At 41.2% G+C, this 72,089-nt stretch overlaps 1 protein-coding gene across 3 annotated transcripts; it reads right to left on the bottom strand.

Annotated features, from left to right (window-relative positions):
* Positions 1-1,196: 1,196 nt before the first annotated feature.
* LOC134349261 (core histone macro-H2A.1) lies at positions 1,197-45,785 on the bottom strand. 3 transcript variants are annotated; one of them, XM_063053310.1, is made up of 10 exons: positions 45,702-45,785; positions 35,111-35,151; positions 31,820-32,012; positions 28,663-28,769; positions 27,346-27,543; positions 25,630-25,740; positions 15,462-15,552; positions 5,958-6,047; positions 2,605-2,779; positions 1,198-1,877 (listed from the first exon to the last, which is right to left on the bottom strand). In XM_063053310.1, the coding sequence occupies exons 3-10, from the start codon at positions 31,989-31,991 to the stop codon at positions 1,712-1,714; spliced, it is 1,110 nt and encodes a 369-aa protein (XP_062909380.1). In that variant the 5' UTR covers positions 31,992-32,012; positions 35,111-35,151; positions 45,702-45,785; the 3' UTR covers positions 1,198-1,711. The 3 variants fall into 3 exon arrangements, with proteins under 3 accessions (XP_062909379.1, XP_062909380.1, XP_062909378.1); XM_063053308.1 differs by lacking the exon at positions 15,462-15,552 and adding an exon at positions 16,490-16,589; XM_063053309.1 differs by lacking the exons at positions 15,462-15,552; positions 35,111-35,151 and adding an exon at positions 16,490-16,589 and having other exon boundaries at positions 1,197-1,877; positions 45,702-45,771.
* Positions 45,786-72,089: the final 26,304 nt, after the last annotated feature.

Below are 72,089 nucleotides of genomic sequence, written 5' to 3' on the forward strand. Positions count from 1 at the left end.
ATCAGAGTCAAGAAAGAGCTTGTGTATTAACACCTTATTGGGAGATCAGACCACAAAAGGATCAGTCCTAATGGCTGTGGCAGTCGGTGTGGGGAAGTCACGGGCAGTCATGTTGGAAACTGAAGGAAAGCATGAAGGGCTGAGGATGTGGGAGGGTTCATTTAGTGACAGCCTCAGAGTTTTTGCATTCAGGATAAAAGCTAACTCAGGAAACTAACCAACTCAGTTGGTTAGTGTATAGCTTATCTTTCCACCAAAATGTTGACTCACTCACAATGAATTCCCTGCTAATAAGTGGTTCTATCATTCCCTACTCCCAGTGGGGCAAGATAGTATGAGTGATTCACTGGCAGTGCTGGGTTTGAGCGAGTTACTGGCAATGTCTGGTCTGCCCTGTAAAGTCAGTAGTAGGTATGAGCTAATCACTGATAGTGCCAGTACTGCTCTGTAAGGTCAGCACTGGATCTGAGCGAGTTACTGGCAGTGTCAGGTCTGCTCTGTAAGGTCAGTGCTGGGTTTGAGCAAGTCACTACTCCTTGGTAAAGTCAGTGGTGGGTTTGAATAAGTCACTGGTAGTACCATTGTCTGCTCTCAGTGGGCAGGATAACTTGCAAGGATTCCTTGCTTGGTGAAAACTCACACAGGGATTTGATATTTATGCCTCAAGCCTGCATAACAGGATACAGTCCTTTTTTAAAATATATATCAGAGATGTTCACCTTGCTTTTTTTTTGTTTTTATTGTTTTTGTGTGACGATCAATGAAAACTGCTGATATCTACAAGTGCTTGATAGAGCCCAAATGGGCTGATGATGTGGAGCGATTACTTGGAATTTGTCATAGGTTGGAGATAATTTGGTGAAGAAAAGAAGGTGGGAGTTCACTGAATGTCAGTTAACTGACATACATACTATTGAAAAGGAAAAACTTATCCCTGGAAATTGCACATACATTCTTCTGTTGGTGACTAGTGTAAGTATCTGTCACAGGTATCAATTAACTGTTAACCACTATGTAATTGGCATCAAGAATTTTGTGCCCCCAATAGTTCCTAGTTAACAAGTCAAGAGGGAATACTTTCTAATAACATTTATAAAAGGTGTGTACATGGCTATTGACTGCTCCTGTTCCAAACCACAGTATTTCTTGTTTGCATAGTAACCCAAACTGATTTGAAACAGAATGAAAGAACACAACATTTATATAAAAGAAGGATGTGCCACCACAGTCCAACCATTTAATAAACAAATGACAAACTCCATTTTATCATAACTCTTGACAACCGTTTGTGGTGATTAGATGTAATGTAAACAAAATACAGTTTTATAGCACCATTATGATTTCAAAGAGTTATCTTGGTGCTCATCAATGTACCACAACAGAGTTACAAAATGTATCTCCCATCTCTCCCAGTAAAGAATTAAAAATATTCAGACTGGCAACATCAGACTACAAGCAATCCTTTCTTTTCCTTTTTTCTGATGCAAATTAAAAACTACAAAATATATACTAAATTACAATGAATTCTAGTGACTTTCTGACAGCAGTGCATATCCATTTTCAAGCCAAATGTCAGTGCCATTGTAAAATTAAGAACCAGATGCTAATTAAAGATTCCTTTGAATTGCCTGCCCTGTGTTGCTTTAGTAACTTACAAAAAAAAGTGTTCTGCGTCACAATGTTGACGGACCCTTTCGGTGAGTTTACATCTTTAATTAGCATCCAGTTTAGCCATTTCCTGGACGTATATCCCTATACTTTCACTATCAAAAAGAACGAAGTAGACCGTTTTGATTGAGGATGACATTGTAGATACGAAGTAGCTGGAAATGGCTTTCAGGATCAGCTGGGCAGCACTCTGCTTGGGAAACCCATTTCTGTTGAGGAATGAACAAGTAGTTAGCACTGCACAACTATGAACTGGTACGCAAGGAAACAGAAATAATGCTTTGTCGTTCAAACCACTGATAATTTGTCTGCTGATGGTCTCCACATAGGCTACAGGAGCAACCAGCATTCTGCTATCACGTTCATTCATTTGCTGGTAGTAGATATCATCAGCAAATCAGCCATTTGTCATTAACCTTACAGATGAATGATCCATAGGCTCAGCCACGTAAAAATGACTGACTCCCTTGTAGGACCTTAATGAACCAGATGGATTTTTATTTGTATTTTTTGGCAATTTGTACTTGTATTTTTTGAGAATTTTATGGCCACTACTATTCAATTTTTTTTTTACAAATTCCAGATTTATTGGTTGCTTAGTCCAGTAACTTAACCACACACTACCATACTCTTCTGAACAACATGCTGAAATTCAGTATATTAACTCAAGCTCCTGATTCAAAGCATCGAACTAACAAAATGTGTGTCCAGAAACACATGCATCTCTATATTTTGCACTGCTAGAATCAAATTTTCAAATCTGTCTCCCTGAATATTTACGACCTGGGCCTGTAACAATAATCATTATATTAAATGTACAGAAGTGGAGGATGCACAAATTGCAAGGATGAATAGAGATGCAGGAGGTCAAGGGAAGGTTAGTTTGTTTTAAAAGCAAGAAAATTTTGCATTCCATAGGATAAAGAATGTCCATACCTGCCACTGCCAATTGAAGGGAAGGCAATAGACTTCAGCTTCTTTTCATCTGCTAAAGCCAGACAGTTCTTCACTGTTTTCTCCAGGAGCTCCTCACATTTGTCTGATCCCCAGCCAGGACTATTGCAATGGATAACAAATTTGGCTGGCAGACCATGGCCTGAACTGAGCACAGCTAGCAAAAAGAAACACAATGCAGTTTTAATTCAGATCTTAATATTCTTTTTACTAGTCAGTAGAAATAAGATCAAGGTAACTTTCCCAGACCTAGCAAAATAAAATTTGCAGAGACCAACCGTGGCGATACAGGTGGCCGTCAAACAGTAGTAGGTCCTGACTTAACACTTAGTTTTTGAATTAACTATTTCTAGAAGGCAGCAGTGAAAGTGGTGCAAATGATGTTGTATTACAGAGGCAAGAGCAAAATATTACCAAGTTTAAAACTCCTGACTATGTGAGAAAGTATGGAGGATGAAAATAAAGGGGGAATTGAGACACTGAGTGATTTGTTATTTTGACCTGATGCCCATTTGTCAATTTTGCATTCTCAGAACTCAATAGGCAACAAAGCTCAAAGTGAAAATAATTACATAACATCAGTCCATTGACATGGATTTTCTGGTCGGGGCAAAGGGAATGATAGCCCTGAAATAATCTATCTACAAAGCACCACTGAGTTAGATTTCAACTTTTGCAAAGACAATTTCTTAGAAGCATTTTCTGCAGGTGATCCATGGTGTCTGAAAGTGACACTACCAAGAAGCCCAATTATCAAGTATTCTGAAAGACAGCAAACTAGGAAATAAACTCTTCTGGCTTTTATGCTATTTTAAGCATTTCAAAAAGAGCAAAATGAGAATTGGAACAAAAATGTGAGTTAATGATGAGCTTTTCACAGAAGCTGATGACTTTGTATACTGTTCCCGTCTCACATATACCTTTTTAAGCAAAGCATTGCATTTCCAATGGTTTTCTCAGTAAGAGTAATGCATAAAAATTTAAGTTTATCCTGATTCAACATAAAATGCTGGAGGAACTCAGCATGTTAGGGACTATGGAAATGAATAAAAAGTCGACGTTTTGGACCAAGACGCATCATCAGGACCTAGAAACTTGCATTTTAATCATCTGATATTGTAACATTTTGTTCAGTATTTTAACTCAGAAACCTGTTACAGATGAAAAGATTTACGTCTTAATCATACCAGATCGCAATGATGCAGCCTTTATATACAGTGTGTTACTACACAATATACATTTTACCTTTAATATATAAAATATTCTATTTCTTTGTGTCATTTGTACAGTTAGCATTATACAATCTGATGGACAATGACTCTTACTGGGGTCCTCTACACAGTTCTACAGACAGTGATTCACAGTGGTGAGTGGGTTCACAGGCACCAACTGTCACTCTCACTGAGGTCCATTTCCAAAGATGCAGGCTTCCACTTGGGTAAGAGACCTACATAATGTCACCACGAGGAAATGTCGTGAGGGTGCTGAGGGGTTCCAGCTAGAAGTAAACCAAATTATGAGGGGCAAAGAAAGCGGCAAAGGTTTATGTAAGGGGTTTAGAGGATATACGTACAGTACGTGGAAGAATCTATTCAGACACAGCAACAACGGAACCTGGGATGCATTTTAAGGAGCATCTACAATGTATTTGACAGCCTCAATTATTTTCACATTTTACTGTCTCATTTTCTAAATTTAAGATATATTGAAGTAGGATTTTTTGAGCTAATCTACAAAACATTGTGGATCATGTCATATTAAAAGAAGAGTTTACTAAAATTAGAAACCAAGACTGTGAGGCTGAATAAGTATTCACCCCCTTTGTAATTGCTATGCTAACTTTTCTCAGGCGTAATTACCTTACAAACTCACCCAATTTGTTGATGTAGTAAATTGGAGGATCACTTATTTTCTATGAATTCAAAGAATAAATACCCCCTCTCTCTGTAAGGTCCAACAGTATGGTAGAGTTTCCACAGACCAAACCAAAATGAAGACAAAAGAGCATTCAAGACAAGTCAGGGGAATGATAACACAGAAGCACAAATCTAGGTAAGGATACAATTCTCAAAGGCATTGGACATACCTAGGAGCTCAGTGCAGTCCATTGTGAAAAAGATATGAACCCACAGACATACTGCCTAGGTCATGCAACCCCACTAAGCTTAGTCACCAGAGTACAATGGCACTTGTAGCAGAGTCTACTGTGACGCCAACAGTCACTCTGAGTGAGCTGCAGAAGTCAGTGGTTGCAACTGGAGATGAAGTTCACGGCTCCACAATCTCTAAGGCCTTGTACAAAAAGGGTATTAATGGTAGAGTAGAAAGGAAGAAGCCCTGGCTAAATAAAAAGTATATTGTTGCCCATAAAGACTTTGCAAAGCATCTCTTACAAGATATGGAAGAAGGTCTTATGGTCGGATGAGACTAAAATGGAACTTCTTAGCCTTACACCAATAGGTACGTGTGGTGTAAATCTAATACTGTGAATCAGCCAAGTAACACCATCTCTACTGTAAAGTATGGAGGTAACCTCATGTTATGATGATTTTTTTTAGCAGCAGGGATAGGAAATATATCCAGGATTGATGGGAAGAGGAATGCTGCTAAATATAGAGAGATCCTGGATAAAAACCTGCTAGCCTCTGCCAGAAAGCTTAAACCAGGAAAAAGTTTGATGTTCAGCAGGACAACAACCCAAAACACACTGCCAGAGCAACCATGGAGTGGTTTCAAATGAAGAAAATTGATTACCCTTAGTGGCCCAGTCAGATTCCTGACCTTAACCTGATTGAACATCTCTGGCAAGACCGCAAGATTGCTGTCCACTGCTGCTCTCCAACTAACCTGGCACAGCTTAAGCAATTTTGCAAGGAAGAATGGGCAAATCTTGCTCCATCACATTGTGATCCACAAAGAATACTGGTTGTAATAGCCACGAGACATGATTCAACTAAGTCCTGATCAAAGGAGCATGGATACTTTTGAACTGTTGACATTGCAGTTTATGAACTTTTAGTTTTTCATGCTTTACAATTTTCCCTGCTTTTTGGGCTCTGAAAAAGGGAGCATGTGATTCACAAATGAAAGTTCTCATTTAAATTGATCAAAATCCCTGGTTGTTATACTCATTTTTGTGAACAAAAGGTTGGGGGCTGAATACTTTTACAAGGCCCTGTAGATCAGCACTTGAAAAATTGTGCAAGCCAATTATTACCAAAAGGGATTAGTATAGAAAGATGCTTCTTAGTCTAACATTTATAGGGTAAATCAAAGACCTTGTTTCTATTCTGCATGTCTTAGTGATTCTATAAAATGAAACAAGTGAAATGTACCTCCTGCTGTATCCAAGGGACCATTCTTCTTGCGCACCTCGTTAACAGCTTCTATAAATTCCTTGCCACCTTTCTTCTCCAAAGCGTTTCCTAAATATTGAAGTTAAAATTCAAAACAGTGGTAGTGGAGCAAAAAACAGCAGGTGATATATCATATTGCCTTACACTGTGAAGGTTATAATAATTTGAAAAGAAAAGCACTAAAATTTGTAAGTTTGTAAGACCCTTTGAGAAATCTGATGTGAATTTATCTGGCAGGGGGAGGAGATATTTTGTACAAATTAAACAGACACGAATATACTCTACCAGATGTCATGGTATTAAACACCATACACTGAAGAACTTGTGCAACATGTATAAAAAATTTTAGTATGTATTAGCATATTTTCTAAAGAGCTGTTTTCAGGTCAATTGAGATCCTTTAACTGCTCATCTGTAATTAAATGACAGCTCTGTATATCCTTTAAAAATATCAAACAAAAATTTGTTCTGAGTGACTGACTATTTCTTACAGTTGACATTCAATATTTAAGTAAAAATTGTACACAATAAAGTTCCTCAAGATCTATATTTTACAGATTAATATAATATAGATTTACTTTTCATATGAACTGATAGAATTGTATCCCTTTAATATTAATTCTAATTCCTATCAATTTATAATTCATAAGTCACCAAATTTATTTCTAGCCATTTCACCTTAGCTGAATTTGAATTGTTCTGAAAATAAGAACCTCTATAAAATAATCTATCATCCTCAAGGAAATATAGCAAAAGATAGATTTATTGCAAGCTGAAAATTCTGATCAAAGTTGTATGAGATGCCACTTCATACGGAAGACTGTTTCCATCAACATAATCTGCTGAAATTCTCATTTCGGGTGTTACTGATGTGTTGCACCTGCATAGGATCAACCTACAAAAATGCACAGTGGATTACAGTTAACGTAGCAGGCATTCAGGGCCTGCTATCCATTATAAGTGGATGATTTTCCTCTCCACTGAAAGGATAATCAGATGACTGGATGCTAGAAAAGGCATCCAATCAGCAGAGCCAGTTGTATGCTCTAATGAAAACTGAAATTTATCTAATATTCTTTCTTTTTTAAAAAAAGAATCACAAATCAACCTGACAGTTACTCACAAATAAGAAACAGCAATGAGGTACATCTATTCATTACATTTGTAATGCTGGTACCAAGTATTGCCAAACTGAGTACAGCATGGATTAGATATAAAGCTTCCTTTATGGTACCACAGTAATGTACCAGAATTTCAAATTCTGAAGGGCTGATTAGATGGATCATTCAGCACAAACTCAATTTATTTTAAGCAACTGCATGTCAATCAACTGCGCGATCCACAAGGACTGCAGGATAGATGCACTTAGTTAGCTTTATCTTTTTTTTTTAAAACCGTGTGCAACAACGTTAAATTCTTTGGAGATATCATTTCAGAGGACCTGTCCTGGGTCCAGCACGTAAGTGCCATTACAAAGGAAGCACGGCAGCACCTGCTTCCTTAGAAGGTTGCAAAGATTCGGCATGATGTCCAAAGCTCTGACAAACTTCTAAAGATTAGATTAGATTCAACTTTATTGTCATTGCGCCGAGTACAGATACAAAGCCAATGAAATGCAGTTAGCATCTAACCAGAAATGCAAAGAATAGTGTTATTTACAAAATAACCGCGAATAAAAAGTAAGTGCTACAGCACACAAATATAAAAGTACTGAGACAGTACAATATGGGTGCAATACTGCTTAGCGCTGTGATGTGAGGTTCAGCAGGGTCACAGCCTCAGGGAAGAAGCTCTTCCTGTGCCTGCTGGTGCGGGACTGGAGGCTCCTACAGCGCCAACCGGATGCGAGGAGAGTAAAAAGTCCATGGTTAGGGTGAGGTGCATCCTTGATAATGCTTTTCGCCCTGCCCAGGTAGCGTTTATGGTAGATGTTCTCAATGGTGGGCAATTGGGTGCCGATAATCCGCTGGGCAGTTTTCATCACACGCTGGAGTGCTTTGCAGTCCGATACGGGACAATTGCCATACCACACTGAGATGCAGTTGGTGAGTATGCTCTCAATGGTACAGCGGTAAAAGTCCGTCAGTATCCTGGGATAGAGGTGAGCTTTCTTGATGCTCTGCAGGAAATAAAGGCACTATTGCGCCTTTTTGATCAGGATGGGGGAGTTCAGGGACCAGGTGAGATCCTCGGAAATGTAGACACCAAGGAATTTGAAGCTCGATACACACGCCACTCCAGCTCCGTTGACGTAGATGAGGACGTGAGTGTGGCTCCTAGCATGCCTGAAGTCCAGAGTGTGGTGCAGAGCATACTGACCAGCTGCATCACAAACTGGTACGGAAACACCAATACACTTCAATGGGAACTCCTGCAAAAAGTAGTGGAAACACCTCAGACCATCACAGGAAAGCAACATCCATCATCAGGGACCCCCACCACCCAGATCACACTCTTTTCTAACTGCTGCCATCAAGAAGGTGGTACAGGAGCCTCAGGACTCACACCACCAGGGTCAGCAAGAGTCGTTACCCCTCAGCCATCAGGGTCTTGACCCAGAGCCTGATAACCAAATGGGATAATCACTCAGCTTCACTTGCCCCATCACTAAACTGTTCTCAGAACCAATGGACTCACTTTCAGCCCAGTTTCCAGACCTATTCACTTTCTTCATCTCATGCTCTTGGTATTTATTGTTTATTTGTTTATTATTATTAATTTTTGTTTATGTATTAGCACAATTTGTTGTCCTTTACACACTGGCTGTCCAGTCTTTCACTGATTCTAGGATGGTTATTGGATTTATTGAGAATGCCTGCAAGAAAATGAGTCTCAGGGTTATATATAGTGGCATATATGTGCTTTGATAATAAATTTACTTTGAAATTTGATAATCTACATTTAAATAGCGAATCTAGTAAACAAAAACTCTGTACTAATTCATGACTATTCTACACTTCCAATGAAAAGGCAGACGTGGCTGGGGCCCATGGACACCCTTGAGCTTGGAGGAAGTGGGAAGAGCTGAAGAAGAAACTGTTGAGAATAAGATCCAGTTCTACCAGATGGAGAAGTGTGATGGTGGAGCGTGGGAACAGCTTTGGACATCTGCCATAAGGGGAATTGGCCAGTGGCCAACCATTTTAATTCCTGTCCCCATTCCCATTCTAACATGTTGGTCCATGGCCTCCTCCTTTGCCATGATCAGACCACTCTCACAGTGGAGGAGCAACACCCCATATTCCATCTAGGTAGCCTCCAACCTGATGGCATGAACATTGATTTCTCCTTTGGGTAAATTTTTTCCTTTCCCTTTTCCCTCTTTTACCCTTCCCCATTCTGGCCTCTTACCACTTCTCCTCGCCTGACTACCACTTCTCCCTGGTTCCCCTCCTCCTTCCCTTTCACCCATTGTCCATTCTCCTCTCCACTCCTATCAGGTTCCTTCTTCTCCAGCCCTTGGCTTCACTCATCACCTTCTAGCTAGTCCTCCTTCTTCTCTCCCCACCTTTTTATTCTAACGTCTTCCTCCTTCCTTTCCAGTCCCGAAGAAGGGCCTCGACCATTTATTCATTTCAATAGATGCTGCCTGACCTGCTGAGTTCCTCCAGTATTTTGTGTCTGTTGCTCTGGACTTACTGCATCTGCAGAATCTCTTGTGTTTAAAAATAAGATGCATGCTATCCAACTACAACAATGGCCTGAAAATTGTTTGAACTACCCCAGTGAACAAGACCTTTATTGGTAGATGATTACCAATCAGAATGTCATGTAGCTACAAAGTGTCAACCTTGCACGTTAGTTATTTCTTTAAACTAGTGCTATTGTGGAAACAAGGGGGGAAAATCATGTTTTTTTCTAGATATGCAGCAGCTCATAGACAAACTATATGTTGAATGGTGATTCAAATACTGAGTGGAATAGTCAGATAAATTCAATATCCCAGAGCCAGGATACAAAAGAAATTGTGTAAATTTTCCTTACTGGAAGACAACTTAACAAAATATACAAGTACAAAAATAAAACATTATGAATAAGGAACCTAAGAACAGGTCAAAGCTCATCAAAACCCAGCATGACAACTCAGTTGTTCATAATATTTGGGGTAGCACAATAGCGTAGAGGTTAGCATAACACTTTACAGTACCAGCCACCCGGGGACAATTCCTGCCTACAACCTATACGGCGTTTGCATGTTCTCCCCGTGACCACATGGGTTTCCTCCAGATGCTCCAGTTTCTTCCCATAGTCCAAAGACGTACCAGTAGATTAGTTAGTCATTGTAAATTGTCCCGTGATTAGGCTAGGATTAAACTGGGGATTGCTGGGTGGTGTGGCTTGAAGGGCCGGAGGGCATATTCTGTGCTGTATCTCAATAAAATAAATATATTTGCCAACTTTTAAGTTCCATACTCTTTCATCATGATACTTCTCTCTCCAAATTCAAAGAGGTGCCTCTCAAATTTAGACTCAAGAGATGGCAGATGCTGGAACCTGGAGCCAAAATACAAACTGCTGATGGAACTCAGCGTGTCAGGCAGATGTGTAGAGGGAAAGGACTGGGTCCAACATATCGATGCAGTTATGAAGAGGACATGTCAGCGGCTATAATTCATTAAGAGTCTGAGATTTGGTTTGTAACCAAGGACTCTAGCAAATTTCTACATTAGTACTGTGGAAAGCTTTCCGACTGGCTTTATCACCATCTGGTATGGGGACACCAATGCTCATGATGGTTAAAAGATGATGACGGTTGTCAACACGAGGAATTCTGCAGATGCTGGAAATTCAAGCAACACACATCAAAGTTGCTGGTGAATGCAACAGGCCAGGCAGCATCTCTAGGAAGAGGTACAGTTGATGTTTCGGGCCGAGACCCTTCCCCTGCTGCGTTCACCAGCAACTTTGATGACAGTTGTCAACTCAGCCAGTTCCATCAATGGCACAATCCTCCGCAGCATCGAGGACATCTTCAGAAGGCAATGCCTCAAAAGGGCGTCATTCACCAGGACATGCCCATTTCTTACTGCAATCATCAGGAAGGAGATACAGGAGTTAGAAGACACACTCTCAACTCTTTAGGAACAGCTTCTTCCCCTCCACCATCAGATTTCTAAATGGACAATGAACAAACCCACGAATGCTACCACACTTTTTTTTTGCTCACTTTTTATGTACAATATATATGTATATATATTTCTTATTGTAATTTACAGTTTTTTTAATATATTGCGCTGTACTGCTGTTGTAAAACAATAAATTCCAGGACATATGTCAGTGATATTAAACCTGGTTCTGATTCTGAAAGTGAACAATCATATGGATAACCCAATAGTTAAATATATTCTTCGAAAGTGGTTTCAATTTTGAAAATTTTTTGGATTGAATCAATTTATTTTAGCAAGCCCTATTCTACTTACTTTTCTTTTTCAACCCTCTTTTTTGGATCAAGCCTAACTAGTCTGGAAAACTAAAGGTATAATATGTTTTTCTGATTTATTATTGGATAATTGTTTCATGTCTTTTGAACAATTATCTAATAAATATAATTTACCTAGATCCCATTTCTTTAGATACTTGCAGATTAGAAACTTTTAAAATACTGCTCTACTACCTTTCCGATTTCATACTCATTGGATATAATGGAAAGAATTTTAGATTTAAATCCTTTTCAGAAAGGTTCAATAGCAATTATTTATACTATGATTATGAAAATAAATCCAGATGTATCGAATTCAATCAAGAACGACTGGGAAAGGGAAATTAAGCTTATTTTACCTATAGAGAAAAGGCAAAAAATTCTTCAATTAGTTAATTCTTCTTCTATATGTGCTAAACATGTGTTGATACAGTTTAAAGTAGTACACAGAGCTCATATGTCCAAGGATAAATTAGCTCGCTATTACTCTCACATAAATCCTGTATGTGACAGATGTCATTCTGAGACAGCTTTGTTAACTCATATGTTTTGTTCATGCCCTTTGCTGAAGAAATACTGGGACAATATCTTTGATATTATTTCAACTGTTTTGAATATTGACTTACAACCCCATCCAATTACTGCTATCTTTGGTTTACCAATGATAGAACAACATCATCTGACTCCCTCAGCTTGTCGGATAATTGCTTTTGTTACACTAATGGCTAGAAGATCCAAACTGGAAAGAGATTAATCTTCCTACTACATTTCAATGGTTTTCACAAACTATGTCTTGTTTAAATTTAGAAAATATTAATAGCGTCATTTACGATCCTTCTATTAAATTTGAAGAGATTTGGAGACCATTTATTCAATACTTTCATATGATGTAATTTGACCCTTTCCAATTCTACTTCGTTATTCTATATACGGAGAGAGGAGTGGAGTTAACGACACTACTGGTCTTATCTGAGATATCATACTAGCCCATTCTTTTCCTTTTTGTTAGTTCAGTTTTCTTTTAGTTGGTTTAGATTTTTTTTTCTTTTTTGGGGGATTTTTTTTTCACTTTTTTCTCTTTTTTTATGATATTTTTTCTATTTTTACCTTATATTTTCCTATATTAGAGTTGTACTTTTTGAGATTTTGGGAGGCTCATGAAGTATGTGTCATCTGAGGTTGTATTTGTATAAACTATTTTTTCAATAATGTAATCCCAATTTCTCTGTATCTATTTTTCTGTAATGTATATGATGCTGAAACTAATAAAAAGATCGAAAAAGATTAAAGATGATTCTGAAATGTTGACTGCCCATTTCCCACTAGAGAGGTCTTGACTGCTGAGTTTTTGCAGCGGTTTGTTTTTTGGCTCTCTTCAATTGACTTGTCAAAATCCTCAAAATTTTAGATTAGTATAAAATATCTCAATAAATTTGAAAATATAGAATACATTTTTAAAATTTAAAATCTTTAGCTGCAAGATTAGGCTCAGCTTTTGAACTGCACTTCAATTTTGGTTTTTCAGCTTGCAACATGATCCAATGAGATTGCTGAGGTGAAGGTGACAAACCATCAGTAAGTGATCCTTTATTGATGGTACATTATCTTCATCTCAGCAAGTTTTAATACAGAATACATTTGCTACTGTAATTCAAACTTTTTCCATTCAATGCAATGTTCATTGTCTATAGAGTCATCACAAGTAACAAAGCACAGCTACACACCCATTTTCACCAGATGCAACCCTCTGAGCACCCGATATTATACAGTCCAGAAGCAAAAAGGCAAGCCTGCTATCTGAATTTTTTAAAAATTATTCAGAATAACTGCATTTTTAAGATTAATAAAGCCAAATACTGAAAAACCAGGAAATTTAATTTTTAAATTAAGTGTTTGTTTGGGGCTCATTATATTTAGGAGTACGTCAGGGGTGCTCAGAAGTTGGATGTTAATTGCTTGTCTGCAAGAAATTGCAAAAGCAAAATTATAAACAGAGTTTTGCAATATGATTACATTTATTGAGCATATTTGTCAAATGGATCAGGAATTTCATTTCTGCTTTATGTACCACAAATTATATAAGCATCTGTGATTCTGCCATATCAACTGTGGGGTTTTGGAAGCCAGGCTCATTATCCACTTGCTTCTATTGAACTCTCTGGAGGTTGACTGACTGCTGACCAAACAGTTCCCTCTCTTTGTAATTGTGGATTTAGAAATTACGACATTGTGATCTACCACCGAGTGCAAACTTTATATTCCAAGTACTTAAAAATGATGGATACTGAAGTTCCAAGCATTTCAAGATCATGCCTATAAATGTCTTACATGTTAACTTTCTGTGATTTTCTTTGGAACTGTGAGGAGAATGCCAAATAGACATTGATCACGGAGGAGAGCAGACAATATATCTGAGAGAAAGAAGTGATCTGAAGTTATTCTTATGAATCTCCTATCACCTATACCTGAACAGGACTAGAAATGGGTTCAAACATCTTTATCTGCTACATCATTGACTTTCCATGTATCATATGGTCAGGAGAAGAACTACTTATGATGATATCAGTATTCTGTTACCCCAATAATTCTTTCATTTAGAAGGAACTCAACCTAATCCACAGCTGGCAGGGAATCAGTTACTTGGGAAGCAAAAGTCATCCTCAATACAAAAATCATTGACCATCTTCATTATCAACATTTTAGATGTCATCACTAGTTATCCTCACACATCAGCAGCTACAACACAGTATAGCACAGTATAGGATGAATCAACCACAACATAAAGACTCATCGTGTGAATTCTGCTCTGTTATCTACAAATTAGGTCATGAGCATTACTGAATATTTACCACTTACTGCAGCAAATGCAGTCACAAGGAATTTCCAAAGTTCAACTCCATCCAATAAATAACAGTATTTATTGTATTCAGTTTCTACCTCCCTCAGTACTAATGCAATGTAGTTGAAGTACATCACACCTTTATTTTGATCAATCCTACACCTCTGCTCCCTGTACGACTGTGAAGGGCAAAAAAAAAGGTACTCTGATGGTTATACCGGGACTTCCAAGCCTTAACTTTTCAGGTACATTGCTGAGTATCATTTGTTCTGGCTCAATGTCCTGTAAAATCCCTACCAAGATTTTTATGGGAATACCACAATCACAAGGTCAGCCACAGTTCTGATAATACTCAATGTAAGCAGTTCCAAGGAATGCACACAACATAAAACTGTCATTATACAAGTTGGCAGCAAACCAGCAAACTCAGAATAAAAATCAACTGACTTGGAAAGTACAATTGTCAAACTGACTTAAAAAGGATTCCCTTCTAAAGTGGGGGTGGAAATACTTTGTCATGGTTTGTATTTGATCCATTATAAATATGAACAGAAATGAAGAGGTTCAAGTAGTTTTATTTTCCAATTTGAATATTTAATTTTAATGAACAAAAATTGATCCGCTGCAGCAGTAAATTTTGAACCTAATTTACACTTTGTCTTGGCACGGTTGCTGTGCATCATCACTATTAGCTATTATGCCTGCTACAAATCACACTGGCTGTGTGTTTGGAGTAAAGATGTTATCTGGGCTTCTTCTGGGGGCCTGGAATCTCAGTGGAAATAATAATAATTAGTCTTTTTATGGTGCATGAATTGAAAATTAATATGTACATCAGTTTTTAAAATTCAATCTGTGGGTCTATTCATCCTTCCAGCGATACAATCATGGAAAAAGAAATGTAGCTACAATGATCAACAAGGTTAATTTAATTGAGGCATTTCAAATTTGACACAATGGCTAACAACCATTAGGTTAACGTTGCCCCAAATCACTTCTTGTTGATCTTTTAATATGCCAACTTTCACTGAAATCTAGGCTCCCTGCAGATAGAGATTTATTTCCGTTCACTGACAACTTTGATGCACACAAAAGGAGAAAGGAAATTCATTTTGACAGATTCTCCAAATTTGTTATTGCTGGAAGCGGCAAGTGTCAATCTGGAGAGCCAAGCAGAACAGCATTTGCCACTGGCATGCACTCACTGCACAGAAGTTTTCATTACCTACATCCCCACCAGTGTAGAAGTCAGAGTTCGTAGGGTGAACGATAACATCACTGTCAATTGTTGCAATGTCAGCCTGCACAACTTGTAACTACAACAGGCAAATAAACATACAGAACATCAACCATTCTGGAAAGAGAACTGACAGACTGGATTACTAGCAGTCTTTCAGAGACGACTCCTGCAAACAGCAACACCTGTTTGAATTTGCATAGAGTAAGCAAATCAGACATTTCAGATTGAAAACTTAGCGTTTCTGAGTTTAAAAAGAGTAAAGTCTTCAAACTGTTTCAGCCCCAACACTGGTCCCTAGGTCTGAATCTGCTTCCTCTGCTCCAATTAACCATCAACACATTACACAAAGTTTCATTTTTGAAATCTTATAAACCATCCTTCAAAAATCCTAGTTCCCATGATAAGCAAAGTCTCTTTTTTAACCAATTCTTATTCTAGTCAAAGAAGAGGCAAGCAGAGCTCTGGATACATAGGGCAGTAACCAAAACTAGTTTGTTTGGAATTATTGTATTTTTGTTTGTTACTTTGTCATTATGCCTAATATATTTAGAAAAAAAAATTTTTAGTATTGGATTTGCCCATTTAAAAGTGGTTTGCACAACATTTTACTCACTTCTTTTTTCCAAAACATAAATAAATTGTTAACAAAATTTATATTTGAGCTCTTTCTTAGATTATCAGTACATAAAAGCCATTACCCCATGGGGGAGCCAAGGCCTTCAGGATTCATAATAGCACTTTCTATTAAATGTGCACTTTGAAACTACGCATGTAAATGTTTTGAGGTACTTTGCTTTGGACAATGGGAAGGATTTTTCAAAGCATGGTGTGCCCCACCCATTAGAATAGGTAACGGTGAACTGGAGTGAATTATGGAAATGTCACTGTCAACACTGAAAAAATATTAGTGAAAGTGAATAAAATCATCATAATTAATTCCCAGAATCTGATACACAATTTAAATTCCATAATACCTTCAGCCATCGTTACCTGCAAAATCACATTTTATTTACCTAGGTCATCTTTTAGCTCAATGTCAGCACTGGTAGGATTGATAATGGCCTCCACCTCGAAGCTCGCTATGTTACTGAGTTCACTGTGAATAAGGTGTAACTGCAAGGAAAAGCATTGATACAAAAGTAACAGGGCAGAAGGAAAACAAGGGGTGGGGACGGTTGGGGTGAAACAAAATAGAACACTGAAGCAGAGGATAAAGGACAGCAAACACATCACGTGTTATGAAACAAAATCAGCACTTTTATTTGAATCTCTATTTTTCTCCCCCATCCACCATTCCTGTAGGTAATGCCATCAGCAATGTTGAGTAGTTCCTTAAAGTAGGGCTGCCTTCCCAGCCTTATTTTTTTAACTTGCATCTTCTGTTTCATACAAAACATAATTTCTCATATGTTCGGTGTCATATGATGTGTTGTATGTATATTAATATGCAGGAGGCTGCTACAGAAGGTTAAGTAAAATTCAAGAAAGCATTTAAATAAAAATGGATTAAAACATAAGAGGTGGAGTATATAGAGATTAGGAGTTAAGCATGCATCTTCAATGTGGCTGGTAACCATCTTGCCCACGTGCTATTCTATGATAATTTCTATTTTGTTATATCAGGGACTTAAATATAATCTTAAGGGTTTGATGTTGATCTCTGCAGGCAGCAACAAATGTCAGAGATATTAAATAATGTTAAGCAGTACATAAATTTGCAAAGGGAACATTAACAAAATAGTGAAATTTTCAAAAAGTAGTAGGTGGAAAAATATGTCAGATTGAGAACATGTATGGGAATAAAGGGGCTGTGTGATGTTGGTAAGCCATAAAATGTGGTGCATCAGCTACTCCAGACTTTTAAAGTAACAAAAACACCAAAAACTATCAAACAAAAGGTTTGTGGAAAGAAGTATCATTTATGAAAACCAAGGTTATGACTGTGAATCTATATTAAACCCTTGGTAAAATCACATAGGTAATATTGAGCTGTGTTAATAGGGATGGCGTAAAGTACACTAATTCATTAAAATGTTGCTTCATAGAGCTAGAAATACAAAAAAAGATGTGACATAGTTTGGTTTTATCTTTTACAATAGAGGAGAGTATGAGAGAATGGGAGAATGGGAATGTATAAAATTATAAAAGCTATAGGAAAGTAGATGACTCTCTACAACAATAGAAATTTTAATCTGAGGCATGTTGAAGGAAGTAAAAGATGTTAAAAAGTTCTGTGGATATATATGTACACCCCCTAGTTAGTGATAGAAACAGAGATCATGCCAACATTTAAGAACAGTGATAGAAAAGTGATAGAAGGAGATTTTGTGGACGTGAGAAGGACACCCGCATGGTTTGTTGCCTCCCGGGTGCCAGGGTCTGGGATGTCTCTGACCGGGTGCACGACATCCTGGTACGAGAGGGAAAGCAACCAGAAGTCGTGATACATGTTGGGACCAACGACATAGGCAGGAAGAGGGATGAGGTCCTGAAGTGTGAGTTTCAGGAATTAGGCAGAAGGCTGAAGAACAGGACCTCAAGGGTGACGTTCTCAGGATTGCTGCCAGTGCTACGTGACAGTGATGGTAAGAATTGGAGGAGATGGCAGTTGAATGCGTGGCTGAGGAGTTGGTGCAGGGAGCAGGGTTTTAGATTTTTAGATCATTGGGATCTCTTCTGGGGAAGGTGGGACCTGTACAGATTGGATGGGTTGCACCTGAACTCAAGGGGGAGCAATATCCTTGCAGGTAGGTTTGCTAGCATGGTTCGGGAGGGTTTAAACTAATTTGCGAGGGGGATGGGACCCAGAGCGATAGAGCAGTGAAAGAAGTGCACGGAGTAAAGCCAGATCTAACATATAGAGAGGCTTTGAGGAAAGAGAAGCAGAATAAAGGGTATAAAGACAGTAAGGCAGAAGGGCTGAAATGTGTGTACCTCAATGCAAGAAGCATCAGGAACAAAGGTGACGAACTGAGAGCTTGGATACATACATGGAATTATGATGTAGTGGCCATTACAGAGACTTGGCTGGCACCAGGGCAGGAATGGATTCTCAATATTCCTGGATTTCAGTGCTTTAAAAGGGATAGAGAGGGCGGAAAAAGGGGAGGAGGGGTGGCATTACTGGTCAGGGATACTATTACAGCTACAGAAAGGGTGGGTAATGTAGCAGGATCCTCTTTTGAGTCAATATGGGTGAAAGTCAGGAACAGGAAGGGAGCAGTTACTCTACTGGGGGTATTCTATAGGCCCCCTGGTAGCAGCAGAGATACAGAGGAGCAGATTGGGAGGCAGATTTTGGAAAGGTGCAAAAATAGCAGGGTTGTTATCATGGGTGACTTTAACTTCCCTAATATTGATTGGCACCTGATTAGTTCCAAGGGTTTAGATGGGGCAGAGTTTGTTAAGTGTGTCCAGGATGGATTCCTGTCACAGTATGTGGACAGGCCGACCAGGGGGAATGCCATACTAGATCTAGTACTAGGTAATGAACCGGGTCAGGTCACAGATCTCTCAGTGGGTGAGCATCTGGGGGACAGTGACCACCGCTCCCTGGCCTTTATAATTATCATGGAAAAGGATAGAATCAAAGAGGACAGGAAAATTTTTAATTGGGGAAAGGCAAATTATGAGGCTATAAGGCTAGAACTTACGGGTGTGAGTTGGGATGATGTTTTTGCAGGGAAATGTACTATGGACATGTGGTCGATGTTTAGAGATCTCTTGCGGGATTTAAGGGATAAATTTGTCTCGGTGAGGAAGATAAAGAACGGTAGGGTGAAGGAACCATGGGTGACAAGTGAGGTGGAAAATCTAGTCAGGAGGAAGAAGGCAGCATACATGAGGTTTAGGAAGCAAGGATCAGATGGGTCTATTGAGGAATATAGGGAAGCAAGAAAGGAGCTTAAAAAGGGGCTGAGAAGAGCAAGAAGGGGGCATGAGAAGGCCTTGGCGAGTAGGGTAAAGGAAAACCCCAAGGCATTCTTCAAATATGTGAAGAAAAAAAGGATGACAGGAGTGAAGGTAGGACCGATTAGAGATAAAGGTGGGAATTTGTGCCTGTAGGCTGTGGAAGTGAGCTAGGTCCTCAATGAATACTTCTCTTCGATGTACACCAATGACAGGGAACTTGATGATGGTGAGGACAATATGAGTGAGGTTGATGTTCTGGAGCATGCTGATATTAAGGGAGAGGAGGTGTGTTGGAGTTGTTAAAATACATTAGGATAGATAAATCCCCGGGGCCTGACGGAATATTCCCCAGGCTGCTCCACGAGGCGAGAGAAGAGATTGCTGAGCCTCTGGCTAGGATCTTTATGTCCTTGTTGTCCACAGGAATGGTACCGGAGGATTGGAGGGAGGCGAATGTTGTTCCCTTGTTCAAAAAAGGTAGTAGGGATAGTCTGGGTAATTATAGACCAGTGAGCCTTACGTCTGTGGTGGGAAAGCTGTTGGAAAAGATTCTTAGAGATAGGATCTATAGGCATTTAGAGAATCATGGTCTGATCAGGGACAGTCAGCATGGCTTTGTGAAGGGCAGATCGTGTCTAACAAGCCTGATAGAGTTCTTTGAGGAGGTGACCAGGCATGTAGATGAGGGTAGTGTAGTGGATGTGATCTATATGGATTTTAGTAAGGCATTTGACAAGGTTCCACATGGTAGGCTTATTCAGAAAGTTAGAAGGCATGGGATCCAGGGAAGTTTGGCCAGGTGGATTCAGAATTGGCTTGCCTGCAGAAGGCAGAGGGTGGTGGTGGAGGGAGTACATTCAGATTGGAGGATTGTGACTAGTGGTGTCCCACAAGGATCTGTTCTGGGACCTTTACCTTTCGTGATTTTTATTAACGACCTGGATGTGGGGGTAGAAGGGTGGGTTGGCAAGTTTGCAGACGACACAAAGGTTAGTGGTGTTGTAGATAGTGTAGAGGATTGTCAAAGATTGCAGAGAGACATTGATAGGATGCAGAAGTGGGCTGAGAAGTGGCAGATGGAGTTCAACCCGGAGAAGTGTGAGGTGGTACACTTTGGAAGGACAAACTCCAAGGCAGAGTACAAAGTAAATGGCAGGATACTTGGTAGTGTGGAGGAGCAGAGGGATCTCGGGGTACATGTCCACAGATCCCTGAAAGTTGCCTCACAGGTGGATAGGGTAGTTAAGAAAGCTTATGGGGTGTTAGCTTTCATGAGTCGAGGGATAGAGTTTAAGAGTCGCGATGTAATGATGCAGCTCTATAAAACTCTGGTTAGGCCACACTTGGAGTATTGTATCCGGTTCTGGTCACCTCACTATAGGAAGGATGTGGAAGCATTGGAAAGGGTACAGAGGAGATTTACCAGGATGCTGCCTGGTTTAGAAAGTATGCATTATGATCAGAGATTAAGGGAGCTAGGGCTTTACTCTTTGGAGAGAAGGAGGATGAGAGGAGACATGATAGAGGTATACAAGATAATAAGAGGAATAGATAGAGTGGATAGCCAGCGCCTCTTCCCCAGGGCACCACTGCTCAATACAAGAGGACATGGCTTTAAGGTAAGGGGTGGGGAGTTCAAGGGGGATATTAGAGGAAGGTTTTTTACTCAGAGAGTGGTTGGTGCGTGGAATGCACTGCCTGAGTCAGTGGTGGAGGCAGATACACTAGTGAAGTTTAAGAGACTACTAGACAGGTATATGGAGGAATCTAAGGTGGGGGCTTATGTGGAAGGCAGGGTTTGAGGGTCGGCACAACATGGTGGGCCGAAGGGCCTGTACTGTGCTGTACTAATCTATGTTCTATGTTCTATGAAAGAAAATGAGGGGAGGAAAAAAAGAAAACTAGAACAGTTCTAAGGGGCTTAAATTTCAAAAATTCTTGATCAAAGTATACACAGTATATGTTACTACCTTGAGCTTTAATTTCTTTCAGGCATTTACAGGAAAAATAAAGAAATACACTAGAATTTTGCAAAAAATATACATGAACAGACCATGTTTGACAAACACCAATGTACAAAAGAAGACAAATTGTGCAAATAATTATAACACTAAGAAGTGTTAAGTTATAAAGAGTGCTTGAAAATGAATCTATAGATCATAAATCAGTTCAGAGTTGAGGTGAGTGAACTTATCCATGTCAGTTCGGGAGCCTGATGGTTAAAGGGTAACTGTTCTTGAACCTGGTAATGTGGGATCTACGGCTGTGTACCTCCTGCCCAATGATAGTAGTGAGAAAAGAGCATGGCTCAGATGGTGAGGATCCCTACTGATGGAGGCTACTTCCTTGTGGCAGCACTCCCAGATGTCCTTGTACAAGAATTCGTGGACGTTAATACTGTATGCAAGTACAGAAAAGAATAGGAAGGCAAAAGTTATGTTGGCTGATATTACAACATGATTTGAGTAAAAGAGTAAAGGTGGCAAACTGCACTGATATAACTGCATCAGTATCCCTCAGGAAGTAGCAGTGAAAGAAAGATTCAGATGATGCCAAGGCTAGGAGGTTGAATGGATAGTCTCAGTGGTTTGTCTTATGAGGAGAGATTAAACAGACAGGGCCTATACTCAAGTTTAAATGAATGAGAGGTAATTTCATTGAAATATAAACAATTATTATTGGGCTTGACAGGATTAATTGCAGGGATGATGTTTCTTCCAGCTTGAGTATCTAAAAGCAGTGACTGCAGTCTGAAAGTAAGGGATCGAATTATTCAGGACTCAGAAGAGGAGAATTTTCTTCATCCAGTGGGTAGCAAACCTCTGTAATTCCCAACTAAAGAAAACCGTGAAAGCTTCATCACTGTGTACTACAGCTAGATATTTAACATTAAGAGAAGCAAGATAAATGGAGTTGATAATAGAAATGGATATTGGGCTTCAGGATCACCCATGATCTTAAAGAATGGCAGAGCAAGGCTGAGAGGTCAAATGGCTTCCTTTATTCAGATCTTAAATACTGGCAGATATGAGATAGGCCAAATATTTGATCACTTGTATTAACTTTTAGATAATTCAGCTGAACTGTCAACAACCACCACTTTGCTAATTTAAGAGAACTTGTATACATCAAAATACATTTTTAAAAATACATCACGCCACATTGACAGCCTTATGCAGAGGTATGGTCATGAATCCATTAACTTAATGAAATGGAATTGGTTCATTATTGTCACATGTACTGAGATTCAGTGAAAAGCATGTTATGCATACCGTTCATACAGATCAAATCAGAACACATTGCTTTGAAGTAGAACAAGGTAAAACATAACAATGCAGAATGAAGTGTAACAGCCACAGAGAAAGCACAGTGTAGGTAAACAATAAAGGTCAGGATCAAAATGCAGTAGACTGTAAAGTCGAGTCATAATGTGTTAAACTGTAAGGTCACAAGTCCATTTTATAATACTAGGGAACCGTTTAATAGACTTATAACAGTATGGTAGAAATTGTCCTTGAGCTAGGTGGTATGTGCTCACAGGATTTTGTGTCCTCTTCTCAATGGAAGAGGGGAGGAGAGGGTTATTGGGTCTTTCATTATGCTGGCTGCTTTACTGGGGCAGCAAGAAGTATTGACACAAGTCCATAGAGGAGAGGCTGATTTTCGTGATGTGTTGAGCTACATCTTATGAACTTTCATATCTCCATTAGGGATAGCACCTGTTTAGTGCTTCTCTTGAGTGTTAATGACAAAAATCTGAAGATCAGCTTAAGAAAGATGGCAGTGACTGAATAGGTCTGTCACCTTTAAGTGGTTGAATACTCCGCTATCAGATGTTTATAGGGCACAGATGGGAAACTATTTCTCTGAGTGGGATATAGCATTACAAAAAGTACATGTTCTGAAATTGTAAAGCACCAAGAAATGTAGTAGATGTTCAAAAACTTTTTTAAAAATCAAGGCAATGTTCACCGACTAAGTATTTGTGGTCAACGGAAGACAAGTAAGTAATTCTGGTCGAGTTGACTGTGCTGTGGGAGAAGGGATGGGAAGAGGCCCACGAGAGAAAGGCCTTGAAGTACCAGCCCTTACTGCAGGAGTGTAAAGACAAGGGATGGCAGGCATGGTTGTTCCCTGTGGAGATCGGCTGCAGAGGTTTCCCAGCCAAATCAGCATGGCGGTTGTTGTCAGATCTGGGCCTGGACGAAAGGAGCAAAAAACAAGCAGCTCATAGGATGGGGGAAGAGGCAGAACGAGCTTCTTGTTGGATTTGGAGTAGGCGAGAGGAGGGGAGCTGGAAGCCAGGAGCAGACGGGCATTGATTTGGCCACCACTGCCGGCCCACCAACTGGAGAGTGTCGTGATTAAGGGTCGAAACACTCGGTGAAGGTTAGGAACCACCTGATGACATCTGCTCCTGGCTGAAGGCTACGGTTACCTTATAAGGTAACTGGAGAATGCACCCTAACAGGTGTATGTAACAGGTAACACTAACTCTTTCACAGTCAATAAATTTTCAACCTGTTACTGCTATAATGTGAAAAAAAACTGGCAGCCAATTTACAGGAGGCAAGACTAGCCAAACGGCGGTGAGTTAAATAACTAAATTATCCGTGTGCAACTTTGGTGTATAGTGGATACAATGCATATCTTATGGCCATTTAAAAAAGAAAGCAGTGGTATTCTCTGTGCTTCTGGAACTCGTATTTGTACAGCGCTACATCTTCTGTAAGGTGTACGTGTGGACAGGGCCTGAGTTTGACCAACATTGGTGCTGCCTCAATTTACATGCTCAACCTGCAGAGGGATTTAAATCTATGGCCTTCTCATGCAGAGACAAGTGCAAACACTGGAAGAAATTTATATTACAGCAGGCTGATAGAGCAAAGAGTATTTTGCCAAAAAAAAAATAAATGCTAAGCAGAGGTAAATGAAGATCAACAGGAAGGAAGCTGAGCAGTGGAACTACATTTATATTGTTGTAGAAAAAATTGACATATAGATCCGAAGGGCCAAATTGGATTTTGTTTTCAGGATTTAATGATTATGTGAGACTCAACATTAATCTGTGCCTATACCATGCCAGGAAAGGTGGAATAGGGTGCAAGCCTGGAATGACAAAACAGTGGCAGCCATCATCAATGGGAACAATGCTTTAATGCTCAAGAACAATGATTCTGGTTGCTGAATTCAGTGATGTATAAAATAATTCAAGAAGATCAATCTTACAATGTTGCTACACGTAGCAACCTGTGCAACTTACTCCCACTGGTTTAGTAGAATAAAACTTCTTTTGGAAAATATTTTAACTCCACAGAACTAACAGACACTGAGAAATGCCCATGCCTCTGTAATTTTTTTTTTACAATCTATCATGGGGTTTCAAATTTTTACTATGTGTGGTGGTTTCTCAACACAACTCCTGTTCCAGTTCAGACAATGGGGATAAACAGCAACAACTGTGAGCAGATGACATATGAACATTAAAAGTCTGGTTTAAGGTTAGATTTCTTTATTAATAAAATGGAATTTATTCACTACTATTGTTGGCAATATAACAGGAATTAATCAATTGTGTCACCACAAAGGTAAATTATAAATTTTTATGATTAAATATATTTCGAATGTTTAAGCATTGCAGAAAGAATTGTGGAAGCAGATTCAACAGTAACATTCAATGGGAAATTAGTTCAATATTTGAATGGAAAGTAATTTATAGTTTTCTTGTGGAAAGAGTTCAGGAATGGAACTATTTGGATAGTGCAACTTATAAGCCAACATGGCAAAATGGAGTGAATAGTCCCCTTTGCTCGACAATATTTATATCTGTATTGTCATTAGACATCTTCTCTTGATTAAGTTTCAGAGACATTTTTTCACAAATTCATGGAAGGTCTTTGAATTATAACTTTTAAAAATTTCAAGGGTAATTGAAGTGCTTTATAGATTTGTTTTCACATTTGTTTTCTCTCAAACGGTTAACAACTTTGAAGTCTTTCAAAAATGTGTACAATCAGTGAAATGAAGGGAAAATACACCAATCAGCACAAATGTTATTTGGGTATTTTGTTAGTAATTTCAGCTAAAAAAAAATTATTTTCTTTGGCTACAATTTCCCCAAAGTCAAATTCTTGAGCTAGAACTGCTGATTTATTATATATTACTGACAGTACCATGTGTGAATAAGATGGGATTGTATAAAATCACTAAAACTGCTACTCCTGAATCGCAATACTTGTACCTTTTGTCCAAGAAAGAGGCTTTTGGTGGAGAGAATAGTAAATGTGTCTCCAGGATTCCCCTCGGTCGTGCTATCTGCTGATGCTGCTTTGCTGACTTCTGTTTGCTTCTTCTGTGGTGAAAAAAAAACATTCTTTTACTTTATTAAAAAGAGCTCAGATAATGATTTCTTCCTTAAAGTCCCCGTCTGACTGCTAAAATTCAAAGAACTGATCATTTAATTTTCTGTTAATTCTGCATTCTGAATTTTAGGCTATTCCTTCTTAAAAAAATTGCTTCAACTCTGGATGTTGGTGGACTTCGTTGCATGAACTGCTTGCTTGAGGTCCTTCCACAACATTTGTATGGGATTAAAATCAGGACTTTGACTTGGCCATTCCAAAACATTAATTTCCTTCTTTTTAAACCATTCTGTTGTTGATTTACTCTTGTCTATCGGATCATTGTCTTGTCGCATTATCCAACTTCTATTAAGCTTCAGGTGATGGACTGCTACCCTGACATTCTCCTTTAAAATGTCTTGATACAATTTTGAATTCATTGTTCCCTCAACAATTGCAGGCTGTCCAGGGCCCTGAGGCAGCAAAGCAGCTCCAAACCATGCTGCTCCTTCCACCATGCTTTCCAGTTGGTTGAAGTTTTGGTATTTGTGTGCAGTGCCCTTTTTCCTCCAAACATAGCAATGTGCATTTCTGCCAAAAAAAGTTCAACTTTTGTCTCATCTGTCCACAGAACATTGTCCCAGAAGTGCTGCAAAACATCCATGTGCTATTTTGCAATTTGAAATGTGCAGCAATGTTTTTTTAGGAGCAGTGGCTTCCTCCATGGTATCCATCCATGAACACCATTCCTGTTCAGTGGTTTTCTTATCGTGGACACATGAACAGAGACTTTAGCAAGTCCTAGAGATTTCTGCAGGTCTTTTGCTGTTACCCTTGGGTTCTTTTTCACTTCCTTCAGCATTGCACATTGGCTCTTGGTGTGATCTTTGCAGGATGCCCACTCCTAAGCAGAGTAGCAACAGTACTGTTTCCTCCATTTGTACACAATTTCTCTTACTGAAGACTGATAAACACTCAGGTCTTTAGAAATGCTTTTGTCAGCTTCATGCATCTCTACAATTCCTCTTCTAAGATCCTCTGAAAGTTGTTTTGATCGAGGCACGGAGCACATAAACGGATCTTTCTTGAGAACAGCAGGCTCTATCAGTAACCTGACTTCTTGTGTCTTTTTTATAGAGCAGGGCTCCCCTACAATCCACACCTCCAATCTCATCTCATTGATTGGAACACCTGACTCCAAATAGATTTACAGGGTTCAGAACCTTTCTAGCACCATTGTAATTGAAATTTCTCACTTTCAATTAACCTAAGAAAGAGGACCCCAGAATCATAAGCAAGCAGAATTTATCACCTTCAATAGTGGATGGTTACTCTCGGTGGAAATGTAAATCTATCTGTCTCTCTGGATGAATGTTAGTTAAGTATCTCCACTTACAAAAGTAAATCTTTCTAGACAGATAAACAATTTGAGCTATCAATCAACTTATACAAAATCCTACACAATAATAATGTTAAAATGTCAGCACAATATAAACATCATTGCACATCTAAACAAATTAGATAAAATGGTTTTATCTATTTTTAATCAGAATCTTCTCAAAAAAAACTCTTCTACATTGCACAACAGTTTATAAAATCAAAAATAACAATTTTACCTTAGCGCCTTTTCCTGCACCCTTTTTGCCTTTCTTCCCGCCAGATTTCTTTGTAGATTGCGAGGACTTTGCTTTTTTTACTGGGGGTGGGGTGATGATGGCTTCAAGTTTTCCTTTGGACCCTCGCTTCTTAGACAACAGTTCTGGATGAATGTTTGGTAGAACACCTCCACTGGCTATGGTTACTCCTTTGAGCAGCTAGAGAAAGGGGGCTAAAAGTTAAAAGTTTGATTCTATTTTGAACAACTTTGATACATCATAATTTCACTAACTATTAAAATGAGATCAAGTCAAAAACTCCAATGAGAAACTCTTGCGTCCAAAACAACTTCTGCATTTGCAATTCAAGATTGTGGTATTCCCAGAATGCACCTGTTCAAGGATTGAATGAAATAGCATCCACACACCACAGACATGATAGAGAGTACTAAAACTAAACAGACCAACAGACTAAGAAAGCTAAGTCTTGAGGCAACAGTGGAAGAATCGATAGGGATACCCATCAGTCTTACAGAGAAAACTAAGGACTGACAGGACAAGCTTATTATGACTAAACCTACATTCTTCCATTTTACCTTCTTGATTCTAGCATATAATCATTGAAGTTTCCACAAAATTAGCATTCACAGCACAAATATGGCAGTCATGGCTATCAGACATACTATAAGAAATCATGTCATGATATTTTCTTAGGATAAAGGAGGCAATGTGGCTCACTGGGTCTATGCTGCCTCTCAGAACAACCTTGTAAACCCCATTTCCTTTACTTATTTCCCCTTTAACCTACAATTAGCTTTTTCCCTCACCTTCCTATCAACTCACCAAGTATTCTCTTTCTGGCATTAACCTACATTAAAGAGAAATCGACCGTGACCAATGAACCTATCTACATCTCTTAAGAATATGCTGGAGTAAACTGGAATTGTAAGAGTAAACTCATAACATCACAGAGAGAATGTGGAAACAGACAGCACCTTAGTTTAGAATCAAACTTAGATCTTAAGAGCTGTGAAACAACAGCACTAAGCTTTGCATCACCATGCTGAAGGAATAGACGCTATCAAAGCTGAAGAGTTACAGTGTTTGTTATAAGAATTTAAGAGACAAAGAACAAATTGAACAATTTCTAATCTAGGAAATTGTTGCAAGATGCCAGTGCATAAAACGGAAAGTATTCATAAGGTTACAAATAACTGGTAATTTAATTTTTCTTGGCTAAATTTGAATAAATTTCTGTTTGTCCCTAATGTAGGCCATCAGAACATCCTGTCAGTTGAACCACTGAAAATGTCAACAAATCTAAAGACCACAACAAACCTGGTTCAGTTCTTCATCGTTTGCGATGGCCAACAGGATGTGCCTCGGAGTGACCCTTCCTTTTTTGTTGTCTCTTGCAGCGTTTCCAGCCAACTCCAAAATTTCAGCTGAAAAATTGTTATTTTATTTCAATAAAATCATTATCAATTAACTTGTCCTGAAATGCAGAACATAAAACAACAGAAAGCTGGAATACATGTGCAACAGTAAACAGAATACTTATTACAATTCAAACAGTAAACTCTCATTTATCTGATTCTCAATCCTTCAGCAAAAATTTCTAAGAATACTAAATAATTTCAAAAAATATTTTCAAAATTAACATTTGAATTTGGAGCACTGCGTTCTGATGTGATTTTGTTCACAAGCACCTCCCATCAGTATAAAGTACATAGCCTCCCTCAATCCCTCAAGTGACAAATGGCTCTATTTGTGCTTAAAAATGTACTGTATTTCTCCCGAACACGAGGAAATCTGCAGATGCTGGAATTTCAAGCAACACACATCAAAGTTGCTGGTGAACGCAGCAGGCCAGGCAGCATCTCTAGGAAGAGGTACAGTTGATGATTTGGGCCGAGACCCTTCGTCAGGACTAACTGAAAGAAAAGCTAGTAAGTGGGAGTGGGAGGGGGAGGGGGAGATCTAAAATGATAGGAGAAGACAGGAGGGGGAGGGATGGAGCCAAGAGCTGGACAGTTGATTGGCAAAAGGGATTTGAGAGTATCATGGGACAGGATGCCTAGGGAGAAAGAAAGGGGGAGGGGTGAAGCCCAGAGGATGGGCAAGGGGTATAGTGAGAGGGACAGAGGGAGAAAAAGGAGAGCGAGATAAAGAATATGTGTATATAAATAAATAATGGATGGGGTACAGGGGGGAGGAGGGCCATTAACAGAAGTTAGAGAAGTCAATGTTCATGCCATCAGGTTGGAGGCTACCCAGACGGAATATAAGGTGTTGTTCCTCCAACCTGAGTGTGGCTTCATCCTGACAGTAGAGGAGGCCGTGGATAGACATATCAGAATGGGAATGGGACATGGAATTAAAATGTGTAGCCACTGGAAGATCCTGCTTTCTCAGGCGGACAGACCGTAGATGTTCAGCAAAGTGGTCTCCCAGTCTGCGCCGGGTCTTGCCAATATACAGAAGGCCGCATTGGGAGCACCGGACGCAGTATATCACCCCAGCCGACTGAGGTGACACTCCCCCCTTGTACCCCATCTGTTATTTATTTATTATATATATTTTCTTTTTCTCTCTCTCCTTTTTCTCCCTCTGTCCCTCTCACTATACTCCTTGCCCATCCTCTGGGCTTCACCCCTCCCCTTTTTCTTTCTCCCTAGGTGTCCCCTCCCATGATCCTCTCAAATCCCTTTTGCAATCAACTGTCCAGCTCTTGCCTCCATCCCTTCCCACTTCTGTCTTCTCCTATCATTTTGGAGCTCCCCCTCCCCCTCCCACTTTCAAATCTCACTAACTCTTCTTTCAGTTAGTCCTGACGAAGGGTCTCGGCCCCAAACGCCGACTGTACCTCTTCTTAGAGATGCTGCCTGGCCTGCTGCGTTCACCAGCAACTTTTATGTGTGTTGCCTGTATTTCTCCCACCTGTTATGTCAGACAGAAATAGCTGTGGCAAAAATAAAAAGGAGAAATGTGGTCTAATACTGAAACTGAAAACAGAACTATGTTAAAGTCTGAGAAAAAGGTAAAAATCATAATGTTCTCATGAAAAATTTAACATCGATTTATAACATTAAAATGATAAAAAGCAAATATTAGAGTTCTTCCTGAACTCAGAGAGTAATAAAAGTGTTAAAAAGCTCTATGCAATGCATGCAGCATAGCTTGACAATATTGTTTGTGCTTTACATAACCGACTGGAAAAGGTCAAAAGAAGCATGTATTTCAGGGTTTACACTAGTGAAGTAAGCAAAGGAATTTTACGAGAAAATGCAAATCACAGAATTGTGCGCATTTCTTAAAAAAAGGTTCATTCACTTTAAATTTCTGCATGGGATTCAAACACTAGATATTTCAGGTCAACAGAAATCTGCCAATAGGAACAGCAAATGAATTTTGTAAAACTTCCAAGAATTTAGTTACTGTCGAGCAAATCAGCAAAACTGGTACGTGACACTGCTTTCTATCGTGCATGGTTTTAAACAAATGATCACTTATCTCTGCAACGAATTGTGTGGAGCACGTTTCATTCATCTGTACTTGACTATGCAGTTCACTATTTCAATCTGGCATACACATGCAGCACCCAGAAATAATTCACTGTGCTGATTTCAGAAAAGTAAGTAATTATTGTGGTATGTAGTAGAATGCTTGAGCCAATGACTTTTCTAGACACTTCCTTTTTCACAGAAACATGTTTCATAATAATTTCCCCACAGGAATACATCTGGTTTTTGTACACTACAACACAAGGGAGAGAGCCAGACTTCATTTGGATGTAGAATCCACTTACACCACCTACCTGAAATAAGTCCATGTTACTTCAACCTATTAACCACATTCATATTAGGTATTAACCTAATCCTAATGATAACTTTCAAGGGCAAGTTGATGGGAGTTCTGGTTTTACATTGCTTATTACCTTAAAGTTTACTAATTAATTTTCAAACTGAGGATAATCAATACTCAATTTTAGATTTAAGGCAAGGTCCAGAATAAATTAGCTTTAAACTTTTAAACATCAGGAATGAATCCAAGGTATATAATTGCATTATACTTTAGCAATTCTAAGTTTGGATAAATTCATTCTCACAAGTCCTCCTTCAACAACATGGTGACATCGTTCTGATCACTTTAAAAATGCACTTTAATTAAGCTATTATTTTTATGCAAGGAAGAAATGAATGAAGCCAGTTTTCTAATGCAAAGCAACACACGTATATTGGCTATTTGACATTTAACTCTCAGAGTGCTCCAGCAAAATCTAATAATCCTCCTATAAACAGATGTGGTAAAAGGTACTGCAGTATACATAATTCCAAGCAATCATTCTGCACACTAACCTTGTACAAAAATTACACTTGGCTATACTGAAATTTAGACACAAGTATTCTACATTGGGGTCAGTCTCTATGAAATACTTTTCAGAACCCTGTTTGGCCTTAGATCTCTTGAAATCTTGAAAACCATTTTGACTCACCGGTTAAGTATTCCAGAACTGCAGCCATGTACACGGGAGCACCAACACCAATCCTGTACTTAGGGTGACCCTTCTTTATGTAACGCAACATTCGCCCAACCGGGAAAATTACACCGGCTTTTGCAGACCGTGAAATCTTGGTCGTTTTCTTCTTTCCACTTCTGCTGGACATGATGATCACGAAGACCTAAACCTAAACAAAATTAAACCAGAGGCAATGGTGATGTCTGACACTGAAGCAAAACAAAGGCCTTATAGCTTAAACTTTGCATTCTTAAAAGTTGGATGATGAACAAAAATATTCTGTTTAACATTACAAGGGGCCAAGGGACGTGTCATCCATGCTAACCAGTAGACCACTCATCCTTCCTCTGTAACTGAATCTCAAATAAGGTGAAAAAAAGCACAGGCATTTCCTGTTTCAAACTGATAAAGAAACACTTCAGTGCACAATGGGCCACATATTACAAAGTTCAGAAATCCTGCAACAAGCTTACTGTTATTACATTTCCACCATTTTAAACAGTTACACTAGAAAAAAATGACTTGAAATGGGGGAAATAACTCAAAATAGGCCTTCATCTCTTTCCTCCTTTAAATAGCGCAACAGTTGGGAATCCTGATTCTAAGTTTGAAATCAGCTGGCTGAAATATTGTAAAATAATAAATGATTTTCAAAAACAGCACCATCAGCAAGGATGAATGCAAAGTCTGGATCTTGTGAAAAGGTTTCATGAGTTACAGAAACCTGCACAAGCACAATGACAAGAATTTAAGATTTAATCTGTTGGAGGCCAGAGTTCAAAACAAGAAGATACTGAGGGCTATCCAATTTGATATAGGTCATCAAATGGTGTTCAAAATTTGGATAAATCTCTGCCTATGAATAATGAGAGATGGAAAGTTAGCAATGAGTAATTAAATCAGAAAGGTAAAGTCCATTAACAGAATGTCAGTTCATCTATTTCACTTGACAGTGAATATATGGTTGTCAAACAATATTGTATTTCATAATCCTACTGTATAGTTTACATAAAGTTGAGAAAAATCCAGCCAATTGAACTCAGTCCCGATTCCCCAACATCGGATTCATTTTTGAATCAACACATGAAGTGACTTGTATCTATTGCCAGCAGATGCTTGCCTATTCATTTAGTAACTCATTTGCACTTCACACATTTCTAACATCAACTGAAAATATACTATATTTGTTAAGGAACTCATCAGAAGCGATTTTGCCTGCAATATAACAGCACTCTTTTTCTTTTACTGCCACTGCAGTGATGCGTGGATCTCGTACAGCTGATGGAATTCACTTGATAAACATAATGAGCAACTAAAACCAACTTTTTGGAAGAAACAGAAACAAGTCTTTCCATCTGCCTAAGGTTTCCCCTAAGTAGTCGATCAGAATTAAAGTTGACTACACTACAAATGGGTTTAGAAGTGGGTGACAAAGCCCTAGAGGGATCAGACTCTGGGGAGCAAAGTGCCTGATCAGATGGATGGATTGCTCTAATGAAGGAACTCAGGGTTCTTGGTGTCAAACTAGCTGTCCTTTCTATATTTTGACTGGTCATAGGCAAGGTTTCGTGAGCAATGATAGTGATGGTACATTTTCTCAAGGATGCTTTGAGAACATCCTTGCAGTATTTCCTCCATCCTGGATATAGTGTCTTGTCATAAGAGCTTGAAGTTGAGTTCAGGAAATTAGTGTTCGGCACTTGCTCGTGATGTGATTTGCCCATCAGAGCTGACTGAGTGTAATTACAGATTCAGAGCTGGAGATGTTGGCTTAGGAGAAGGTACTGAAGGTTCCTTACTTGTATTACCATACTGGGTGCAAATGTAAACTACAGTCAGAGTGTGTTGTATAGATCATGTATATGGAAGACAGCGGCCAGCAGAGTAACTTGGGCTCCTCAGGGCTGTAGATAAAATATTTCTGGAGGGGGTTCAGCAGTAAACATCCAGGAGAGGGTAAGAGGCAAGCAATATTACCAAGGTCTGTAGGCAGTCATTTTATGGGGATCAAGATGAAAGATATGGATAAGAATCACCTAATATAAAAACTGATCATATTTCATGTAAAATAAATGTTATTTCCTAAATGTTCTATCCTGCAGTTAATGCTCTCATTGAATTAAAAAAAAGCCTACTGATGAACACTCAAGATTTTCAAATGTAATAGAATTTTTATTAAGTAGTAGTCACCCAGGTAAGTCAGAATATATCTTAAATTGCTGAGGTGACCAGAGGTGGAAACAGCACAGGCTTTGGCCAAAACCACTCAGGGAAATGAGAATATGGGTATGGTGTCAGAGGTCTGGAGAACGTATGAGGATATAATGCAATTCATCAGAACTAAAAATGAATAATTAAATCTAGAAACCACTAATCTCAAGTTACAGAGCTCAGAAAAGATTGCTAATTGAGATAATCATACTAGTGCAGTAGGAATGCTTTCAATTCACTGTTGAAAAATATTGTTTGCCCAGTAGAGTTTTTGCATCCTATCTGATCTAGAGCTGAGAATACTTTTGCCAAAATTAGCTAACCAAAGTGAAAATCTGCACTCACAATACCAAATAAAAAATGTATTAGAACTATCTTTAAATGTTTAGTGACTGAAAGCAGAATACCTCTTGAGTCTCTGTATGTGTACTTCAGGACCCTCAATTTGACATGTCATTCATTGTTTTTGTAATAGTTCATCCATCATCAGTGAATAGCAAATTTAACTGAAGTAATTTACCACATCACCTAATATAAAAAATGTAGTCCTAACTCAATTTTTCTAAAAGATACTGGCCTCACAAAATTACATACATACCCTTTCACTAAGATTAGTATTATTCTCTTTCCTACTTCAAATCATTTGCATTATAAAAATACCTGTCCTATCAATCAAGATAATTTTGTTTCCTTCAAGACATAATCATCTTATTTATTTCCCTACTTCCTCCAAAACCTTTTGTTTGCTCAAAATATCACACACAAAAGAAATGACTATTTGATCAGAGGCCAGGAGGTAGGGTGATTACATCTGCCACTGGGTTGGGTTGACAACTTGAAATGGTTGCAATTAGCAGCCAATCAGGATGCTCCAAGTAAGGGTGTTGTGGTTGCAGGTAGGGACGATTCCAATTGCCAACAGGGGTTAACGTCAGTAGTTAGTGTGTATGTGTGGGAGGTGGGGAGGAGGGTAAGAGGTGTAGGAGAAGGGTCAGATAAAGCACACAAGCATACTTGGGTAGATATGGGTAAGTGGGTTATTTAAAGTGAGCCTACCAGAGTCAGGATCTCAGCAAAAACCCAGGATCACTTTGGTTCTGTGGAAAAGACAGGCATGTTGAAAGCAGAGACAACCTGCAGCACAAATGGGTCATTCAGTCTATCATCTAAAAATCTCAGAAGCTGCCTCAATGCACCAAATACTGCATAGGGGTCCCAGAATGACAATTGCAGACCTTATGATCTACTTGATAAATCTCCAATTTTTGCTAAATTTTTACAGTATTTTCATAGAAAATGGATCCCAAAGCAAATGAAAATACAGTCCAGTCCTACATGACTCAATCTGCTCTGTACCATCATAGCATGAAAACAGCATTATGGATCACAGTAATGGTTTATGAAAGTTGTATTAAGAGTAATAATTTCAATTGTTAAGTTCAGAAAACAGGTGGTATGAATGGATGTCTAGCTCCCTCGATCTTTCCACTGATGATCAATGGTAATAATTATTTGAAAAAAATAGTTAACACTAAAGCATTATAATCCAATTGAGGAAAACTTTAAAACATTGTACTTATTAAATTCATGTTATTTGCTCACTGCTACTAGAATCATTGTTGATTAAAATGTCCTGACCAGTTATAAGCTATACAAATTTTTATTGCAATTTTAGTAAATAAAAAATCACACCGTGTAGAACTCTAGTCACCATGTAACTGGGACAATGAGATACTCAGAGGCCACTTTGTTAGGTGCAGTAGTGGAACTCAGTGAGGTCTTCCACTGCTATACCCCATCCGCTTCACACTTTGATGATCATCTCATTCAGAGATGATTTTCTGCACATCTCTGTTGTAAAATGTAGTTATTTAAGTTACTGTCACCTTCCTGTCAGTTTAAACTAACTGGCCATTCTCCTGTTCTCCTATTTTCAAGCTGTTTCCTTTCACCCACAAAACTGCCACTAATTGGATGTTTTTTTTTAGAATTTTGCACCATTCTCTGTAAACTCTGGAGACTGTGGTATATGAAAACCTTAAGAGATCAGCAGTTTCTCAGATCTCAAACCATCCCATCTAGTTTTACTTCTGGTCAAGATGGTGCCTGCGTACAATGCTCCCTTGGTCGACATCTTCTGGATAGATCATGAAACCATCTTTTATACTACTTATATGTCTTTTACATTTGTTTCTCGTCTTGAATGTGATTTTGGAATTGTTGGAGCCAGTGTTTTGCTGTATGGAGATCATTTGGGAGCATCAGCACTCCGCAGTCTCTGAGAGCATTCCGGGAGGCAGAGGCAGCATGCGCAACCCTGGTGGCGGACAGGCTGCAGGATGGGGCGCAAGCCAATATTTGACTCCATTTTGCTGATTAAAGCTCTAATTGTCTGCCAATTGAAGCGATGAGGGAGATTGAAGCATCCAAGTGAGTGCAGAGCATGAATGCCAGCTGCCTGCCTTTTGATCGACTGCTCTGTACTGGAGAGGGGAGAGCCTGCACCTGCACCCGGAGAGTGTTGTCCAGATTTTTTCTGCGTTTTGGATTTGGACTTTGGCTTATAGACTCTTTTTTTCAATCTTACAGTTTTTATATTCTGCTTTTTGCCCGACCTTCTTGGTTTTTTGTGGGGGGGGGGTATTTGGGGGTCAATGTGCCTGATCCATTTTGTTCATTTTTTTTCTGCGGGAGGAGGGATTTGAGGGTTGACGTGCCTGCTCTGTTTTTGTATTTTTATTTTGCGGGGAGGTGGGATGTGAGGGCTGATGATCATGCCACCTTTCTCTTCTTTCTTGGTTTCATGGCTACCCGGAGAACTGAAGAATTTCAGAGCAGTATATTTTGATAATAAATGAACCTTTGATCCTTTGGTACCAACAATCATCCCATGGTCGAGGTCACTTAAATCACATTTCTTTCCCATTCTGAGGTTTGGTCTGAACAACTGAACCTCTTCATCATATCTGCATTCTTATATTCATTGAGTTGATGTCACATGATTGGCTGATCAGATATTTGTATTAACAAGCAGGTGTACCTAATAAAAATGGCCACCGGGTGTAAATGTGAACAATTTACACGGATGATATCAGATCTGTAATGATCACAGACTATATTCTGCCAGACTTCCAGGTCATGACCCTTCATCTGAACCGTCCATCTCTCTCCATGGATGCTGCCTGGTTTGCTGAGTTCCTCCAGCAGTTTGTTCTTTGCTTTGTGAGGCCTAATTATACCCGTGCTGGAGGAATTTTTCCAGTCATACTGACATTGTATACCTGTCCAAGATGAGGCTGACCTCGTTAAGGTGTAGTTCTTGTAGGCCGTGGCAGTTGTTTCTGACACCTTGCCCCCATAGCTACATCTCTCTCCACCCTGGCTGCTGCTGCCCTCAATACCAATGTTTCCCTCATGATGAAGTGGTCAGAACATTTAAATACAGGTCACCCTTCACACTGAAGCTTTCTTTCTCAATATAATATTGTATGCCAAACCACTGGAGGACTTGAGTCACCTGTTAATGAATATTTTAAATGGAGTGTATGAGAATGATGGGAGAATTTTTGGAGGGGTACGCAATTATGAGGGGTATAGATAGGGTAAATGCAAGCATGTATTTTCCACTGAGGTTGGGTGAGACTAGAACTAGAGGTCATAGATTAAGGATGAAAGATGACATATTTAGGGGGAATCTGAGGGGGAGCTTCTTCACTCAGAGCGTGGAGCAGGCTGTAAGCAGAGGTAGTGGATGCAGGTTTGGGAGAAGATGGGAGAGTAAGTATATGAGGGGCTACGGTTCAGGTGCAAGTCGATAGGATTAGGCAGAATGGCCGCTTGGCATGGACTACACTGGCCAAATGGCATATGAGATGACCTAAATATACATATTTAAAGTGTTATGAAAAAGTTTCTACTTGTAGGACAGAACAAAGCCTGAGAATCCTACCGATAATTCAGAAGCAAAATCTTTCACAAGAAAGTAGTGAGAAAGTTCAAGTTCAAAGTAAATTTATTATCAAAGTACATGCATGTACTTTAATAAGTAATAAGTAATATGAAACATAAATAAGCAATGAGATGAAGTGAGTCAATAGGTTCTGGGAACAGTTCAATGATGAAATGAGTAAAGTTATCCCCTCTGGTTCAGGGGTAATCACTATTCCTGAACCTGGAGTTGTGAGTCCTGAGATTCCTGTATCTTCTTTCCAAAGCCAGCACTGAGCAGAAATCTTGGCCTGGGCGGTGGGGGTCCATGATGACAGATGCTGATTTCCTGCAACAGTGCTCTGTGTAGATGTGATCAATAATGGGGAGGGCTTTACCTGTGATGGACTGGGCTGTATCCATTATTTCATAGGACTTTCCATTCAAGAGCAATGGTGTTTCAATACTAGGCCATGATGCAATCAGGCAATATATTCTCCACTGCACATCTATAGAAGTTTTATATGTTGTGCTGAATCTTTGCAACCTTCTAAAGGAGAGGAGGTGCTACTGTGCTTCCTTCATAATGGCACTTGCGTGCTGGACCCAGGACAGATCCTCTGAAATGATAACACCGAGGAATTTAAAAGTTGCTGACCCTCTCCACCTCTGATCCCCCATTGAGGACTGGCTCATGGATCTCTGGTTTTCTTCTCCAGAAGTCAATAATCAGCTCCTTGGTCTTGCTGACATTGAGCGACAGGTTGTTGTTGTGGCACCACTCGGCCAGATTTTCAGTCTCCCTCTTACACACTGATTCATCACCACTTTTGATCTGGCCAACAACAGTGCATCGTCAGCAGCCTTAAATAGGCATTGGAACTGTGCTTAGCCTCACAGACCTAAGTATAAAATGAGTAGTGCAGGAAGCTAAGCACACAGCCCTGTGCACGTGAAGATTGTGGAGGAGATGTTTTGCCAATCCAAACCGACTGGGGTCTACAAGTGAGGAAATCAAGGAGGAGATCCAGTTTCACAAAGAGGTATTGAGGCCAAGGTTTTGAAGCTTATTCATTAGTTTTAAAGAGTTGATAGTACTGAATGCCAAGGTGCAGACGACGAAGAGCATCCTGATGAATGCATCTTCGCTGTCTGGATGTCCCAAGGTTGAGTGAAGAGCCAATGAAATGGCATTTGGTATTGACCTGTTGTAAGGGTAGGCAAATTAAAACAGATGCTACGTTTCTAAGGCAAGAGTTGATATGTTTCATCACCACCCTCTCAAAGTACTTCACCACAGTGGATGTGAGTGCTATTGGATGACAGTTATTGAGGCAGGTTACCATGTTCTTCTTAAGCACCAGTGTAACTGAAGCCTGCTTGAAGCAGGTAGGTACCTCAGACTGGCAAAGCCAGAGGTTAAAGATCCCAGTGAACACTCCAGCCAGTTGATCAGCACAGGTCTATAGTACTCGGCCAGGTACCCCCATCTGGGCTGAATGTTTCCCTGTGTTCATCCCTTCTGCTTTCGTGTCAGCCTCAGAGACTGAATTCACAGGTTCATCACGGGCTCTGGGAGTTTGTGAAGGTTCCTCCAAGGTTTGATATTCAAACCAAACATGGAAAGCTTTGAGCTCATCCGGGAGCGAAGCCTTGTTGTCACCCAAGTCCCTTGGTTTCACTTTAACTCACACTAGACGCAAGGATGAATTTCAACAGAAGCCAGATCAGCAGTTGGGAGAGAAAGAAACAGAAGGATGTGTACGCGAAAATGACATATACAGTGGCATGCAAAAGTTTGGGCACCCCTGGTCGAAATTTGTTACTGTGAATAGTTAAGTGAGTAGAAGATAAACTGACCTCCAAAAGTCATAAAGTTAAAAATGAAACATTCTTTTCAACATTTTAAGCAAGATTAGTGTATTATTTTCGTTTTGTACAATTTTAGAGTGGAAAAAAAGGAAAGAAGCACCATGCAAAAGTTTGGGCACCCCAAGAGATTTGAGCTCTCAAAGGCCAGGTGATGCAAATTCCAAAGCTTTATAAATACCCTGACTCCTCAAACCTTGTCCCAACAATCAGCAGCCATGGGCTCCTCTAAGCAGCTGCCTAGCACTCTGAAAATTAAAATAAATGATGCCCACAAAGCAGAAGAAGGCTATAAGAAGATAGTAAAGCGTTTTCAGGTAGACATTTCCTCAGTTCATAATGTAGTTAAGAAATGGCAGGAACGGTGGTCAAGTTGAGGTCTGGAAGACCAAGAGAACTGCTCGTAGGATTGCTAGAAAGGCAAATCAAAACCCCTGTTTGACTGCAAAAAACCTTCAAAACTTAGCAGACTCTGGAGTGGTGGTGCACTGTTCTACTGTGCAGCAACACCTGCACAAATATGACCTTCAACGAAGAGTCATCAGAAGAAAACCTTTCTTGCATCCTCACCACAAAATTCAACGCCAGAAGTTTGCAAAGAAACATCTAAACAAGCCTGGTGCATTTTGGAAACAAGTCCTGTGGACTGATGAAGTTAAAATAGAACATTTTGGTTGCAATGAGCAAAGGTATGTTTAGAGAAAAAAGGGTGCAGAATTTCATGAAAAGAACACCTCTCCAACTGTTAAGCACAGGGGTGGATCGATCATGCTTTGGACTTGTGTTGCAGCCAGTGGCACAGGGAACATTTCACTGGTAGAGGGAAGAATGAATTCAATTAAATACCAGCAAATTCTGGAAGCAAACTTCACGCCGTCTGTAAAAAAGCTGAAGATGAAAAGAGGATGGCTTCTGCAACAGGATAATGATCCTAAACACACCTCGAAATCCACAATGGACTACCTCAAGAGGCGCAAGCTGAAGGTTTTGCCATGGCCCTCACAGTCCCCCGACCTAAACATCATCGAGAATCTGTGGATAGACCTCAAAAGAGCAGTGCATGCAAGACGACCCAAGAATCTCACAGAACTAGAAGCCTTTTGCAAGGAAGGATGGGCGAAAATCCCCCAAACAAGAATTGAAAGACTCTTAGCTGGCTACAGAAAGTGTTTACAAGCTGTGATACTTGCCAAAGGGGGTGTTACAAAGTACTGACCATGCAGGGTGCCCAAACTTTTGCTTTGGGCCCTTTTCCTTTTCTGTTAGTTTGAAACTGTAAAATATGGAAATAAAAAAGTAATCTTGCTTAAAATATTAAAGAAATGTGTCATCTTTAACTTTATGCCTTTTGGAAATCAGGTCATCTTTTACTTACTTAGCTATTCACAGTAACAGAGATTTTGACCGGGGTGCCCAAACTTTTGCATGCCGCTGTAAGTGCTGGCTGCACAGTTAAATCTGTTTTAGTGTTGCACAACCTGTGTAATTCTGCCTAACCTATTTAATTACCGAATTATTGCAGGTTAGGTTATTGCACTTGCATTCCAGAGACACCTGCAACCAGGTTCCGAGGCAGGTGATACAGTATTAGTGATAACTTGTCTCAATCAAGTTGTCTGTGTTAGATTTGAAAATGTGTTATTACACCTTAAAAAAAAATGCACCTCAATTTTGGTCTGAAGTTCATTTTGTTGAGGGTTTCAATACCTCTACTTCCTCAGGAAGTTATGGAAATTTGGCATGTCCCCCATTGACTCTCACCATTTTTTATAGATGTGACAAAGAAAGCACTCTATCCAGATGCATCGTGGCTTGGTTTGGCATCTACTCTGCCCAAGATTGCAAGAAACTGCAGAGAGTTGAAGACACAACTCAGTGCATCACGAAAACCAACCTCCCTTCCTTGGACTCTGTTGACACTTCTCACTGCCTCAGAAAAGCAGAACCATAGTCAAAGATTCCAACCATCTTGGATATTCTCCCTTCTTCCCCTCCCATCACATAGTAGGTACAAAGGACTGAAAGCACGTACCACTGGGCTCAAGAACAGCTTCTATAACACAAGTGACTGAACCTCTTGTACAATCAAATGGACTCTTGTCCTCATAGTTTCCCTCCTTGTGGCCTTGCAGCTTATTATCGGCCTGCACTGCACTCTCTCTGTAACAGTGACAACTTCTGCACAAAGTTATTGCTTTTCCCTTGTACTCCTGTTCTGTAATAATCTATATGGATAGCATGCAAAACAGTTTTTCCACTGTACTTAGTACATGTGACAGTGATAAACCAATTACCACACTTCAAGTTTGAAAATGAAACTTGGACAGACTGCAGTAACTGCAAACAGGTGCAATTATTTTGAAATGCCTTTCCTTGTGAAAATGACGAACTTCAGTTTTGACCATTTTATTTAAACTTCAATGACCAAAGCATTTGACTAACACCATTTATGGAGCTGGAGGCCTCATCCGAGGCAAGACTTCCCACTCAGTATAATGGGGGCTTCTGAGGACACAATTGACTGCAGGTGTTGGAATCGGGAGCAAAAAGCAAGCTGTTGAAGGAACCCAGTGGGTCAGGCGTCATTTGTAGAGGAAAACAGACAACAGATGTTTGGGGTAGAGATCTTTCATCTCCACATCCATCATCCAGATAAAGCTTCTCGACCTAAAACATTGACTGTTCCTTTCCCTCTACAGATGCTGCCTAACACATTAAGTTCCTCCAGCAGTTATTTTTCCCCCTTAGGGATTTCAGCGATGTCTTTGAAAATGCAAAATGATATTACAATTCAATGGAGAACAACAATTCCTGTGCGCAACTTGATGTTAAAGAGTTCTGCCATTTTTCGCTTGCAACACCAATATATTATTTATCTTGCAGACAGCTTGAGACCTGATTTTATCAAATAATAAATAAAATAGCAACTAAAGAACTTCAGAAGTAATACACTAAGTGTGAAGCACTTTGTTACCATGTGAACATGAAGTTCTGTGGTATGCTTAAATCCTGTGATATACGAGCTTTCATTCAATGCCCTATGAATTCACATAGACGTTTCATTTTCCACAATTCAATTATCTCTCCTCAAATTAGATATGACTTACATATTTCAGCACTTCAAAAAAATTTACTTTTAAATAGTTACTTTTAGCACAGCTGAACATGCTTACAGCATGCACAACCTTTGGCGCGATGGATAGACTAAATTGGGCACTGTTTTAAACATCGGTAGCCATATTGTTTCAGCTTTTTTTTGTGCTGTAATTTCCTAAAAATAAATGTATAGCACAGGAAGCACACAGTGCATCATGCTTATTCTCATAGTAATTAGCCAAACTTTAAAACTTTCATAAGTATTGAAAGTGAATCTTAAGTCAGTTGTATTCTAAATGAAGGAAAACACATTTTCATAAGATTCTCTCCGAGTGCATCACGAGAGGACGTTACACAACAGCTCAGTTTAAAATACTGCAAGAACAAGCTATTACACCTAACTTATTGTATATTAACATGGAATCGTTCAAAATAATGAAACAGATAGGACCTAGTTGGCTATTTGGACTGTCCTAATACAGCGGACTTTGACAGCCAGGCTGCCTGAATTCTGCTTTGTTACTTAACATCGGCCAAAGGGGCAATAGTGCACTGGTACATATAGAAGGCTTACTACTCATAAGCCAAGAATGGTGAATGGTGAACTGTGGGAGGGTTGCGATTACAGTCTGATACACCTCTTAATGTTCTTATAATAGCAACTGAGTTTAGCAACAAAGCTCAGAAAAATCTTCAAAAATAAGCTCTTTATCATAAAAAATGTCTAGAACTGAAACTTATAGTGATCTTATAGTTCCACAGATTGAATCAATGAGAATTGATGTCAATTCACAAACATGCTACTTGCTTTCTCTATCCTCACATCAGTTTGGAGTTGCCATTTTGTCACAAACATAGAAATCATGCAATCCCAAGGTAGCCTGCAAGTTTACAGTTACCAGATGGTTAAAAGTTTCTTTTTCAAATCAATTAAAACAACATTATGTTTTCCTGATCGCAACTGAATTCAGCAATCTTATCATAAACTTGAGAAAATCTGCAGATGCTGGAAGTACAAAGCAACACACACAAAATGCTGGAGGAACCCAGCAGGCCAGGCAGCATCTATGGAAGAGAGTAAACAGTCAACATGTCTGATCGAGACCCTTCATCAGGACTCACAGTAACGATATTATTGTAAACTACTTTACTCATTCTCCATACAGCACGACTTACAAAGGAAACTAATAATTATAACCATATTTATTGCAAATAATAGGGTTCAGAATGTATTTGATTTGTAGAAAGTTAGTTCTGCTACACCCTCTGGCTAATTTCATACTATTGCAAACTTTTGCTTTTCTTCAAATATTTTGTTATATGCTTTGGAACAATCAATAAATCATGATTTTGTAAAAGAGAACAACATGGAGAAAATGAACTGGTTACATCTAATCTTATTGTATAATGAACCAGAAACTGAAGCAACCTAAAACAACGTTAGGAAAATGGCCCAGGACATAAAGCACTGTGACAAACTGGGAGCAATAAGAAAGTCAACCTTATGCGATAAGTAACAATAAGTATATGTTTTAATAAAACACGAACTAACGCTACTATACATCTTGCAGTTGATTGACTTAATATCCAATTATTCGTATTCTTTGATCTGCAGAGGAATTCGATACTCGCTGATTCTGATCACCGTGAAGACTACGCCCAGACAGATTGTGACAAGTCCAAGATTTAAAACTCTTATACACACCCAGCAAAAGAATCTAAAGGCCTCACATATGGAGGTGTCAGCAGATGATTAGACTGTAAACGCACCGTATCTACGAGGAACTGTAGGATCAGATTTTTACAATTTTCCACCCTTTGACTCAAAACGCTTCTCAGGCATAGAACAACTTTTACGTCTGTTGCTAAGTAACAACTACACCACAGCCTCCCGGAATGTGACTCTTCATAACAGGCCGAGAATCATTTTGTTCTCAAAGTCGATACAGCATGCAATGTTGAAAATAGCAACAAGGAAAACAATTACATCCACAACAACAAACTATCAATTAATAAAGTTAACGATCACGTTAAATCGATTTAGACGTTGACACGAGCAATGTGACAATGCAGGTTAAATCACACCAAGGTGGGTAAACTGCATCAAATCAGCAATATGCTGCAGTGTCCGTACGCGTGTCAGCGTCCAGCTTTGCAGGAGGAAAAATCACCCTTGTCTATTAAATGCGGCAACCAGCTCATGCCTCTGTATAAAACATTTACAGCCGAATTCCGTCAGCATTTGTAATGTGATGCTGCATGTTGCTGCAGTAATATCCACTCTGCATTTTGTTCATGGGGTTCGCTCGCTGCACAATGCATGAGCTGCGGGTTATAATATTAAAGCATCGAGAGGACATCGACTGGCAATTTCCGGGTTTGCACTGGTGGGTTATTGAAAACATCCGTTTTTTTAAAAGCAGTCCGTAAATCAGGCTGCATTTCCTTGCAACAGGAGCAGCAATAACTTCGCTGCTCCAGATCCCTGCGAAAATCAGGTGAAGCAAAGTTGCATTTTTTTTTCTAAGTATGTGTTTAACAACGGCCAGTTACAGAGCTCCTCCAACTGCTTAAAAAAACCGTCCAGCCTTCAACATACATCGGCCAGGCCTCCAATTCCAGCCACCTACAAATCTCTCGGGTTTCTTTTAAACCATTGTAAACTAAAGCCCAAGGCGCCGGGAGATGGTATAAAGATGACACGTTGGCCATGATTACAAATAAATGAAGTGCAGAAACAATGTCAATCACTTACAATGACACAGTAACAATATGTCTCCTTTGCAGAAACAGCAGCTCCACTACGAGTGGGCAGCGTCTGACTGTCCCACAATGCTGCGCGGCTACGGTAGCGCTGTCAATCAGCGCCTCTGGGTCATCCTCCCGGCAGATGTGGTGCACGCCGACGCCGTTCCAGCAGGGAGACTGGCCGCGCACGCCCCCGAAATGGAAAGCAAAACCTTGCTCTTTATCTGTATAGCATGAAGTTTATTGTCGACATTGCATCTTGTTTTTGCATTTGTGCTTCCAATGCTTCCCTATTCGCCATAATACAAGTCAACTTCTCAAGAAAGATGAGCTACTGCTCAAGTAGAACAAATGTATAGAAATCCAGTGTGCTTCTCTGTGTTGTTAAAATTACATGAAAGTGCTTCAGTTTATTATCTCCAAACCCACCTCCCGCATTAAACATTCGGCATATACTCTATATAAAGGGTTCACAGACCGCTTGGTTAATGGTAGGTAAGGCTCCATAGCATAAAAAGGCTGGGAACCCCTGCCCTATATGAATCAAAGGCCTGGATTCAAATTGAATATACACCACTGTATTATTTATTACACAGTAAAATATTTACTGCAGTTATTAAAAATTAAAGATAAATTGCAAAATGCCAATCATAAATGCTCTATAAACCTTTAATCTGAAACAATATTTTATTTTCCATGGATTGATCAAAGTTGCAGTATAAATCAGCCCAGTGTGTACCCCCGCGCTGTGCATGCATTGTTTGAGTTTATGCTCCTCTGTGTGGTACTCTCCATCGAACTTCCAGCCCACCTCCTTGCCTCCACATCCATCTTACCCGTAGGAGCCATGCATCTGTTCTCTATAGCTAGTCGTGTGGGTGGGGGCGTGGTAAAAGCAAAGAGTAAGTTGTGTATTCTTGCTTTATTGAGTCCTGCCGAAGGGTTTCGGCCCAAAACGTCGACTGTATTTTTCTCTATAGATGCTTCCTGGCCTGCTGAGTTCCTCCAGCATTAGTGTGTGTGTTGCTTTGGATTTCCAGCATCTGCAGATTTTCTCTTGTTTATGCTTTATTCTGGTTAGTTTTAGAGCTGGGGACTGTCAGATGTGGTATCTTTTGTTGACCACTTAATTACATTTGAAATCACTTTTATCTGCTTAACTTCACTTAAATCCGCATAAGTACACTTAATTTCGCTGATTGTAGTTTCATCGCCCCAAGATTGTACGTTTTGCAAGTTACTAATAGGTTTCTTCGACCTTTTGAACATTATTACTGGATTGAATGAGAGGGTACATCATACAGGATAACTCCCTGTGCTTGGTCTCGAACAGTGCCATTGGTTTGGTCAAGTAGCTGCTCTATTACTTTTTAAGGTTGAAAAATTAACAAAAACAAAAGGACAACATTCCCATCCCCTTCCACTTCTTCCCCATCCTTCGCCTACGTTATCCTTTTATCCTATACTTGTCTTGCCCACTGTCCATTTGCAGTTCTATAAACTTATCCAACTTGCCCCCATGTCCTTCTTTTCCTCTACCAAATCACTGTATCTCTTTACCATCACTTAATTCACCTCCATACTGACAAACATTATTAAATTATATCCTTCGCCCATGCAGCATTTGCTTTTGCTTACTCTATGTATTTTCTACTGACACTGCAGGCTTCAAGGCAGCCACCATCATTCTGGTGCCCAAGAAAGCGACAGTAAATGGTCTAGACGATTAGTGCCCAGTAGCACTGACCTCAGCGACCATGAAATGCTTTGAGAGACTGGTAATGGATCGTATAAAATCCCACCTTCCAGCTACATTGGAGGAGGGGTCCCAGAACAAATCCTTGTGGAATGCCACCGGTCACCGTCCACCATGCAGAAAATGAACCATCTGCAACCACCCTTTGCCATCTGTGGGCAAGCCAATCTTGGATCCACAAAGCAAGGTCTCCTTGGATCCCATGCCTTGTTACTTCCTGAGTAAGCCTCACATGGGGAACTTTATCAAATGCCTTACTGAAATCCATATACACTACATTCACAGCTCTACCTTCATCAATATGTTTTGTTACATCCTCAAAGAATTCAATCAGGTTCGTAAGGTATGACCTGCCCTTGACAAAGCCATGCTGACTATCCCTAACCAGGTTACGTCTCCCCAAATTTCATTCTTCAGCTCCTTCCGGGCACCCTTGTAAATTTCTAGAGTTCTAACAGTACCTAGTTTCTTGAACCTTTCATAAGCTTTTCATTTCTTCTTAACTAGGTTTTCTACATCCTTTGTACACCATGGTTCTTTTACCCTACTATCCTTTTCCTCCCTCAATGGAACATACCTACGCAGAGTGCCATGCAAATGTTCCCTGAACATTTGCCACATTTCTCCATGCATTTCCCTGTGAACAGCTGCTCCCAATTTATGTTCCCAAGTTCCTGCCTAATAACATCATATTTCCAACTACCCCAATTAAATGTCTTCCCAAATTATCTGCTCCTATCCCTCTCCAGTACCCTGGTAAAGGAGATAGAATTGTGATCACTACCTCCAAAATGACCTCCCACTGCGAGATCTGACACCTGAGCAGGTTCATTTTCCAATACCAGATCAAGTACAGCCTCTACTCCATTTGGTTTATTATTTAGGAAGATAGAAAACCTACAGCGCAATACAGACCCTTCGGCCCACAATGCTGTGCCGAGCATGTACTTACTTTAGAAGTTATCTGGGATTACCCATAGCTCTCTAATTTTCTAAGCTTCATGTACCTATCCAGGAATCTCTTAAAAGACTCATTCTTATCACACTACCTCACTACTTTTTTATTTCTATTTTTGCACTACTTTTTAAAATATAACTATATAATATACGTACATATATACTTACTGTAATTCATAGTTTATTTTCTGTTATGTATTGCATTGTGCAGCTGCCACAAAGTCAACAGATTTCACAACATATGCCAGTGATATTAAACCTGATTCTCATTCTGATTCAATCTGAGGGCAAGAACAGGTTTGTGTATTTCTTAGATAAATTGCATTCTGCAATTGTTATATTGTTAGGTACTTTGCAAGTAGAAATGAATTTTTATAATTTCAACTTGATTCAAAGTTTATTTTCCATTTGTACTAAAATGAGATGTCAGGATCATAATAGAGAAGCAGGCGATTTACCCCACCATCAAGTACCCATCTACATTAATCACATTTACCAGCACTTATTCTGAAGCCTTCCAAGCTTTGGCAGTTCACGTGCTTGTTCAGAAACTTTTTAAATGTTGTGAGAGTACCTGCCTCTATAGTCTGTTTTTAACATTATATAATCTATATTCATGCAAATACCATTCTCCACTGCTCTATGTCAATGTAGCAGTGTTTGCTATGTGATACAAAATGAGGTCAGTAGGGCTTTGCCTATGCAGACTTGCCAAATAGTTCCAAGTGGCTGTTAGAATGGGCTACCTACTGGTAGCCCAAAACACACCATTCTTCACACGTATATCAATACCTCCAGATTTAGTCTCTTTTTTCTGTCTGAAATATTGGGATGAGGTGCTCAATGTTCAGTGGGGATTATCCTGGTGTTTCTGCCTGATCATTGGTAGGCTCTGTCTTTTGATTTGTTAAGCTTGTGGTTGGCAGTCATGTGCTGGCTTAGCTGGCTTGCAAGAAGTAAATAAAACTGCCAAAAGGATAAAATTCAACCTCGTCATCCTTGTTCCATGTGTAACACAGGGAAGCAGGAACCAGCATTTTGGGTACCAACAGATTAATCAACAGCAACTGCTGGCTGCAAAATGTTGGCCAGGCTTCCTAGCGTGTGGAGGAAGTGGCTGGCATTGCAAAACAGGCACGTGGCATAAGAGGATCCTGATAAGAGGATCTATCAGTCCTGAGAAAGGGTCTCAGTCTGAAACGTTAACTGTTTGCTCTTTTCCATAGATGCCGCCTGGCCTGCTGAGTTCCTCCAGCATTTTGTGTGCATTACTTTGATTTCCAGCATTTGCAGATTTTCCCTTGTTTGCAATAAGAGGATCATAGCTGGATAAACTCTTCCAGCACCACCCTGTGTAGGCAAATATGCTGAAACCCTCACAGTTCAGCAATGTTCGACCTTGTCACAGTAGTTCTTTTATTTTTGATGTTATGCAACTACTGCAGGGCTTCCCAACTTGGGTCCACAGACCCCTTGGTTAATGGTAGGGATCCGTGACATATAGGTTGGGAGCCCCTACACTAGAGGGAATTGAAACCAGGGTCTGAGTGTCCCAAATCCGGTCTCCTGTGTATCTATAATTAATATGTTTATATTGTACATTCGATGAAATGTGACCTTACCATCATACAGGGGCATCATTAGGAACTGTTTATGTATTTCAACAAAGATGCAATCTCCCAGCTCTAGTGGGTCACATTGAGACCTACCAACTGGGCATAAACTCAGTGCGTCCATCCATCCCTGTTCACTGGCTGGGGTTACCTCACATCTTCCCTTGGATTCATCAGAATACTTTGTGGGGTTTGTAATCAGTGATTACAATAATAAAATATGGACCATACAAATTATTACAAAACACCAGACTATAAATAATAGCTGAACCTTTTGGTTTTCTAGTTGTTAACATCTGTGCTTTGCAAAGGGACTTCAAAATACAATTAATCAGCTGCATATCTTCCTTCTGTATACAGTGTGACAAGATATCACCAATGCTGTAAAGTGTTTGATAAGGCCTCACCTGGAGTATTGTGAGCAGATTTGGGCTCACAAATGGATGTTGTGTACATGGATTTTCAGAAGGCCTCCGAGAAGGGACCACACATGAGGCTGCTTAACAAGTTACGAGCCCATGGTATTACAAGAAAATACTAGCATTGATAGAGCATTGGCTGATTGGCAGGAGGCAAACAGTGGGAATAAAGGGAGTCTTTTAAGCCGGCTGCAGGTGACTAGTGGTGTTCCACAGAAGTCTGTGTTAGGACTACTTCTTTTTACATTATATGTCAGTGATTTGGATGATGGAATTGATGGCTTTGTGGTCAGGTTTGCAGATGATACGAGATAGGTGAAGGGGCAGGAAGTGTTGAGGAAGCAGAGAGGCTACAAAAGGACAGATTAGAGAATGGGCAAAGAAGTGGCAGATGGAAGACAGTGCCAGTAAGTGTATGGTCAGGCATTTTGATTGCAGAAAAAAAAACATGGACTATTTTTACTAAATGGAGAGAAAATTCAAAGATCTGAGGTGCAAAGGGACTTGGGAGTCCTTGTGCAGGATTCTTTAAAAGTTAATTTGCAGATTGAGGCAGTACATAGTGAGGAAGGCAAATGTAATGTTAGTATTCATTTCAAGAGGACTAGGATATAAAAACAAAGATGTAATTTTGAGGTTCCTTAAGGCACTAGTGAGGCCTCACTTGGAGGATTGTGAGCAGTTTTGGGCCCCTTATCTAAGAAAGTATGTGCTGACATTGGAGGGGCTTCAAAAGAGGTTCATGTAAGTAATTCCAGGATTGAAAGGTTTATCATAATTAGAGCATTTGAGGGCTCCGGTCCTCTAACTCACTGGAATTCGGAAGAATGAGGGAAGGGGAAATCTCATTGAAACCTAAACGTCCTCAATAGAATGGACATGGAGAGGACGTTTACTATGGTGGGGGATGCCTCAGAATAGAGTGATGTCCATTTGGAACAGAGATGAGGAGGAATTTCTTTCGCCAGAGTGTGGCAAATCTGTGGAGTTCATTGCCACTGGCGGCTGTGGAGGCCATGTCATGCGGTATATTTAAGGCAGAAGTTGATAGATTCTTGATTAGAGAGGGCATGAAGGATATGGGGTGAAAGCAGGAGATCAGGGCTGAGAGAGAAATAGATTAGCCATGATGAAATGGCAGAGCAGACTCGATGGTCCAAATGGCCTAACTCTGCCCCAATATCTTACGGTCTAATGACTAATGGCATTTTCTAGATGGGAATGTGTCATTTTTCTCCCTAGCACCCTTCTCTCCCAAGCCACAATAATCAGGCTGTTGGTTGAATCAAACAGTGCTGGGAACATTGTGCAGATTCAACTGCTCATTCACTTAAACAGAGAAGTTGGGTGCCAACCATTCCTCTTGTACCTCCTTACTGCCCTGATCCAGTTGTTTCTGTTCATTTCCAATTTATAAAGAGTTTGGATTTGCAATAGTACATAATCTGGGGACTTCCTGTAGCATTAAGGAGGGCAGTAAGTGCAAGGTTCTGCTATGGTTATCAATCTCAAAGAGCTCAAAAAGTACTTTCAAAGGCCAATAAACAGGACAGCTCAGTGAATTTTGGGCATCTTACAGATTATTTTTTTTTCCTTGTCATAAAAATTGATTATTCAGATATTTATATAAAGTATTTAATGCTTTGGTAAAATTACAAAATATTGCTTGATTAATAGACAATATAGGTGCAGGTGTAGGCCATTCAGCCCTTTGAGCCAGCACCACTATTCACTGTGATCATGGCTGATCATCCACAGTCAGTACCCTTTTCCTGCCTTCTCCCCACATTCCTTGACTCCGCTATCTTTAAGAGCTCTATCTAACTCTTTCTTGAAAGAATCCAGAGAATTGGCCTCCACTGCCTTCTGTGGCAGAGCATTCCACAGATCCACAACTCTCTGGGTGAAAAAGTTTTTCCTCAACTCCTTTCTAAATGTTCTACCCCTTATTCTTAAACTGTGGCCTCTGGTTCTGGACTCCCCCAACATCGGGAACATGTTTCCTGCCTCTAGCATGTCCAATCCCTTAATAATCTTATATGTTTCAATCAGATCCCCTCTCATTCTTCTAAATTCCAGTGTATACAAGCCCAGTCACTCCAATCTTTCAACATATGACAGTCCCGTCATCCCGGAAATTAACCTCGTGAACCTACGCTGCACTCCCTCCATGGCTAGAATGTCCTTCTGTCACAATAGGGGTCCTGGGAACAGGCCCAAATGCAAGACACAGACACTGAAGAACAAGGAACAGGATTTGACTAGAGTAGGGACATGACAAGATTCAGACCAGGAGCGGGGACAAGAGTGCAGACTTGGGCTAGGGAAAGCGGGACCAGGACTAGGAACCATGGACTAGGAGACAAGGCTTGGACTCCGAGCCCGAGACTGGACAAGGACCCAGAACCTGGGTCTTGCCTCGGGCTCGGACCCCAGAACCAGGCAAGGACATGACTTGGCTGCTGGCTGGGGTCTTGGGTCTCGAGCTTGGCTTGGGATCCTTGAGGCTTGAGGTCTTGGGTCTCGAGCTTGGCTTGGGATCCTTGAGGCTTGGGGTCTTGGAGCTTGAGCTTGGCTGCAGGCTGGGGTCTTGGACCTTGAGGGCTCGGGATCCTCGAGGCTTGGGTTCTTGGAGCTTGAGCTCGGCTCGGGACCCTCGAGGCTTGGGTTCTTGGAGCTTGAGCTCGGCTCGGGACCCTCGAGGCTTGGGTTCTTGGAGCTTGAGCTCGGCTCGGGACCCTCGAGGCTTGGGTTCTTGGAGCTTGAACTTGGCTCGGGATCCTCGAGGCTTGGGTTCTTGGAGCTTGAGCTCGGCTCGGGACCCTCGAGGCTTGGGTTCTTGGAGCTTGAGCTCGGCTCGGGACCCTCGAGGCTTGGGTTCTTGGAGCTTGAGCTCGGCTCGGGACCCTCGAGGCTTGGGTTCTTGGAGCTTGAGCTCGGCTCGGGACCCTCGAGGCTTGGGTTCTTGGAGCTTGAGCTCGGCTCGGGACCCTCGAGGCTTGGGTTCTTGGAGCTTGAGCTCGGCTCGGGACCCTCGAGGCTTGGGTTCTTGGAGCTTGAGCTCGGCTTGGGACCCTCGAGGCTTGGGTTCTTGGAGCTTGAGCTCGGCTCGGGACCCTTGAGGCTTGGGTTCTTGGAGCTCGGCCTGGGACCCTCGAGGCTTGGGTTCTTGGAGCTCGGCTTGGGACCCTCGAGGCTTGGGTTCTTGGAGCTCGGCTTGGGATCCTCGAGGCTTGGGGTCTTCGTCTTCAAATGCGGAGGCTGATAACTCAGAGACTGGAGTTGAGAGACAGACTGGGAACTGAACATCAACATAGAGCCGGGACTTATCCTAAGACAAGCCGGGACTCAACTTCTCCACACCAAGGTGGGACAGGTCCACCTGTTGGGTAATGGCAGGACAGCCAGACTTACCCAACAGTGGCAAAGACAAGACATGTCCCACCGCAGGGCAACAGCAAGACGGCCTGACTTTCCCCATGGAGGCGAGGACAAGACAAGACAAGACAAGCCAAGACATGACCCCCTACGGGGCAACGGCAAGATGGCCTGACTTACCCCATAGAGGTGAGGACAAGAGGAGACAAACACCAACGAACAACAGACAGTTCCATCTCTGCTCCGGGGTAGCTCCAAATCTCAGTTCAGCCAGCAACCTCAGCTGGCTAAAGAAAGAGCCGGATCTCTACCTAGCTCAGAGTGGCTGGCAGCCACTCAGCTGGCCTGGGAAACAGCCGAGTCCAGACTGCAAAGACTACTGCAACAAGTGGCAACAAGGATCCATGAAGCAGTGGTCCTCCAACCAGACATGGAGATCACAAACTGTTTCATCAGCAGATTACTCCAAGGAGGACTGACGAGACAAACCAGCAGCCCCCACTCAATCCCAAGGCTACTTATATTGCAAGCCCAAAGATGGGAATCAGGTGCCAATGGTGAACTCAAACAAGGGACAGCTGGAAGACCCGGAGTAATGAGTCCACGGACCGGGCCGTGAACCGGAATGAGGACTTCACGGACCGGGCCATAACACCTTCCTCAAATTTGGAGACCAAAACTGTACACAATACTCCAGGTGTGGTCTCACCAGGGCCCTGTACAACTGCAGAAGGACCTCTTTGCTCCTATACTCAACTCCCCTTGTCATGAAGGCCAACATGCCATTAGCTTTCTTCGCTGCCTGTTGTACTTGCATGCTTACTTTCAGTGACTGATGAACAAGGACACCTAGATCTCGTTGTACTTCCCCTTTTCCTAACTTGACATCATTCAGATAGTAATCTGCGTTCCTGTTCTTGCCACCAAAGTGGATAACCTCACATTTATCCACATTAAACTGCATCTGCCATGCATCTGCCCACTCATCCAACCTGTCCATTCTCATTCTCATAACATCCTCCTCACATTTCATATTAAACATTCTTTCTTTGTTTACATAATTCATTACAGGTTATACGTTAGAAGTACATGATGCCAATACATCATATGAGAGTGCCTCACTAAAGAAAAGTAAAGTGAAGTAAAACTAAGAAGAGACGCATCTCCCGTTCCTGTGTTTTTCTTTCACATTCAAAAGAATGGAAACCACAGACAAAGACACAATTAAATTGTAGTCAAGAATGAAAGTGAATGTGAACAAAATTTTAATGTCTAAACATAAACCTGCCTGGCTAAACAAATTGTGTTACCTTTGAGGAAGTGGTTCACATACCCCAGACCAACGCAGGTTTAAAGGAGAAACTTGCAGAAAATGCAACAAAGTAGGGCACATATAAAGAGCACGTTGGGCAGACAAAAAAAAATGGACTGCACGAGGAAGAGAAAAAGATAAAAAGTCAAGTCACAGTTTTAAAAAGAGCACTCATCCACACGCTGGTGATGAAAAATCTGATAATAACAAGAGTGACACAGGAGATTTACAATGTGAAAACTAAAAATAGGCCAGCAATGTGGCTTGCACCAGAAGTGAGCGGCAAATTAATTAAAATGGAATTGGACGCTGGCTTATCTGTTTCAGTAGTTTCACAAAATAAATTTGAATGGCATTTCAAAGAAACCAAACTGAATCCTACAGATATCCATCTGAGAACTTATGCTGCAGGAAAGATAATTCCTGTAGGAATGGCATGTGTAACAGTGAAATACAATAACCAAAAGGCCACATTGGGTTGGTATGTGGTAAAAACAGGAGGGCCAGCATTGTGGGGCTGAACTGCTACAACTTGATTGGAGATCTGTCCACCATTTGCATGCCACATCAACTACAGCGTCAACAATTTCAGCAGTGTTTAAGCATAGCATTGGAAAACTCAACTATATCAAATGTTAAATGAAAATGCCACACCCAAGTTTTGCAAACCTCTCTGGTTCCTTATACAACCTTTGATAAAGTAGGCCATGAGATAGATCACACGGAGGCTAGAGGAATTCTTTCCAAGGTTGAGTGGAGTCCACGGGCAACACTAGTGGTCTCACTAGCCAAGAAGGATGGGTCTGTCAGAATCTGTAGGGATTTTAAGGTCACCATCAACCTTGTACTGTAAGTAGATCATTACCCTCTTCCAAGAATAGAGGATATCTTTACAAAACACTTTAGCAAAATGGACATAGCTGAGGCCTACCCACAAATGGAGATGGAAGAAGAGTTCAAAGGGGTTCTCAGCATAAACACGCACAAGAGGCTTTATTGCTACAAAAGGCTATTTTTAAAGCTGTTTCTTCACCTGTACTATGGATCATATGCTACAAGGCTGTCAGTATAACCTTGGTGCCTTTATTGTTACCAATGAGGATGGCAAGTAACATCTCCAAAATCTCAAGATAGTGTTAGGAACATTGGAAGATTATGGACTCAGAGCCCAATGCAAGAAGTGTGAACTCATTAAAGCAAGCAACATTTACTGCTGTCATACCATTGATGCACAAGGATTCCACAAGTATGCTGGGAAATTCAAGCAGTGGTAGATGCCCCAAGGCCAAAGGATGTGTCACAGTTGTGCTCCTTTTTAGGATTTATCAAAAGTATTACTGAAATCAAAAAACTCTGCAAAATAAAAATCTTAAATCAAAGGATTAAGACTGGAATTAATCAGAGTTAGCATTTCAGATGGATTTGGTTAGCGTAACCAAAACCGTTTTATATTTTGATTGCTTACACTGGTTGTTTGGTTTTCGAATGCTTTCCAATTATGGAACACACAGCTGATTCTCAATGTTAACATTTGACTGGAGTGAACCTAGACTGTGTAAACATTGTAGATATAATCAATTTGCTGCACCATGGGGAACTCAACAAATCTCTGAAAACTGATGGACCTGTGTTTACGGTGCACAGTGAAGTCATTGTATTTAATGAAATTGAATTCCCTACAGAAATGGTTTTCTGAGTTGAGTTCCTTACAGTACCATAGCTGATGTTGGAGAGCAGTATCTGGGAGATGTTGCAGTTGTAGCTTTAATGGCGGTAATAAGGCCCTACAGAAGGAATACCTTTGCTTCATACCTTCAAAATAAATACTTTTTATGGAGGCATCCAGAAGTTTGTTTAAATGCATTCTACATAATAATAGATTTTCTGGAAATGCCTTCATTTACATCTACACTCCAAGAGTAAGTAGAGATGGCATAGGCTAGAAGTGTAGGGAGATCAGTTCAGTTTCTGCTCATGGCCCAATGACATCATTCACACAATCCTGATTGAGAAGTTACAGAACCTGGGCCTCTGTACCTCCCTCTGCAATTGGACCCTCGACTTCCTAACTGGAACACCACAATCTGTGCGGATTGGTGATAACATCTCCTCCTCGCTGATCATCAACACTGGTGCACTTCACGGGTGTGTGCTTAGCCCACTGCTCTACTCTACCATCTATAAACTTGCTGATGATACAACCACTGTCGGTGATGAGAGGGTGTACAGGAGCAAGGTAGTCCAACTACTGGAGTGGTGTCATAACAACAACCTGGCACTCAATGTCACTAAGACGAAAGGGCTGATTGTGGACTTCAGAAAGAGTAAAATGAAGGAACACATACTAATCCTCACAGAGGGATCAGAAGTGGAGAGAGAGTGAGCAGTTTCAAGTTCCTGGTTGTCAAGACCTCTGAGGACCTAACCTAGTCCCAACATATCGTATCAGTTATAAAGAAGGCAAGGCAGTGACTATACTTCATTAGGACTTTAAAGAGATTTGGTATGTCAACAAATACACTCAAACACTTCTATAGATGTAATGTGGAGAGCATTCTGACAGGCTGAATCACTGTCTGGTATGGTGGGTGGGGGGGGGGGGGGCGGTGGCTACTGCACAGGACCGAAAGAAGCTGCAGAGGGTTGTAAATCTAATCAGCTCTATCTTGGGTACTAGCCTACAAGAAGTGGTATCTTAGAAAGGCAGCATATTAAGAACTTCAGCACCCAGGGCATGCCCTTTTCTCACTGTTACCATCAGGAAGGAGGTACAGAAGCCTGATGGCACAAACTTAGCGTAACAGGAACAGCTTCTTCCTCTCTGCCATCCGATTTCTAAATGCACATTGAACTCTTGAACACCACTTTCTTAATATATATTATTTCTGTTTTCTGCACGATTTATAATCTATTCAATATAAGTATACTGTAATTGATTTACTTATTTATTTTTTTCTTCTATATTATGTATTGCATTGAACTGCTGCTGCTAAGTTAACAGATTTCACGACGTATGCCGGTGATAATAAACCTGATTCTGATTCAAAGTTGCTGGTGAACACAGCAGGCCAGGCAGCATCTCTAGGAAGAGGTACAGTCGACGTTTCAGGCCGAGACCCTTCGTCAGGACTAACTGAAGGAAGAGTGAGTAAGAGATTTGAAAGTTGGAGGGGGAGGGGGAGGGGGAGATCCAAAATGATAGGAGAAGACAGGAGGGGGAGGGATGGAGCCAAGAGCTGGACAGGTGATTGGCAAAAGGGATACGAGAGGGTCGTGGGACAGGAGGTCTGGGAAGAAAGACCGGGGGGGGGGGAAACCCAGAGGATGGGCAAGGGGTATATTCAGAGGGACAGAGGGAGAAAAAGGAGAGTGAGAGAAAGAATGTGTGTATAAAAATAAGTAACAGATGGGGTACGAGGGGGAGGTGGGGCATTAGCGGAAGTTAGAGAAGTCTCAAACTTACGCTAATGCCCCACCTCCCCCTCGTACCCCATCTGTTACTTATTTTTATACACACATTCTTTCTCTCACTCTCCTTTTTCTCCCTCTGTCCCTCTGAATATACCCCTTGCCCATCCTCTGGGTTCCCCCCCCCAGTCTTTCTTCCCAGACCTCCTGTCCCACGACCCTCTCGTATCCCTTTTGCCAATCACCTGTCCAGCTCTTGGCTCCATCCCTCCCCCTCCTGTCTTCTCCTATCATTTTGGATCTCCCCCTCCCCCTCCAACTTTCAAATCTCTTACTCACTCTTCCTTCAGTTAGTCCCGACGAAGGGTCTCGGCCTGAAACGTCGACTGCACCTCTTCCTAGAGATGCTGCCTGGCCTGCTGCATTCACCAGCAACTTTGATGTGTGTTGCTTGAATTTCCAGCATCTGCAGAATTCCTGTTGTTTCTGATTCTGATTCTATATGTTACCTTTGCCCCTCCTCCATTTTGTCCAATTAGTTTCCATTATTATTAACTAGTACAATAACTTTCTAATGATAATGATAGAACTCTTACTGTGAAATCTGTCATAAACATACAAGTATCCCAAAAAAGGAGAATTAAGAAATGAAGTATAATTTCTTTCAAGCTGATGTGCTCCACATCTTTAATAGTTCCTTTACTGTCTAGCAATGTTGAAATCCACTTAAGATTCATAAAACACAAACTCTAATGCGATCCATGGTACTCTTTCATAACCTATTAGCAGTGGTATGAGTAATTGTGGAGAGGGCAATGAAAACAAACTTTTCTTTGTTTAAGTTAAGGATTTCAGCAATGTTACATGAATGTCTCATGAAATACTGTATTGCAATCACACAACCAATGTCATAATGCATAATCAACTCCACTTCTGGAAACTTTTGTCATAAATAAAAATGCACAGCATGAACCCAGCTTCATTCTGTTTCATATTCCAGCAAATTAATTCACAGACCGAAGCTGGTTTAGCTAGTCATGTTAATTTATAGCTGCATTCCAATGTAACACACTTAGCTAAGATCCTTAGAACATGTTTAGACATGTTCACCCAGATATTCAACAACTGGTAAAATGACTATTCATTTATTTTTACTCTAATTTATTGATGCTGTTGATGTTTCTATTCAAGTAAAAATGTTATTTGTGACATTTTATCTGCAGTTTACGAAGATGGTATCAAAGCTGCTCAGTGTTCCCTAAGAGGTGGTTGAATTAAGCTCACTAACATTTACATAGAACATAGAACATAGATTAGTACAGCACAGTACAGGCCCTTTGGCCCACAATGTTGTGCCGACCCTCAAACCCTGCCTCCCATATAAGTCCCCACCTTAGATTCCTCCATATACCTGTCTAGTAGTCTCTTAAACTTCACTAGTGTATCTGCCTCCACCACTGACTCAGGCAGTGCATTCCATGCACCAACCACTCTCTGAGTAAAAAACCTTCCTCTAATATCCCCCTTGAACTTCCCACCCCTTACCTTAAAGCCATGCCCTCTTGTATTGAGCAGTGGTGCCCTGGGGAAGAGGCGCTGGCTATCCACTCTATCTATTCCTCTTATTATCTTGTACACCTCTATCATGTCTCCTCTCATGCTCCTTCTCTCCAAAGAGTAAAGCCCTAGCTCCCTTAATCTCTGATCATAATGCATACTTTCTAAACCAGGCAGCATCCTGGTAAATCTCCTCTGTACCCTTTCCAATGCTGCCATATCCTTCCTATAGTGAGGTGACCAGAACTGGACACAATACTCCAAGTGTGGCCTAACCAGAGTTTTATAGAGCTGCATCATTACATCGCGACTCTTAAACTCTATCCCTCGACTTATGAAAGCTAACACCCCATAAGCTTTCTTAACTACCCTATCCACCTGTGAGGCAGCTTTCAGGGATCTGTGGACATGTACCCCGAGATCCCTCTGCTCCTCCACACTACCAAGTATCCTGCCATTTACTTTGTACTCTGCCTTGGAGTTTGTCCTTCCAAAGTGTACCACCTCACACTTCTCCGGGTTGAACCCCATCTGCCACTTCTCAGCCCACTTCTGCATCCTATCAATGTCTCTCTGCAATCTTTGACAATCCTCTACACTATCTACAACACCACCAACCTTTGTGTCGTCTGCAAACTTGCCAACCCACCCTTCTACACCCACATCCAGGTCGTTAATAAAAATCATGAAAAGTAGAGGTCCCAGAACAGATCCTTGTGGGACACCACTAGTCACAATCCTCCAATCTGAATGTACTCCCTCCACAACCACCCTCTGCCTTCTGCAGGCAAGCCAATTCTGAATCCGCCTGGCCAAACTTCCCTGGATCCCATGCCTTCTGACTTGCTGAATAAGCCTACCGTGTGGAACCTTGTCAAATGCCTTACTAAAATCCATATAGATCACATCCACTGCACTACCCTCATCTATATGCCTGGTCACCTCCTCAAAGAACTCTATCAGGCTTGTTAGACACGATCTGCCCTTCACAAAGCCATGCTGACTGTCCCTGATCAGACCATGATTCTCTAAATGCCTATAGCTCCCATCTCCAACAATCTTTTCCAACAGCTTTCCCACCACAGACGTAAGGCTCACTGGTCTATGATTACCCGGACTAGCCCTACTACCTTTTTTGAACAAGGAACAACATTCGCCTCCCTCCAGTCCTCCGGTACCATTCCCGTGGACAACGAGGACATAAAGATCCTAGCCAGAGGCTCAGCAGTCTCTTCTCTCGCCTCGTGGAGCAACCTGGGGAATATTCCGTCAGGCCCCGGGGACTTATCTGTCCTAATGTATTTTAACAACTCCAACACTTCCTCTCCCTTACATCAACATGCTCCAGAACATCAGCCTCACTCATATGGTCCTCACCATCATCAAGTTCCCTCTCATTGGTGAATACCGAAGAGAAGTATTCATTGAGGACCTCGCTCACTTCCACAGCCTCCAGGCACATCTTCCCACCTTGATCTCTAATCAGTCCTACCTTCACTCCTGTCATCCTTTTTTGCTTCACATAATTGAAGAATGCCTTGGGGTTTTCCTTTACCCTTACTCGCCAAGGCCTTCTCATGCCCCCTTCTTGCTCTTCTTGGCCCCTTCTTAAGCTCCTTTCTTGCTTCCTTATATTCCTCAATAGACCCATCTGATCCTTGCTTCCTAAACCTCATGTATGCTGCCTTCTTCCACCTGACTAGATTTTCCACCTCACTTGTCACCCATGGTTCCTTCACCCTACCATTCTTTATCTTCCTCACTGGGACAATTTTATCCCTTACATCCAGCAAGAGATCTCTAAACATCGACCATATGTCCATAGTATATTTCCCTGCAAGAACATCATCCCAATTCACACCCGCAAGTTCCAGCCTTATAGCCTCATAATTTGCCTTTCCCCAGTTAAAAATTTTCCTGTCCGCTTTGATTCTATCCTTTTCCATGATAATTATAAAGGCCAGGGAGCGGTGGTCACTGTCCCCCAGATGCTCACCCACTGAGAGATCTGTGACCTGACCCGGTTCATTACCTCGTACTAGATCTAGTATGGCATTCCCCCTGGTCAGCCTGTCCACATACTGTGACAGGAATCCATCCTGGACACACTGAACAAATTCTGCCCCATCTAAACCCTTGGAACTAATCGGGTGCCAATCAATATTAGGGAAGTTAAAGTCACCCATGATAACAACCCTGTTATTTTTGCACCTTTCCAAAATCTGCCTCCCAATCTGCTCCTCTGTATCTCTGCTGCTACCAGGTGGCCTATAGAATACCCCCAGTAGAGTAACTGCTCCTTTCCTGTTCCGGACTTCCACCCATATTGACTCAAAAGAGGATCCTGCTACATTACCCACCCTTTCTGTAGCTGTCATAGTATCCCTGACCAGTAATGCCACCCCTCCCCCCCCCTTTTCCACCCTCTCTATCCCTTTAAAAGCACTGAAATCCAAGAATATTGAGAATCCATTCCTGCCCTGGTGCCAGCCAAGTCTCTGTAATGGCCAATGCATCATAATTCCAAGTATGTATCCAAGCTTTCAGTTCATCACCTTTGTTCCTGATGCTTCTTGCATTGAGGTACACACATTTCAGTCCTTCTACCTTACTGTCTTTACTCCGTTTATTCTGCTTCTCTTTCCTCAAAGCCTCTCTGTATGTTAGATCTGGTTTTACTCCATGCATTTCTTTCACTTCTCTATCGCTCTGGGTCCCATTCCCCTCGCAAATTAGTTTAAACCCTCCTGAACCATGCTAGCAAACCTACCTGCAAGGATATTGCTCCCCCTCCAGTTCAGGTGCAACCCATCCAATCTGTACAGGTCCCACCTTCCCCAGAAGAGATCCCAATGATCTAAAAATCTAAAACCCTGCTCCCTGCACCAACTCCTCAGCCACGCATTCAACTGCTATCTCCTCCAATTCTTACCATCTCTGTCACGTAGCACTGGCAGCAATCCTGAGAACACCACCCTTGAGGTCCTGTTCTTCAGCCTTCTGCCTAATTCCTGAAACTCACACTTCAGGACCTCATCCCTCTTCCTGCCTATGTCGTTGGTCCCAACATGTATCACGACTTCTGGTTGCTTTCCCTCTCGTACCAGGATGTCGTGCACCCGGTCAGAGACGTCCCGGACCCTGGCACCCAGGAGGCAACAAACCATGCGGGTGTCCTTCTCACGTCCACAAAATCTCCTGTCTGCTCCCCTGACTATAGAGTCTCCAATGACGACAGCTCTCCTCTTCTCCGTCCCACCCTTCTGCACCACAGGGTCGGACTCAGTGCCGGAGGCCCTGCCACCGTGGCTCACATCTGGTCGGTCGTCCCCACCTACAGTATCCAGGATGGTAAACTTATTATTCAGGGGAATGGCTACAGGGGTGCTCTGCACTATCTGTCTGCTCACCTTTGCTTTCCCCCCTCTGACTGTCACCCAACGCCCTGCTTCCGACAGCCTAGGTGTGACTGCCTCGTTCTCCCTTATGAGTTGAAGGTCATCCAGCTGCTGTTCCAGATTCCTTACACGGTCTTCCAGAACGCCCAGCCGTATGCACTTCTGGCAGATGTGACTCTGCGGGAGAGGGGCGTTCCCCCAAGACTGCCACATCTCACATGACAGGCACATCACCATCTCAGGAGACATTGTAAAAACTAACTGCGAGCAAGCTTGCCCTCTGCCTCTTCTTGTCGAAGCCTCTCGAGTCAAAGGCTCAAAGCTCCACTCCTTCACTGGCCCACTCACGCTCTGGCCGCTTCGCTTGAGCAATCCCTCTATTTATCTATTTGAGCTTTTCAAAATGCTCGGTCACCTGACCTCGATTGCCCAATCAGCTGCTTTCTGCTGAGTCTGAGCTATTCAAATCTTGATTGTCTAATCAACAGCTTTCTGCTGATCTATTCAAATCTTGATTGACTTGATTGCACAGACCAACTGCCAAAACTGCCAGAACTGCCAGAATCTCTCGAGTCAAAGCCTCAAAGCTCCACTCCTTCACTGGCCCACTCACTCACTCACTTTGTATATTAAATTATAGACATTGAACAATCAAATTGTGAAACAACAATGTCATCTCCCATTAACCTTGGGCCTGCATAAACTTTTGCAACTGTTCATCATTTATTGTTGCACAGAATTTCAACTTCTTGTTTCCTGTCTATCAAGCTGAATGTAGACTGTATCAGTAACTGTTAAAAGGCCTAAAATGTTCCTCTGGATGGAGCAATTAACTAAAAAGGTCAATGACTTTTACATGCAAGCTATGAAGGAACAATCTGTTGGAATTTATAAGCAATGCACGCAAAACACTGGAGGAACTCAGCAGGTCAGGCTGCATGTATAGAAGGAAATAAACAGTTGACGTTTTGGGCCGAAATCCTTCATCAGATAGGAAATTGGTTTCCCAGATCAAAATACTGAGAGCAGGCAATTTCTAGCAACCACACTGAATAGATGGGTTCACAATTCATCGTCAAGAAAGCTGGGTCGAGTCTCTCAAAAGCAGAGGTGGAGGTATACGCCTCATGATCAACTCCTCATGGTGTACTAATATGTCAGTGACATCATCCCAGTATTGCTCACCAGACCTGGAATACCTCGCAATTAAGTTCCAGCCATTTTACGTGCCACAGGAGATCTCAATGATTTTTTTGACAGCAGTGTACATTCCTCCTCAGATTAATGTCAAATAGGCTCTAGGCGAACTGAACGATGTAATTAACAGGCATGAAACAGCACATCATGATGCCTTCCCCATTATTTTAGGGGATTTTACCCAGGCCAGCTTGATAAATTCACTAAATAATTATTATCAACAAATCACTCGTAGTACCAGAGGAAATAACACGCCTTACCACTATCAAGAGCGGCTATTGCACTATCCTACGCCCACACTTTGGTATTTCTAATCACCTGGCTGTACTTCTACTCCCTGAGTGTAGGCAGGGACTGAAGACTGCAGCACCAGTAGTGAGGACCAAGAAGATATGGACCAGGGAGGCACAGGAGCACTTACAGGACTGCTTTGAATCAGTAGACTGTACTATATTCAGGGAGTCATCTTCGAGCCTGGATGAGTTTGTCACAGTTGTCTCCAACTTCATTAAAACCCATGTGTATGAGTTTGAACCTACAAAAATTTACTGTACATTCCCAAACCAAAAGCCATGGATGAACCAGGAGGTACCTAGTTTGCTGAGGGCTAGATCTGTGGCATTTAAGTCTGGCAATCCAGGTCTGTATAAGAAAATCACATATGACATGCAGAGGGCTATTTCAAGAGCTAAGAAACAATTCTGGGAGAGGTCGGAGGTGACATTGGATACAAGTCAATTCCAGCAGAGTTTGCAGGCCATTGCTTCCTACAAAGCAAAACCCAACATCATGAATGGCAGCAATGCTTCACTACCAGATGAGCTTAATGCCTTTTTCTCACTTTGAATGGGAAAATAAAACCACAGCTATGAGGATCCCTGAAGCATTCGATGACCCTGTGATCTCTGTCTCGGAGGTCAACGTCGGGCTGTCATTCAAGAGGGTGAACCCTAGCAAGGCAGCAGGGCCCGATGGATTACCTGGTAAGGCAATGAAAACCTGTGCTAACCAACTGGCAGGAGTATTCAATGACATTTTCAATCTCTCACTGCTACAGCCTGAAGCTTCTACCTGCTTCAAAAGGGCGAGAATTATACCAGTGCCAAAGAAGAGTAGTGTGAGCTGCCTTAATGACTGTCGTTCAGTAGCGCTCACATCTATGGTGCTGAATTGCCTTGAGAGGTTGGTCATGGCTAGAATCAGCATTTGTCTCAGGAAGGACCTGGTCCCACTGCAATTTGCCTATTGCCACAATAGGTCTACAGCAGACACGATCTCAATGGCTCTCCATGCAGCCTCGGGTCACCTGGACAATGCAAGTACCTATGTCAGGATGCTGCTTATTGTCTACAGCTCAGCATTTAACACCATCATTCCTACAGTCCTGATGAAAAAGCTACAGAACCTGGGGCTCTGTATCTCCCTCTGCAACTAGATCCTTGACTTCTTAACTGGAAGACCACAATCTGTGCAGGTTGGAAATGACATCTCTACTCTGCTGACAATTAACACTGGCACTCCGCAGGGATGTGTGCTTAACCCACCGGTCTACTCTCTCTACACCCATGACTGTGTGGCTAGGCACAGCTCAAGCAGCATCTGTACATTTGCTGATGATACAATCATTGTTGGCAACATTTCAGATGGTAATGAAAGGCGTGCATGAGCCAGCTATACCAGTTAGTTGAGTGTTTTTGCAATAACAACCTTGCACTCAACATCAGCAAAACCAAAGAGCTGATTGTTGACATCAGGAAAGGTAAGATGACAGAAGACAAACCAATCCTCATACAGAGATCAGAAGTGGAGAGAGTGAGCAATTTCAAGTTTCTGAGTGTTAATACCGCTGAGGACCTAACCTGGATACAACATATTGATGCAGCTATAAAGAAGGCAAGACAGTGGCTATATTTCATTGGGAGTTTGAGGAGATTTGGTTTGTCAACTAAAACACTTGAAAACTTCTAAAAATGTACCATGGAGATCATTCTGACTGGCTGCATCACCATCTGATATGGAGGGTGCGGGGTTGCTACTGCACAAGATCGAAATAAATTGCAGAAACTTGTAAAATTAGTCAGCTCTATCATGGCTACCAGCCTCCATAGAATCCAAGACATCTTCAAGGGGCGGTGCCTAAGGAAGGGGGCTTCCATCATTAAGGATTTCCACCACCTAGGACATGCCCTCTTCACATTGTTACTGTTGGTAAGGAGGTACAGAAGCCAAAAGGCACATATTCAACAATTCAGGAACAGCTTCCTTCCCTCTGCCATCCAATTTCTAAATGGACATTGAACCCATGAACACTACCTCACTACTTTTTTATTCCTGTTATTTTGCATTACTTATTTTAATTTATTGTTTAATAAACCTATATATACTTATATATAAACCTCTATGTATACTTAATATAACTCAGTTTTTTCTCTATTTATTTACCATGTATTTCATTGTACTGCTGCCGTAAAGTTAACAAATTTCATGACATATGAATTGAACTGAATTGACTTTATTTCTTACATCCTTCACATACATGAGGAGTAAACCTCTCTATGTTACGTCTCCATCTGAATGTGCAATGTGCAATTATAGTAATTTATAATAAATAGTATGTAAAACAAGACAGTCAATATGCTTTAGAAATACAATTGTGCCAGTGTAAATTAATCAGTCTGATGGCCTGGTGGAAGAAGCTGTCTCAGTGCCTGGTGGTCCTGGCTTTAGTGTTTCTCGGATGGTAACTTTTGGAATAGTTTGTGGTTGGGGTGACTTGGGTCGCCAATGATCCTTCAGGCCCTTTTTACACACCTGTCACTGTAAATGTCCTGAATAGCAGGAAGTCCACATCTTCAGATGTGCACCACTCTGCAGAGTCCTGAGATTGAGGGAAGTACAGTTCCCATACCAGAATCAGGATTAGATTTATTATCACCGGCATGTGACATGAAATTTGTTAACTTAGTAGCAGCAGTTCAATGTAATACATAATATAGAAGAAAAAAATAATAATAAATAGATAAGTAAATCAATTACAGTATACGTATGTTGAATAGATTAAAATTCACGCAAAAAACAGAAATACTGTATATTAAAAATTTGAGGTAGTGTTCAAGGATTCAATGTCCATTTAGGAATAGGATGGCAGAGGGGGAGAAGCTGTTCCTGAACCACTGAGTGTGTGCCTTCAGGCTTCTGTACCTCCTACCTGATGGTAACAGTGAGAAAAGGGCATGCCCTGGGTGCTGGAGGTCTTTAATAATGGATTTATGAAAGGAAAATCATGTCTGACGAATCTCACAGAATTTTTTGAGGATGTAACTAGTAGTGTGGATAGGGGAGAACCAGTGGATGTGGTATATTTGGATTTTCAAAAGGCTTTTGACAAGGTCCCACACAGGAGATTAGTGTGCAAACTTAAAGCACACGGTATTGGGGGTATGGTATTGATGTGGATATAGAATTGGTTGGCAGACAGAAAGCAAAGAGTGGGAATAAACGGGACCTTTTCAGAATGGCAGGCAGTGACGACTGGGGTACCGCAAGGCTCAGTGCTGGGACCCCAGTTGTTTACAATATATATTAATGACTTAGACGAGGGAATTAAAGACAGCATCTCCAAGTTTGCGGATGACACGAAGCTGGGCAGCAGTGTTAGCTGTGAGGAGGATGCAGGGTGATTTGGATAGGTTAGGTGAGTGGGCAAATTCATGGCAGATGCAATTTAATGTGGATAAATGTGAGGTTATCCACTTTGGTGGTAAGAACAGGAAAACAGATTATTATTTGAATAGTGGCCGATCAGGAAAAGGGGAGGTGCAACAAGACCTGGTTGTCATTGTACACCAGTCATTGAAAGTGGGCATGCAGGTACAGCAGGCGGTGAAAAAGGCGAATGGTATGCTAGCATTCATAGCAAGAGGATTCGAGTACAGGAGCAGGGAGGTACTACTGCAGTTGTACAAGGCCTTGGTGAGACCACACCTACAGTATTGTGTGCAGTTTTGGTCCCCTAATCTGAGGAAAGACATTCTTGCCATAGAGGGAGTACAAAAAAGGTTCACCAGATTGATTCCTGGGATGGCAGGACTTTCATATGATGAAAGACTGGATCGGCTAGGCTTATACCCTCTGGAATTTAGAAAATTGAGGGGGGATCTTATTGAAACGTATAAAATTCTAAAGGGATTGGACAGGCTAGATGCAGGAAGATTGTTCCCGATGTTGGGCAAGTCCAGAACAAGGGGTCACAGTTTGAGGATAGAGGGCAAGCCTTTTAGGACCAAGATGAGGAAAAACTTCTTCACACAGAGAGTGGTGAGTCTGTGGAATTCTCTGTCACAGGAAACAGTTGAGGCCAGTTCATTGGCTATATTTAAGAGGGAGTTAGATATGGCCCTTGTGGCTAGAGGGATCGGGGGTATGGAGAGAAGGCAGGTACAGGGTGCTGAGTTGGATGATCAGCCATGATAATACTGAATGGCGGTGCAGGCTCGAAGGGCCAAATGGCCTACTCCTGCACCTATTTTCTATGTTTCCATGTTTCTGCCCATAGCAGTGAGAAGTTGAAAATGCCCTTGAATACTCCCGCTAGTTGGTTGGCACAGTTACCAGGTACTCCATCGAGACCTTCCACCTTGCGAGGCTTCACTCTCTTTAAAGACAGCCTAACATCGGCCTCTGAGATGGGGATCGCAGGGTCATCAGGTGCAGCACGGATTTTCACAGCTGTAGTTGTGCTCTCTCTTTCAAAGCGGGCATAGAAGGTGTTGAGTTCATCTGGTAGTGAAGCTTCCCTTCCATTCATGCTATTGGATTTTGTTTTGTAAGAAGTGAGGTCTTGAAAACCCTGCCAGAGTTGCTGTACATCCAATATTGCCTCCAACCTCATTTGAAATTGTCTCATTGCCCCTGAGATAGCCCTCCATGAATCATACCTGGTTTTCTGGTACAAGCCTGGGTAGCCAGACTTGAACTGGGCTCTCTGACGGTGGTGTCTGAAAAGAGGATGCTGTCTAAGTTGCATGCCATCTTGGTCAATGTCTCCCATCCACTACATAATGTACTGGGTGGGCACAGGAGTACATTCAGCCAGAGACTCATTCCACCGAGATGCAGCACAGAGCGTCATAAGAAGTCATTCTTGCCTGTGGCATTCAAACTTTACAATTCCTCCCTTGGAGGGTCGGACACCCTGAGCCAAGGCTGGTCCTGGATTTATTTCATAATTTACTGGCATAATTTGCATATTACTGTTTAACTATTTATGGTTCTATTACTATTTATTATTTATGGTGCAACTGTAATGAAAATCAATTTCCCCTGGGATCAGTAAAGTATGACTATGAGTATGACTATGACTATTCCACAGATCTAGCTGTCAGCATATGACGTACCTTCTGGTTCATCCACATCTTTTGGTTTGGGAAAGTACAGTAAGTCTCTGTAGACACACACTCATCCACACAAGTTTTAATGAAGCTGGTAATATAGCCTGGCAGTGATACAGCCAGTCAGGATGCTCTCAATTGTTCCCCTGTAGAAAGTCCTTAAGATCTGGGGACTCATGCTTAACTTCTTCAACAGTCTGAGGTGAAAGAGGCGTGGTTATGTTTTTTTCACTACACAGTCGGTATGTACAGACCAACTGAGGTCCTCGGTGATGTGTATACTGAGAAACTTAAAGCTGTTCACCCTCTCAACCCCAGATCCATTGATGTCAATAAGGGTGAGCCTGTCTCCATTCCTCCTGTAGTCCACAACCAGCTCCTTTGTTTTTGTGACATTGATGGAGAGGTTGTTACCTTGACACCACTGTGTCAGGGTTGTTATGATATACTTGTACATGCACTCATGAGCAAACGATTAAAGTTGGTGCACATGCGCCGTTGTTTTTATCTGAAATATCTGACTCGAAACATGGCGGTAGCGGTGGGGCTCAGAAAACTGCTTTTTTTCAACTGCGGTGCCTGATTTTTTTCAACTTGAAGTTGGCAGCATAATAATAGCGCAACTCTGAAACATCAGAGGGTGAGTGCAAGAGTAGAAAAATGTCGACCGAGACGAGCAACCAGCCACAAATAGAGACGGGTGCAGTAGCAATGCCGGGAGGTGAGACAGCAGAATCTCAGCGGCACCCAGCACCCCCGGGCGATCCTGTGCCGGGAACCATGGTCAGGGCAGAAGTCCTCCCCCAGTCAGTGGCTTCAGTCCGCCACCAGCCGTGACGGTCAACCGCGGAGTGATAGACTGATGGAAGACATGGCGGCAGATGTGGACTAACTACAGCGTTGTAGCACAACTGCACAAACAAGTTCCAGAATACCAGACAGCATTATTTTTACAGACAATTGGACCGTCAGGACTTGAGGTCTACAACAGTTTTGTGTTTGCAGATGAGGCTGAAGGCCAAGACCTCACAAAGATTTTAGCTGCATTTGACAGGTATGCTATCGGTGAGAAAAATGAGACATATGAACAGTACTTGTTCAACAAGCGGCAACAAGAACAAGGTGAGACCTTTGAATCGTTTCTTGCCAGCCTTAGATCTCTTGCAAAGACATATAATTTTTGCTCGTGTATGTCAGACAGTCTGCTGAGAGACAAGATCGTACTGGGCATTAATGACTCCTAAACCAGAAAACGTCTGTTAAAAGAGAGAAAGCTATCACTCAATGACTGCATTGACATCTGTAAAAGCACAGAAATGGTTGAATCACACCTACAAGCATTCAGTACATCTGCAGATAACAGGTCCGCTACTGTCCATGGGATTAAACCTTGCACTAACAAGAAAGGTTCAAGGGATTCTGGACAGAAGGCTGGTGCTAGTGGTGGAGCCAGAGCAAAACGCACTTTGAACAGCCACAGAAGCAAAGTGAACCCTTGCAAGTACTGTGGCACGGAACACGCAAGAGACAAACAACAATACCCAGCATACGGACAGGAGTGCAAGGCATGTGGCATTGGAAATCACTTCAAGAAGGTATGAAAGCAGAAGCCCGTGCATGGGGTGGAAGCACAAAGCGATGACCAAACCGACAGTGACAGTTTATCGACAATGTCACACTGGTGGTGAACCGTTTGAAGACAAAGGATGACGTATTCGCACAGACGCTCATCAATGGAAAGCCAATAAACTACCAAGTTGACAGTGGGGCGAGCATTAACATTTTACCCGCAAATACTTGAAGGGAGTAGACCACACACTAAGACAATGCACAAAAAAAGCTGATGATGTGGAACAAGACCACCATGGATGCAGAAGGGAGGTGCAGAGTGAAATTGCGTAACCCCACAATGAACCGCAAGTATTCTGTTGAATTTGTCGTGGTCACTGATGACTTTACACCTTTGCTGGAAAGTAGGGCCAGCCAGCAAATGAAGCTTATTACGGTCAA

The sequence above is a fragment of the Mobula hypostoma genome, chromosome 7 (genome assembly GCF_963921235.1).
Source record: "Mobula hypostoma chromosome 7, sMobHyp1.1, whole genome shotgun sequence".
NCBI classification, from domain to species: Eukaryota; Metazoa; Chordata; class Chondrichthyes; order Myliobatiformes; family Myliobatidae; genus Mobula; species Mobula hypostoma.

What these genes read in the sequence shown, in the direction of transcription:
- LOC134349261 (XM_063053309.1), bottom strand. Translation starts at nt 31,991, where the DNA reads ATGTCCAGCAGAAGTGGAAAGAAGAAAACGACCAAGATTTCACGGTCT. An exon ending in ACGATGAAGAACTGAACCAG is followed by an intron (nt 27,544 to 28,662) that starts GTTTGTTGTGGT and finishes CCCTTTCTCTAG; the next exon opens with CTGCTCAAAGGAGTAACCAT. An exon ending in GTGCAGGAAAAGGCGCTAAG is followed by an intron (nt 25,741 to 27,345) that starts GTAAAATTGTTA and finishes TTTTCACCACAG; the next exon opens with AAGAAGCAAACAGAAGTCAG.